Source organism: Anoplopoma fimbria, chromosome 16 (assembly GCF_027596085.1).
Source record: "Anoplopoma fimbria isolate UVic2021 breed Golden Eagle Sablefish chromosome 16, Afim_UVic_2022, whole genome shotgun sequence".
In the NCBI taxonomy this organism is placed as follows: domain Eukaryota; kingdom Metazoa; phylum Chordata; class Actinopteri; order Perciformes; family Anoplopomatidae; genus Anoplopoma; species Anoplopoma fimbria.
In genome coordinates, this window is record NC_072464.1 from 12,752,192 (window position 1) to 12,824,280 (window position 72,089).

A 72,089-nucleotide genomic window follows, 5' to 3' on the forward strand; every position below is an offset into this window, starting at 1 on the left:
TCCTGGTCTTTTTTCTTTGAGAGTCGGACGCTGCAGTGGGTAAGCACAAAGAAGTCAGAGAGCATCCTTGAACCCTTTCAATACGGGGCCACTGATATTCAAATAACATGCAGGCACCGTTTGACTGCGCTGAGCAAAGAGCATTTCAAATTCAAACATTTGCATGTGACTCTTTGCCCCTTCTTTTTCTAAAGTTTAAAAAACTGTTCCCATAACATCTATGTGGCTTCCGGCCAAGAGAACGACGCCGTGTCCTTATCCTCGCTCCATCGATTGGTATGCAAATGAAAGCAGTTAATTTGGACAATTAGAATAAATATTCAGGGCCCTTTTGTCGTCAACCCCCCCCTGGAAACCCCCGATAAAGTGAAACTGAACAAAAGATGTCTCTGAGATTAATTAGATATTTGATAAGACACGAATCCCTAATCGCAAATACAAGACACATGGGGCTGCCATGTGCTCCAAGTCATAATTAATACCATTTAACAAGATTTTCATTTGGGCATGAAATGTTTTTTTCCGGGGCATTAAACATTGATTTATTCCATAGGGGGAAATAGTGAAAGTTAAGGTATTAAAGGTAATTTTAATTGTTTTTTAAAAATAGCCTAAAACCAGCATTCTTAATTTCTGAATTAAATGAAACATATTTTTCTTTCAAATGTAAACCTCATAAATAATTAAACAAAAAAAAGTATATATAAAATCTACATCACACAATTACAGCCTTTTTTAAAGATGTTTTAATTACGATAAAATGAAAGTCTTATACGTGTGACTTTATACAGGTAAACATTTATATATATATTTTTTTTAGCAAAGAAATAAAATGGTTAACCAAAGTTTGAAAAAGCTGTATACATACATATCCACAAAGTGCGTCGAAAGTAAACTCCCGGGATTTTCCGGGATACCAACACGAATAAAACAATCATAGCCTAACATTTACATGAAAATAACACATAGTTTAGTCGTCAATATACAAGATGTAACTCACATTGTCCAACCAAAGTTCAACAGGTTTCGCGTGCCCTCAAACATCCATTTCATTTTCAAGTTGCCCCTAAAAAAAAAAAAAAAAAAAAAAAAAAAAAAAAAAAAAATCCCCAAAGGCCTACAGCAGATCACTGCGTTTTCTTTTGATGGATTTACGAATGAAATACTCGTTACGACTTTGGAGAATATATTTTTTAAGACTTTGCAATCGCTTCTTGAAATATTTTCTCCTTTTTATTGTCTTTCATATAAGACCCGTTTTCAATGCTGTGCAGTTTTGAATCTGGTTTTGATTTTTTTTTTTTTTTTTTTTTTTTTTTTTTTTTTTTTTTGGGTGGAGGTGGTGAAGCAGCCTCATTAGGGCTCGTCTTGAGGAGACGGATCCTTAACAGTGATTCTAGGATTGACCCCATCCAAAATAAGTTCTGGGGACTCGGACCTCGGGGTCTCCAGGTTACTGGTGTCGGTGTCACTGTCGCTGCCCCGTTTGCCTCCTCCACCGGCCGTGTGCGTTTTGATGTGCTTGCTCAAATGGTCACTCCGCATAAAGCGCTTGTTACAAACCGGGCAAGCGAACCGTTTCTCTCCGGTGTGGGTGCGAAGGTGTCTCTGGAGCTCATCGGACCGAGTGAACCTTTTGCCGCAGAAAAGCCAGTTGCAGACAAAAGGCCGCTCTCCGGTGTGCCATCTCAGGTGCGCCTTGAGGTGAGATGTCTTGCCGTACACTTTGCCGCAGCCGGGAATGTGGCAGCTGTGCAGTCCCTTCCTGCGCAGACTGGCCCCGGCGGGTCCCAGCCGCTCGGCCTCCTGGCAGTTCGGACAGTCACATGTTGCTCTGCCGGAGTACCGCCGGGACGACCTCGAGGAGCTACTTATTCCTGAACTGCCCCCAGAAATCATGGCGTTGGCGGCAGAAGCGTCCGTGTAGGTGGGGATGACTGTTTTGAAGCCGTCCTGCGTTAACAGGTGCTGGCTGGTGGACAGTAGATGAGACGCGCTGGGGTTGATCCCAGTGGAGCTGAACGCAGAGTGCGTCAGCGAGGAGAAGTCCGGGTTGTAGCCGCTCAGCTGGGAGTGGATGGCTTGAGGCGTCCCGGAGTGCAGCGAGGTCTGGAGGGTGCCTGCGGGGTTCTGGACATCCAGCCACGAGCCGGGGTTAGTGTGGACGTCCCACCACGAGGACGCACCGTTGGTGACATCGCCAGAGATGGTCGAGTGGAAACCGGACTTGTACCACGATTCGTACGGATGCGCCATCCCGACCCGGGGGTAAAGAGTCTCTGCGGAGGTGTGCACTTTGGATATGAACGCTGACTGGCCGGACTCTTGGGACGGGACTCCCGCAGAGTTGGAAAACAGACCGCTGTAGTCTGTGGAAAACGCAGACGAGGTCGGGGAGGTGGAGGCGAGGCAGAAGGCGCTGTTGCCTGTGCCGCTGGTCGGCGTTAGTCCTGACGACGCGCGGCTGGTTGCGACTGTGAAACCGGGCAGACTGGATCCCAAGTTACAGCTGGAGGAGGATCTCTTCCACGGATGAAATCCACCTTTGGAGAAAGCGCTGGAGTCGGGTAAAGTTGTCAGAGGACTGGTGTTGCCAATTTTGTTGCAAGTTGCAGCCAGCATAGCTAGAGGTGTAGTTCCAAACCGTGGCTCTTCCTGGAACAAACACACACACACGCACACGCACACACACACACACACACACACACACACACACACACACACACACACACACACACACACACACACACACACACACACACAAAAGTTTTACTTAAAACGGGCAACAACAAATGTTGCAGACAGATGTTTCGTTTAAATCTGGATATTTGGGAAGCAGACAAAAAAAACAGGCCTTGAATATAAATAGCCTAAATGATAACAACTGTAATATTAAAAGTAGCATCGGAGCTGAATTAAATGTGTTTGGAGTGAAGGGTGGAGCGTGTTTTTAAGCAAGCAACATTTTTTTTACAAACTTTCTCAGATTATGAACTGCGTCAGGGATTTGTTGTGTGAATATATACACAGCGATTAAAAACACTGATCTAGATGCCTTTATCGGCATTTAACTGTTTGTGTATAATGATAAAGGAGGAAAAGTAGGTAATCCTAAATCTCACAGTAGGGGGGGAACAATAACTGCAAACTTGAAAGCAAGCAAGCAAACAAACAGCAGCCTACGACAACTTTACGCACAACTTGTTCATATAGATGTAAAGTCGGACTCACCCCAAGTATAGACGTTGCCATATCCAGGGTCTGTGCTGTGATGAGAGTGTTTCGCGATTTCAATGCTGTACGGCTCCAATTTTGATTGAGACTCGCCGTGTTTGACTCAGGTCACACGGTTTCTCTCTTGGCTCGCGGCTCCCAACAACTACCTAGTTGTAGAAGAGCCTGTTCTTTGAAGTACAGCTGGCGAGGACGCGCAGCCAATCGGATGGCCGCGTTTCTGGCTGTGGAAGAAGTCAGCCAATGAGAGCCCCGACCGCAGACAGAAACACCACAGACCCCACCGTCAATCATCTGTTGTGCAGCCTCTCTGCTCAGACTGTCATACAAGACAAGATTTGGATTTTTTCTTTTCTTTTTTTAATGCATACAGTTATTTTTTTTTATTTTTTTTTTATGTAGTGTATTCTCACACGAAAGCTCAATGTCTCTTTTCATTGCAGAATTGAGTTCGCGCGTCAGTTCTCCTAAAGGTAAGCTTCTCACTCATTTTAAAGCGTTTGCGGATTTGCGGTGACACTGTGCAGCTCCAGGTTTCCCTTTTTCTTGATTTTTCAATATTCAGATCATGCGCAACACGTCATTGACAATTGTAGCCATTTAAGCACATAGTGTCTTGGACAAGGTGAGGGGACGCTGTTGCTCCCGATGCCTTTATATCAGTTATAACAGTGCATGATGCTGATGCTGCTGCTGCTGCTGCTGTGTTAGGCACGCTACAGTTAATGCTCGTGGGGAAAACAACTGGGGCTATATGCTCCATCTTAAATTCTTAAAGTGCTGGTGTTCATATTGGAAAATCACAGATGGATTAAGTTTAGTGAAGAAGTCTAGACAAAGGCCTGACAGCACGGACCTCACTGCTCCAATCATTTATCATTTATGAACTAACGAGTTGTCCACAAACACATGAAGGACAATCCATTCATGACTCGCTATGGATCAACTAACTTATAGTTTGTTTACTTCCAGTCAGAAATATACGTGCGTCTGCGCTCGTGCTTGTGGTTGAGTTCACGCGCGGCCATCCCGTCCCTCCCTGCTTACTTTTTTGGGGGGGGGTGCAGGTGAGGGGTTAATTAAAAATGACAGCTTACTTTATCAGGGCGTGGAGTGGATGTGTCTAAAAAGACAACTATTTCATGGGCGTAAAAAGTTTCCTCTTCCAGGCGATGCCTGTTGTGAGGCCGCCAGTCATCTCCATTAAACTGCTTTAACAGGAGCCACGGTGCCTGTCTTGTTTCCTAGAAATAAAATTGTATTCTTATATAATCACTCATTTATTAAATTGTGGACAATTAAGAGGATGCCGCGTTTCAACCATTTGCCGTAGCTCCCGACTTTTTCTTTTCTCCCTTTTAATATAACAATTCAATAAGCCCACATATCCCATAGCTTGTTAGAACGCCCAGGGATAATGGTGCAATGTAAAATTGACCTGCTCTGACGTGAACCATCATCCCTTTAAAAGTTAAAGCAATTTTCCAGAGAAAGGCTTGACCGAAAGATGTGCATTACAGTATTCAAAACGGGCAAATAATGCTCCATTATAGAGCATGAATGCTGCCAGTCAACACAGGCGCAATTTGTTCAAATACTCTTTTTGCTTTAAAACCACCACCTTTAGAGGGGTGAATAAAAAATCATCCTAATCAAATACTCAGCGCCACAAAGAAAATTGAATCATTTTTTGCAATCATGACAATTTGGCTGAGTGCTGTTAACAGTATTAAATGTCTATTCTACATAAATACAGTTGATTGTTGCTAAAGAAGCCATATTAATTCGAGCGTTAAATGAAAATAAACGCAGTATGTAAAGGCTTTTTTCTATTACACTTTCATAATATTAAAAAAATCGGAAAATAAATTAGCCCTTTAATTAAGTTTGCATTTAAAAACATGTCTTTACAGTCTTCTGTACGTTTGATCAAGTGTAAATTTTCTTGCATGAGTATTGTGTTGTACAGGCTATGATAACTTAATAAAGGAGCAGTGTGACCGTTCAGATTGGAATAAAGATCCTAACAAAGAAATATGCCTAGAAATCTGCTTTATGCACTAATAAATGTCTTTATATATATATAACTTGAATTTATTTGGAAGTAAATGTGTTTGTCAGATTAACCTAGAATAATAAAATAATAGTGATTTTTCAGACGGTGTTTACTTGGGACAAAAGAGGAGAACATGATCTCGCCTTGTCATTCAAGTGAGAATTTTGAGTCGGATCTGTAATTCTGGACTCCATTCGTGAGCACTTCTCTGTGGCAATTAGGAGCCCATTACAAGCCATTAGATTGATCAATGTACCTTAAACAATGGGAATGATTTATTTGGTCGAACAAAACGCTCTGCATCTATTGTGATGAGTCTAAGTGGGGGTGCATCCATCAACAAAAGATAAATGATTAATTCAGACCTATTCATTTGAATTCCTTCTACAAAGCCAGCCTCACTTGCCTCAAATCCAGATTATTAGAGCCTCATTTTCTGCGTGTTAAACCAGACAGGCTGCTGGATTGGCCGATGGTTTTTGGTTGTGCCCCTGTGTGCTTTAATTTGTATTTCTGCTGAGCGAAGTTTATTTGAGGACATTTAACTAATTGTTGTAATTTTGTGTGCTCATGTGGCTACACCTGTTTCTCTCAAAGGGGGGTTGAAGGCAACCGGGAGTGCAAGGATGTTTTACTTTTTTCCTGTGGCGCTGAAGCTGTACAGTGTTGTCTGACCATTACACTTGTATCATCAGTGGAAGCTCACTGAATAGAAATAATGGGACACAAGTATAAAGATTTTGTCAAGATGCTTTCATTTACAATATCTTCCTTTTCTTACAGATATTTTTGGGTTGTAATATTCTGGTCCCTTATGAAAGATGATTATAATAAACTGTATTTGTTGTTCGTGGCTTCAAATGATAATGTCTGTGTCTCATCTGCCGTTTCCCATGAGTTTGTTCTTGCACTTTAAGGTTGCCAGGTCATTGTTTATTTTGCTGGCAGGTAATAAGACACAACAGCATGGAAATATAATTGATATACATTAAAGTGCACTGGGAAAAAAGCAACTTGACAAAAGAGTATTATTGCTGAAGGAAGTCTATAAACTGTAACACAAGGGGAAAATGGCAAAATTGCTCTGAACTGTCAGTATGGAGATGCAACTTCTGGATGTCTTCAGTTAGATGACTGCCAAGTGAATGATTCAAATGTTAATAGAAAGCAGGCAGCTGATGACAACACAGTCAAGGCTCTGATAAAGATTAACTACACTTTCAATACACACATTTCAACCAACAGTTGAATGTAAGATTGATCTCTCAGCAGCTCATCAACCTACATCGACACTATCGACAGCTAAATTTGGAAGTTCATGTCAGCTTGCCAGCTTGCAGTGTCAACTTTCATTTCCAAAAGGCTCTATGTTCTATTTTGAGTGCGGGGAAGCGAGCCAGTTGAAGTGCAGTCGACTGGTTACATCTGAGGACTTAGCTTAGCACATTTTCCTGTCAATGAATGTGGTGTTTTCTCTGATTTGCCGAGCTGTTGTGAAAGTGTAACAGTTGGAAATGGCTCCAAAAAAGGTGCAGGTTATGAGGAATAGCTCGATTTGAAATTGAGCATGCATTGTAGATTATGTAATGGTATTTGGCTCGCTCTGACTGCAGACATCTCCACATTGTCGTTATTAGGGAAAGGGAGAGGATGCAGGAAAGACGCCACTGATTGGAAGGTTTGGCACCTCATTGAAAATAGGAGTCGTCGGCCTGCCCAATGTCGGGTAAGTAAAGGGTTTTTCTTTAATAGATAGTGTCGCTTTCTCTCCATTCACACTGCATGGACCAGCATGTGCTCTGTCTACATCTGAACTATGCCTGCCTGCCATGATACCATAAATATAAAAGCATGTAAGGCTGGATGTAAGCTGAGTACGGTAGAGTGCATGACTAAAGAGGAGAAATTAGATTTAAAAAAACTTGTGTATTTAGATAGACAGACAACTTCAGACTTTGAGTTGAGTTTTCTCCCATTGTTCATGCCACACTTTATACTGAAACAAGCAAAAAGGTATGCTGCATGATGTACATGGTTAGGATGTAGATAATAGCCAGAGAGCCATAAAATTCTGCTACTTAGATGACCGTCCAAGTAAAAAATTTCAGTGTTCCTTAACAAGCAGTGGAGGGTACCTCAGGCTGTTTAGTGTCTGGAACCACTTGTTCCCTACAAGAGCGTTTTCTTTCCTTTCCTGCATCTTCTTTTGTCTAAATAATAGTGTGTTAGCTGCTCAAACTTTACAAAATGCTTCAAACATAACCTGTTTAGGATGTTCTAGCAGATAAGGGTAACCTGTGACTTTAAAGAAATGTAGTACGTCAAAAATCACAGTTTTGATAGTTAAATAATTTGTGTGTATCCTGTATTGTTTTCATGATCGTAGGTTTCATGATCAAAGCAGCAATATTTTCAGTTAGACAAAATAGCTTAATTCCATTTGACATTTTATTGATAAGTATGTGTAATGATCCATCTACATTTGTATAAAACTGGCAAGCAAACATGAACCTGCCACTCTACTATGAATGCAGAGAAGATCGTTAAATGAATGAAAAGCATTAACAAACCCTATTGTCCGTTGCTGTTAAATACCCACTTAGCACTCATGCACCGGTCAAAGGTCAGGGTACATCCTCGACACCTCTCCGGTCCACCACATACTACATACAGTCACTATCACATTCATATATCTGGTAACTTGGAGTTTCCAGTTCACCTAACCTGCATGTCAGCATGGCCACTTGCCCGTAGTTGGTGGAGTCAACTCCCATTTTACGCTTAATCAAATTGTTACCGACAGAAAAACACAAACAGAATTTAAGAATGGAATGGCACTTTACAACTACAAAAGTATTCTAATGTGCAAGATATGATTTTGTCTTTTGCAATTATAACGTAAGCTAGCTAAACATAATGCTATAGCACAACAAACTTAAGGAATGCGAGTTGAAAACCAAATGAGAATAAGTTGCAGAATGTAAAAGGGAGTCCCGTATATTGTCTGTTTCTTCTATATAATATATGCTTTTTTACCTTAAAGACATTCAAGCATTGACACAGGAATTGAGGAGTATGTAAAAGTCTAATTGAGTTGTTTTAAAATTCTTGTTATTCAATGAAACCATGTAATAAAACACAATGAATTAATGTAGAAATGAAAAAGTGTGAGTTACTTGAAGAATATTTGATTTCTCTAGACCTAAGAGTCAAAGAGTTGCTCAGTCTGTGAGAGATTTTTATCAGTAAGGTGGACAACTTGACAAGATTCTGAACTACATGGCCACAGTGTGTGTGAGCAGGCTGACACACTGTCTGCATGTCGGACAAATCCACCTTGTCAGCATCTACCAAGACCTTCAGCAACATCCGTGACAGAGTGTAATCACAGGGCAGACCCTACATGACTTTCCCTTGAGCTACAGGAAGGGCCACAGTTATAGGTTATCTTCTGCTTAGCTGGCAGGTTCTCATCTTTTTGCAGCTCCTTAAAACATTTTGAGTCATTTTCAGCCGAACTGTTGTTTTCAAGAAGCGTAGAAAGTTTTGTAAGAGCTGAAAACTGCAGGTTTTGAAGGGATAGAAAAGCCCATGATGTCGAGACGTTATTCAGTTTATGTGAACTGTAAGCCACAGATATTGTTTTAAACGGGCCCTATTATGCTAAGTTATAGTTACAACATGTTTACATGTGTTAATGCTCATAATCCGCCTTGTTTTTCTCATCCTGGCTGTCCTGCAGCACCTCTTCACACCCTCTCTCTGAAATGCTTGAAACGCTTGCTCCTCCCTCAAGAAAGCAAAGTCGGCCCTGATTGGTCAGCTAGCCCACTCTGTTGTGATTGGTCAATGTTTCACATTTCAAAAAACTCTTCATCCAGAGTGTCTCTCTTTTGTTGTTTGAGGGCGGGCCAAACTAGCCGGAAGGAGTTTTACGTCACTTCCGTAACATTATGACCTCACAAAGTCACGGAAGTGAAGGAGAGAATTCATTCGAGCCGTTTCAGGCAGCTCAGGAGCTTCTGAGGGGGAGGGTAACTCCTTTTAGGCGTGGACTTCAGGTTTTACTCTCTATGGACCTTTTACATGTACAAAAATATACATAACACACTAAAGAAGAGGGAAAAAGTGGAAAAGCATAATAGGGCCACTTTAAATAAATAAACTGTAGAGACAGGCTGAAGGTATTTTTTTGCAGCACTCGTGTTGTTATATATTCACATACTGGATATTGATGATGCAGATTAATTCATCTCAACAGTTTGTGCTTCTACATGTAATGTATTTTAGCTGTTTTGCTAGAATTTTGGAGCTCATTTCACAAGGATCCGACTCTCTAGAGTCCATTGTTTTAATTTCTTACCCTAGCAAAACCAACATTTTTGGGGGATATAAGTAGTAGAACTCATTGAGGTGGTGGCCTGCCATACCACATTTGTGTCAAAGTACAACTTGCCAACCCTCCCATGGTTTCTTCATGAATGAACCATGTTCAAATGCCAGCCTGCTGTTAGTTGGGCGTAACTGACCATTCTTCACACACATGGGAAACTTGAGAGTGTGATTCAGCCAATCTAACAGCTATTTCTACTCTTAGACCAGCACATGTTCTCTTTCTGCTCAAAGGCACAAAAAGTTTAGTCTTGTCAACTTAACCCTTTATTGGACACACTGACTCAAGTTGAGGAATTCTTATTCATTTTTAAATTTTGTTTTTATGGGTTTTATTGCCTTTATTTGAGCGGGGAGGGGGATGACACACAGCAAAGGGCCACAGGTAGGAATCCAACCGTACGAGATGCGAGACTGGACTTGGAGTTAACTAGATGTCGTTTATGACTGGATTTTTCTGACAAGTAGCCAGTTTTCAAGTTAATTTTAAATCAATAAAAAGTTAAACTAAGATTCAAAAGTGAACATTCAACAATCTCTAAATAATTACTTAAACGCTCCAAATTTATAAACATTTATATATATGTATGTATGTATGTATGTATGTATGTATGTATGTATGTATGTATGTATGTATGTATGTATGTATGTATGTATGTATGTATGTATGTATATATATGTATAAAACTGATACCACAGTTGATTAAGTTTATCAAGCCTTTCCACCACAAAAACAATCTAGTATATTTTGATACTGGTAGAAACATATACAGATACATTTACCAAATGTTCAGCCACAAGTTTTGATGTTTGCTGCTAACCCTATGGTGAAATTAATCTTTCTATGAAAAGGTGTGCGTTAAGGGAAAGATTAGTAAATTCCCAAATTTAAATGAAGTGTGCATTGACTGTACAGTTGTCTTCCTTATCATTCTCCTCTTCCAGCTATACTTTGTATTTTTTTCTTTCTCTTTGTTAGAAGGACAGATTTTGATTTCAGGCCACAACTGTTCATTATTGACAACAATTTATAACCACCGATTTACTGAATTGCTTTGTAGTATAAGTGTGACAAATTTTTCCCTTTTCCGATTTCTATTAAAAATGTGTAATGGTGAATAGGCAAATTTATATTAACTGAAGATTTTACGCCCTTCTCAGTCTTCATTAGCCATTGGAGTTTGCTCAATCTTCATGTATTCATTGTATTCTACAATATTTTTTGACTGTAACTAGTCTTCATAGTAAACCCAGTCCAAGGTTTTAAGTTGATATTTGGCCCAGTAATCTATATATCTCACCTCCCTATAAGAAGGAGTATCTGCCACCCACCTGTGGAAAATCACACTGGAATCTGTCTGCTCATACACATCACTTCACCCATCAACCAGCATATTATACTCTTATCTGTACGTATGTAAGTAATTTGCTGTGTAATCATTGAGAACATCTTTACACCTGATGATGGTTGTAATGTTACTGTGGACTGTCTTTCCTTTTTTCCCCCAAGGTGACCCAAGAATAGCCCTCAAGTATGTTAGAGAAACAATTTAGCTTTATATAAGGAATTAATGCATGCACTTTAGCAATCTTGAGCAATTTCTTGCCTAAAGGACGTAACAAACAATAATTTCAATGTGAAGCACCGAGTGATGGGATAAAAAGGGAAAGTCCTGGATTATAGTTAATTGCCACGCCATCATTACTCTTAGACACTTGCCACTGTCTGTAGATTTCGAAGAACACTTCAGCTGCTTCTTGCGCCATAGAAAATAAATCTCTCTGTGATCACAACATGGGGTGGCATTTGGCTGATCCCGTTCAACAGCAGAGATCTATCAGAAATGTAATTTGCCCCTCGATCCCATGTGCAATTGATCTATTATGGGATTATCTGACCTTGTAATTGGGCAAAGTATTTCATATAGTATGTTTGGTTCAAGCCCTCAAATATTCTGTCCATTAGTATAACCTTTTCCTTCCTGTGCAGAAAATAAAAAAGCCAATCTCGTATAATTTTTCGTGTTTCAGGATCATACTATCGAACCATCAGGTTCTGCACACCAGCACTTTTAGATGGATTGACCTCACTGCTGTTTTTTATTTCCAGGAAGTCAACCTTTTTCAACGTGTTGACAAAGAGTCAGGCTGCGGCTGAAAATTTCCCCTTCTGCACCATTGACCCAAATGAAAGCAGAGTGCCCATTCCAGATGAACGCTATGATTTCCTCTGCCAATTCCACAAACCTCCCAGGTATGGGGTCTCATCGTTGACCTATTATTCACACTTCAGATCTGTAGTCGCTCGGTCTCCTTGCAATAGGTATGAGAAAAAATGTAACAATGTTGTTGACATGTAGCTGTCAGTTACAATGCTGTTGTACGCCAAAGTTTTCTGTTAAGGTAAAATCCTGAAGCATCTAAACCTCCAACACCTGGTTATCATACACATTTAAAGAGGCTGTTAAAGCAGGCTGAATTCACATTTGTTGGGCTTTACAGTACTAGAGAGATGTCCTTTTTTGACTGACAAGAATCGGTATGTTGAATAGCATTTCAGTGCATGAAGCACTACGCTCCTGCATTCAGTGAATCTCACTAATTTGCTTGTACACAATTGTATCCTTCTTATGTTGTATATTCTCTATAGTGTTACTTCAATTACACGCAGAACAGATTTCTCTATAATAAATAAATAAACCAGCAACCATAAAGATAAAAATGTCTCTACAATACCCAGTTGTCTACCTACCTACCTCTCTCATGATAAACCTGGTGGTATTCTACATCATTCTTATTATCTATTATTCTGTAATATGTATAAAATCCAATGAAAGACCAACACCAACAATGAATTGATTCTTCTGTGAACACGGACATTGTTGTTTATATTGAGTCAATACAAATGTGTATTAATGTACAACTTCTCCCCCTCAAATGAACCCTTTACATCTGTTTGAATAAAACTTACTAAAAACTGCCCAACTGTTTTATGAATTTACTGAGCCTGTTGGGGTTTTTTTTGTTGGTGTTTCTTAAATTATCAGTTTTGACAGATTTACAGTTTGTGACATAAAGTATTGAGAGATGGATTAAAACAATAGTGGTTTTGTTTTCTTTCATGGGATATGTTTAAAATAAGAAAAATGTATAATAACCCTTAACTCTTAAGATGTCCACTTTGTGTTAAGGGTTCTTCAGTTATTTTAGTGTTGACTGAACTCTATGGCACATTTTGTGGCTATAATTTGAGAGAGAGTTTTGTATAAAACAAACATATATATTGTCTACCAATTTTACAAATATGGGTGAGCAAACTGTTGAAAACATCGTGCAATCGAATGCATAAGAATACAGCAACATCACAAACCACTGTTTAATTTTGCACAATTAAAATTCCAAGTTTTTGTTCTTTTTACAGGACTGTTGAATTTGATTGTAGCACAATACAAGCAGTTTCTATTCTCGTTAAAATAAAATTTAAAATGTTTTAAGTCTTACATATCTGACCTTTTTTTCTTTTACTTCCTGGGTTGCAGCAAAATCCCAGCATTCCTTAATGTTGTTGACATTGCTGGCCTGGTGAAAGGTGCTCATGCTGGCCAAGGCCTGGGAAATGCCTTCCTGTCACATATCAGTGCCTGTGACAGCATCTTCCACATGACACGTGAGTCACAGGTTGACGGTTGTTCTCGCTTATAGAAATTCATATCATCAGCATATCACAGTATTTTAAACTGTAGCTAAAGCGGTTGCATCTTCAACATTTGGTCACACTAAATAGACCCAGCAAAGGCTGTTTTAAAGCAAAGGCCATAGTTGTGCTAGTAGGGCACCTTGTGTTGTGTGTGCCAAGATCAACACAACAGTCAGGATTAATTAAGGCAGATCAAACCTCACATTCCTACTGGGAGGCTCCCTGAATGGGCATCTCAGAAGTGAGAAGGTCTGTGACTAGTTTATGCTTCACACAATCAGTAGCATATTTTGAGGGTTGGAAACATATCAAGACAGAACAGAAGGTGCACCACATAATATTGTGATAAGACTCCTAATGCCATTTTTGATTTAGTTTGAGTACAGTGGAGCTAAGTCAGTTATTGATAAACATATTGTCAGGATCAAGGTTTCTTTTTCTTTTCCTTTTTGTTTTTTAAATCCTGCATACATTTCAAATAATGGGTATAGCAATGATTAATAAATACTATTGCCACTGCTTATAATACTGTTGACAATAATAATAGTGGCTAATATAAATAATATTTATTTGGAATGATTCTGAATACTGCCTTCTGTGACTTTCTGAATGTAGAAATGTGATTATCTCAGCAGATTTCTGCCATTCTGTCCCTCCCTGAGATAAGTTGCAAATTTCTTTACAGGTCTCCCTCAAGTTACTCTGTGTCTCTGACATGGTCTTTGTCTAACACAATTAAAGTGTTACATGCTAGAATCATTCAAATTACTGAAAGTGTAATGACTTCAGAGGCCTTTTAAAAATAGCTGAATTTGTTTACTGATTGTATGCTCTTATTGACTTTCCCAGTTTGTGAAAGGAGCTCTGATTAGAGAGGCAGTGATGGCAGACATGGATTAACGGTATAGAAAGGGTTAAGATTAAGGCCATTTCGCTATATTGTTCCTAAATTGTCTCTGTGCTCGGATAAAAGTAATCACTTGTCAGTGGTGCATAGTTTTCAAATAGCCTTTGACTCTGTAGTTTGTGAGAAGTAGAATGGAAGACCACCCACTCTAAGACTAAGTAATGATTTACAGAGTGGACAATTCATGTGAGGTGAGATAAACAGGTCCATCAGTTCAGTTTTTAATTACTTTTGGTACAATTTAAGTTTAAGGATAAAGATGGTGTTATTCTATCTTTTCTTCTGAATGTAAACAAAACCCTTTAAAAAAGTTTAAACCAACAATGTGTTAGCCTGTTTTTCAATACGTTTTTGGCTTTTTAAGACGGGTCATAAATATTTAGTTGTTATTTTTAAACAAAAAAGAAGGATATGTAATATTCTGTTATTTTTAACAGGAGTTTATAGTGTATTTGTTTGGGACTATTTTTAACTGCAGATTAATACATATTTGGTGCAATAGTGCATCTTTACAGCTGCAGGATGTATTTGGGATTGACTCAACATAAACTACTGTGCCCATTTTCAAGGTAATGAAGAAACGTGTCAACCAGAGTAACGATGTCGTTGGCTGACTTGTTTTTTAATAGTTTTTGTGCAACAATAGTGGTCTATGGCACAGGGGAATCAGTTATATCACATACATGCAATTTGTTCAGTTAATTGTTGGTTTTGGTCTTTTCATGAGATTTCACATTAAGAAAAACATATATATGTCAACTTTATTCTTTTAAAGTTTTACATATTTTATTTTAAAGTGTTATCAGAATGTCCAAAATATTATTTTGATTTGTTCACTTTTTGAGAGACTACTTAACAGGATGAGAAACATAAATCATTATGTGGGTTATATGTATTTTTAATATCAATATGTACATGGTTTAACACCCACAGTTCCTTTCATATGGGCCAAATGTATATCCTCTCTCTAAACCAACTCTTTTGTTTCTAGTCACACAAAGAAGACAAACATCCTCAACAGTCATAAATAGGAAGATCGAAAGCTTCTTCTCTGTGTGTGTTTACGTCTCTCTGCTTTGGCATGCCATTGTTTCCACTGTTGTGAAGTCCTTAGAAACAATGTGGTGTGTTTCACAAGTTAACCATTAAACATAGCTGGTTTTGTTTTGTAATTATATCTATCTGCTGTCAGGCAGACTGCAGTGTTGAAGCAACTACTTTTATATAGCTTGATTATATGGTTGTGGGGGTGGATCACACTCTTTCGTATCTCTGGAGTGGTATATTTTCTGTCTGTGAATTAGCAGAAGGGTTTATAAAGATACTACAGAGAGTCGTCAGCGTTAGTAACATGAAGCAGTGATTGTGAGCGCAAACTAAGGACACAAGCAATTGACCTGAGGCTTGATTTTCTGGATTGTATGGTCTTATATTACCTATATTGGGTAACATTCATTTGTAAAGAAGTGGTGGAATTTTGAGGAATAGAGAACAACAGGTTTTACAAAGGTGGATTAGCTTACCACATAGTGTATTTACATCTCTTTAAAAGATTCGACTGTTTCTAGGGAGTAGTCTAACTTGATTTTCCACTTGCTCTCTCAAAATTCCCACAGGGGTGTGCATGTTTTGAATATTTTTCAACCCCTAATGACTTTGAAAAGCCTGTGTAAACAGTGGATTTTCTTTCAAGAATACCTTCCAACAACTATTACGGCGCATCCTGAAAGCTGATTCCATTGAATGGCTGGTGTTCCCGGGTCTCATAACAAAATGGTTTCTAAGTGTTCCCAGTGCTTCCTCAGTGACTGGAACGCCTCGCTGTCTGAGACAAGACACAGACATGTTCTACTTCATCTGCTCTTCTGTTCCCCACTAGCAACACTGCCAGCTCACCTGGCCTTATTCCCAGATGTTTGGTTTCCAGCAATTAGATGTTTCAATGCTCACACAGTGTCGCCCTCATCACTGCAGGAATGCTCTGGTTCACTTCTAATGAAGACTTATTTACGGTTGCGCGACACCCAGTAAGAATCTATCCTTGGGATGCTGTATCTTTAGAGGCTGGCTGTGGTTGTGGGCAACCGATTGGAAAGTAGCTGTTATTTTTGGCGTAGACTCTTCTCTCACCGTGATATTCCTGCTTTCAAAACCTAAACTCGTCGTTAAGTTGAGGCTCTTCCCTCTCCTCTGCTGCCTGAAGCAGACACAAGACAGTTCTCTCATTTTGTAAAATAATGGTTGAAGTTTTAAGGGTCGTAAACCTGATCATTTACAAACGAACTTTGCCATAGAGCAGTAGAGACATTGCTGTATCCTTTATAGAACTTAAACATTTGGTCTATCAATCAATTAGTAGATTGGAAATTAATCAGCAACCAATTTATTCCAAACATTTGCTGGTTCCAACTTCTCAAATGTGAGGTTTTGCTTTTATCTTTGAATTTCTTTGACTGTTTGTCGGACAAAACAAAACGTCTATTGTTTTAAACAACAAAAATTGACAGTGAAATTGTGCATTGATTGCAGTTTTAACCATAGTACAGAGTGCTATTAACAACACCGGTGTTTTCTAATTTTCATTCAGTGTTGGCAGTATTGTGCTTAAGAAGATCGAAAAAATCTGCAAAGGTCTCTATTTCAAAGAAGGGATTACTTTTTTAGTCAAATAATTCACAGTAAATGCAAATCGGTAGATGTAGCTGTGGTAACAGCAGCTCGTCAAATCTGTCAAACACTTGGGGAGTGATGCAAAATGCTAACTTGTCTATTTCAGTTGTTGGTGGCCGGGCTTATATGATCAAATCAAAGTCAGTCAGTCAACAAATTGACCCAGAAATCAGTCCTAGTCAATCGCCTCTAAAAGTTTTCACTATCTAAAGAGCTCTAATATCCTCAGTGACTTCCACATGAATCATCATTACCTGATGAGTATCTGACTCTGATGATAAAGACTGAGTGATTAAATCAGTTGGCTTCACTTTGCTGTATCTGGTAGGACATTGCATTTGTGTTTGGTTGTTGCATCATGAAGGCGTCAGCCCACATGATACTAATCGCTTATAGTGAACAAATCAAAATGATTGTTTAGCTCCAGGCGTTATGAACTGGATTTACTATTCAGACTATTCAGACTGAGATGATTTACGACCAACCTGCCTCCTCGCTGACGCCAGTAATGGCTGATCTCCGAGAGTTCTGCCGTATCACTCACCAACTCACAAATTCTCAAACTTGACAAACATCCAGAACACCTCACCTAGATCCTTGACTTCCATGTGTGTGACTATCTTAACAGATCAGGAAATGAGTGAATCTCTCATCGTTTCAGCTGTTGAATCAGTTGTTGCGTTGATGTGATTTATTCTTTTTTTGTTTTTTGCAATTTATACAACCATTAGAATGCTGAAGGAAAGAGTCCTAAAACACAGAAATAAGTATGAATCTTTACACCTTCACTTCCCTTGTATCAAATAAATAGTTTTTTGAATGGGTCTTTTGAATGGGTTTTTTTAGATGCCCGAAATAAGGTCTCTGCTCAACACAAGCTCAACCTTTTGTTCTATAATGTCAAATACATTAGTAAATACCCCTCAGTGGAATGTTGAAGCTTTAAAGTGCTTAAATAAAGACGGCCACTAACAAGTGGCTAAATGAGACTACAATAACAACATGACGCTGACTACTCAGCCTTCACAGCCTCGTTGTGTTTATACTTGCACTCATGCGACCGCAGTTTGGTTCGTCTATAGCCTAACATTAGCTTTTTACTTCTGCCGATTGCATTCACGCTTGAAAAATTTATAAGAACTGTGTTAATTTTCATTATCCTGCCAAACAAACTCTGTAAAATATCATAAACTTGTGTTTGCCACAGAGCTTGTTTTCTGCAATATACCAAAATCCAATCCAATGGAAAGAACTCCATTGATTTTATGTTGAGGGAACCAGTGTGATGCTAACTTCTGGGGTTGGCCTACAAAAATACGTCCTCCCTGGACCACTCTATAGTAACTTACAATTGTTAGTGCTAAATATAGAACTGAACCAGAAAATAGAAAACAAATATTGAAAACATGTACATATCATTTTACACATTCACAAAGGTATGACTATGACATGTTTTTTTTAAATATCCTCATCATTGTGACGTGATCTTGTATGTCCAACAAATACTTAAAATTACAGAAATTATCTCATCTATTTCACTAATACTCACTAAAACCGGTGTTAACCTGTCTATAGGTGGATTCTCCTGTCATTAATTTATGTCATACTGTAGTTTTCCTCCCTATGAAATGAGACAGTTTGTTCTCTTTTTTATCGTCAAAAATTTCCTATCAAAAGAATGAACTAACAACACTTAAGTAAACCTAATATTTCAGAACCATAATCACCTTTATTGGCCAAGTATCTGTGCACATACAAGGATACATACATTTTTTGAATCTTTCAATGTACTTACTCAGAAACAGACTTTACACTTAAGGAATATTTTTAGACCTCCCATAGCCTATAGACATTTTCATTGCTGTTCTGTTGCCAGGGCAACAGTATTTTCCAAGTTTACTTCCTGTCAGCTACTGCATTAACAAAAATTGCAACAGGAAAAGGGGTCCGTTTTGAATGTTTATGTTGTCAAGTTTGAAAAGGTTTACACCACTGAAGAAAAAAAATGGCACCTAAATAGAATTTCATATTATTTACAAGAGTCTAAGTAACTCCCTCAAGGGCACTATATATTAAGAACATGTATCTTAAACTGGCATTTTTTGGGACTATTTTCAGCAGCGGATTAATACACATTTGGAACGGTAGTGAATATTTTCAGCACAAGGATGGTGTTTGTTGGATTGACTCAATATAAAAAAAGGGGGCATGAAGAATCGAGTCACTTTTTTGAACAATGAAGATATATGACACAGAGAAATACTCTGCCTGGCTTTTGTTAAAAAGGCAATACTCATTAAGATGACTTTATTTATTGTTGTTTGTAGATTCTTCATTGGATTTACAAAAAAATAAAACATCAACAGATTATCCTTTTAATGTATGCTGAACAGATCAAAGAGCCTAGTTTAGCTCAGATCATGGACATCTATGGGATCAAAAAAGCATATTTTAAAGAAGGAAAGAAAACAATATGTTTCCAGTAATGGTAGTTCAATGCACTGTTCTAATTAGCTTTTCATTATCACTTTTTTTAACAACATTAGTTTTGTTCAACAAACATTTTCACAAGTTTAGCCCTCATACATAACCCATTTATTATGGCTGGAACATTTTTTGTTTCATATTAATCCATCAACTGTCATGTTACATCTTTGGACAGTAATTCTGGTAATAATAGTATTTGCTATAGAGTATAAAATTATATATTAGTACAAAGCCCTCAGAAGCCTGTATGAAATGTTGTTTTCTGCTGAGGTACCATCATGCAGACAACTGTTTTTGTCAAATGAATACTTCTGATGAAAAATTACTTTACCAAAGGGGGAGCAAATGCAAGGTTAAAGTCAATTGCCAATTTCGGTCAAATATTAACTTGTTTTGACTGTGCATTAATGTGTCATTTTATTTCTCTATCTGTTTTTTTTTATGTTCAGCGATGATCCACTCTGTTGTAGCAAAGTTTTGAGAAGCAAACAACCCACTTCCCACACCACACTTATATAACAAATATACACAGTCTCAGCTGGGTCCTAGCACCTGCCTTCATGTCGTGTTTTGTAATGCTTGAGAAAAAACTGTGATGTTGCATTGCAAATCAATGACAAAAATAAACTTCCCTCCGCTGCATGTGGGTCTTTGTTTATGTTAGTAATGTCAACCAATACAGCAACTCAAAATCTAGCTCATTTAGCTGTGCATGGGGATCATCCTCCCTTTGTGTGTTTCCAGGGCTGTGTTGAGGTGCTGTCACAGCATTTAAATGAGCATTTTGCTTCAGTGAGAATGAAGAGTTTTTGTCAGCCTCCACTCATCGTGGATGATTAGAGCAAAATGTCTACCCATCTTGACTGGAGATCGCCACAGCTCCAGATAACATGCCCGGTGATTGAAGGTCGCAATATTTTGAATTCTAATGGGGCTGCAAGATGAATTGCCTGAAATAGACTGTAGAATCTTCCTGCTTCCTCCTCATGCCCCCCTTGCCTGTCCGCTGTGAAAAGAACCACTGGGAATGGCAAGGCCCGATGATCATAGAATTATTGGATGGTGATTCTAAACCCTTCAAAGAGGAGTTGCTATGGAGATCTCGCTCCAAACTGTGAAATGATTCACCTTTGAAAGGCTGGAGGGTCTGAAAGCTGAACACATCATTGTTCAGGTGGCGGTTGGTTAGGAAATTGCTGGTGCCTGTGCAATCAGCAGCACTATGGTAGTTAAAGATCTAAAAAGGTTTGTTCTCTGAATGATGTGGGACAACAGTGGTGTGCATATGACGGTTCCTTTCAATCAATGAACTCTCATCCTCAGTGGTTTAACAAAATAAATGGAGGGAGAGAGGTTAAGCTAATCATAAGGGGAATTAACATTGTTGTTTTCTGTCAGAGTTCATGAAAACTGGAGCCTCCCCAGTATATCCACTTTTCAACAGGCTTTCCCCTTTTTTTTTTGGTCGGTGATATCAACATTATGGAAAGATGCACCTTTTAATAATCTGTTGGTATGACACACTTGAATTGGAGACACCTTGTGAGGTACAGATATTCATACTATCGAGCACTGTGATTTCACTGTGATCATTTTGAAAGGGCTTGAACCCACCATTTCTGGTGTCAAACTGCTTTTTTTACCAGCAAATGTATTTTCCATAATTGATACAGGCAAAGAAACAAAGCTGAAAATGCTGCAAACTCTGTTACAGAAGCAGCCTACTACAAATTGCTGTCAATTTCATGTATCCTTAAATTAATGTCAAGAAGATATTTCCTGAATGAACATGAATACTCATGTGTGCATTGCCAGTGTTTCTTTGCTGGGAAGACATCCATAATGTGCTTTTCCTGACAGACTCATAAAACAGCTTTTACGGCTTTTACGGCTTTTACGAATACCAGGAAAATTGCGGCACTGAGTTTGCATGAACATTTAAAAAAAAGCAAAGTGAGGAATGCAAGTTCTGAAGATGTGCTCTTACCCATCTTGCATGTGAAAACATGCACAGGAAGTTAGATGTCAATGAATACTGTAATTTAACTGAATTATGTTGACCACATATCCTCCCAGGTAGCGACATCAGAGGAAGCAGCTCAGGCAGTATTGATCATGACTTGACTCAGATGACTGCCTTGTCTGTGTAGCTGACAGAAATGTGATGATAGCTAGCTCGAGCTGGTGGAGGTTGTTTTGGTTGTTAATCCTGCACAAACTGGAAACAGCTTGCTAATAAAAAAATGTCTTAATCATTTGTTTATATTGAAAGAAATGTTCTTAAATGTGTTGAAGTGACATTTTACATATTAAGGTTAATGTAAAACACATCAACAAAGTCAGTAAAATCTGGATTTTTTTTTTTTTTCCTTTTGTCAATGTATTTCATTTGTAAATGTCAGTTCATGTAGTTATATCCTCTCAGGCTGCGCCAGCCTGCAGTGCCGCTGTAAGTCCATAATTTTGCAGAGCTTAGCCTGATCCCTAATCAGACCATTGAACACCACTCACCCTCCAGAGACTAATCCTTTTGTTCTGTCAATAAAGGAGCACCTGTTAATAGTGTCTTCAAAACATACACTATTTGAAATGAAGCAGTAAAATTCTCATTGTGAGACAGACCTGACTCATGGGCCTTTCCAACCTCTCTCTTCTATTCTGTGTGTTTTAACTGTCTTGCATGTGGCTTTGTGTGGCGCCGCAGACTCATAAGAGCTGTCTTCACTGAGCCCTACACAGACCCAGTTGTTAAGGGACTAATTGTGGAGATTGCCCCCTCAGATTTCTCTCCTCTCTTTCACCTTGTGCATTTGTTCTCCAGCTCTAAGCCTTGAATGGGACGGCGGTAAAGTAGATGTGAATGTTAAATTAGGCGAAGTTAATTAAAGCAAATTACTTTGGATCATGTGGCAGTCAGAGTGTCAGCTGATGACTAAATAGTGAGTGATCAGCTGCTTCTGCTCTTAGAAAGCCTATTTGAAATTTCGATTTATCAGCTTTTCATTAGGGATGTATAACAATAGTATGAAAGTGTCGATTTCTCATTTAAGAAAGTAAGAAAGGTGTTACGAAAAAATTGTGCTTGCTTTAGGTGTTTAATCATTTTAATAAATGGACCGACAAATATCATTTTCTTATGCTTTTAACAGTGATTTATACCAATCATGAGTGGTTTATTAACCATGTGAATCTGTTTTAAACCTCTTTGCTCCTCATTAATATGTACTTAATTGAACGACAAACCTGTATGCATTTCCATTTTGAAACAGTGTATCAAAACTGTACATCATAATTGTTTATAATATATGTATATTCTTGCAGCTAACAAAATGATTACATTGCATTATATTTTCTGGGTTCATGCAGACACAATAGCAAATTTTCATTCCAATCAGTGCTGAACAGAGAGCTGGTAAATTGGAGCAGCAAAACAATAATTCCACTGATTAGCCCCTTTCTGTGCGGCGTAAGTGAACTGTTTATACTGTGGAGTACCTCTGCAAGAGGAGAGGAACCAAAACAGCCTGATTAGGCAAAGAGTAATTGGATAAGTTCATTTCCCCATGAGGACAACGCACAGGATGACAGCTTGCATAAAAGTCTACAGCTTCTGTTGACTCGCATGAGTAATAATGCCACTGGAATAGGATTTTTGGTTGTCTGTCATTTTTGTTGTTGAGGTTCGATGTTTAGATGTGTCTGATGAGTGATGCTAGATTGTAAAGGCCTTGTTGTTTAGTTTCATGGAAAATCATGTATGTGTCCCTACTTAATCCAGTAGAAGAACAAAATATATTAAAGCTGCAAGCAGCGATAAAGGGGCCCTAGCACCTTTCCATGCGTTGGTGGTACTGGCGAGAAGTTGGTCGACATGGCAAGGCACAATGAAACAGGAACTCTGCTGAGTGCAATGATGCCTCCCATACGTGTCAACAACAAATGGTCCATGGGTGATGAAAGGGGGCAGAGCTATAAGTCTATATTGGCATGTAAATGTACACAGGCCTTGACCCTTATCATGCTTGAGGAATTCAGAGCAGATTTGATAAAGTACACTGAAGTTACAACAACTTCCTGTTTTATGGCATCATGCCATGGCAACAATGTTGCATGAAAACTAAAATGTTTGGTAACTTTTGATCACAAAAATCGGCCCAATGTTGAAATCGATCTGAGTAAATCTGTAGAAGGAGCTCGTTAAAGTACAGGGTCTGTAAAAGCGAGTTCCTGTTTGGTTTTGGAAATACCTCCAAGAGGCTTTTTTGTACGTCTCCTCATGTTACACCTGCTTCCAAATTGAATTAATGTAGGTGAAACCTCAATGAGCATTAGCCCAACAATCCACTAAACAGTTGTTGTATTATTTCAGTCTGGTATAAAGTGGTTGACTGGCATTGCAACTAAAAAACTCTCAGAGATGGTCTCATTGGCAGTGTTTCTGGTTAGTGAAAGATCTGGCTTCATCTGTAGACAACCAGGACATTTATCTGATTATTGGAGAGGCAGGGGATAACTTAACTGTTCAGATAACTGCTTCCGCTCTGCAAAGACTTGCCTGAATCTCATGTTGTTGCCCATCATGACAACTACGCACAGCTATGAATCATCAATATTTTCTACATGTATCACTGTTCAAACCTGTTGAGAGACGATGTGACAGCCTGGTGATGAATAGTGCTGATCACCTCAGTGACGTTAACTTCTCACAGGGCCTCACCTGTCAACAGACCTTCACGTTTCAGGTGTCAACATAAGAATATGGATTGTTGATGTCATTAAGTGACTCCACCATGCACATTCCAAACGTCCCTCAACACGGTAATACTCAAAGCCAAGTCATCATTCACCTGACATCCGTCACCATGTTGAATGAGACGGCATTCCCATTATGCCACAGCGTGAAACTTCCTGAGTCACTGTTGACAGATTAACAAAACCTGTGAAGCCATATTCCAAATTCCAATATGCTAGATTTATTTATAAGTACTATATAAATCTAGCATGAAGGTTCTCCAGTGTGGAATATAACTACTACAATATATCAATATGTATATGTAAAATACATATATATATTGATATATTGATTGAATTACCCAACAATATATAAAATAGTTAAAGCTACAATTCAATAACGTTATAAAAAATAGTAATATAATATTTATTATTTATTATTTATTTAGTATTACATAGGATTAGATGCATGGGGGTAATATGAATTATTTTCTCTAAACGTAATTTGGTAAGGATATTAAAAACCTTTACTTAAGTGACATTTCAAATGAAGGGCTTTTACTTAATGGAATATTTTTATATTGAAGTGTTGGCACTTTTACTTCAGTAAAGGATCTGAGTACTCCCTCCAACACTCAGGAGTAAACCCCCCTTTTATTTGTAAAATGAGTGATATTATAAAACAAACTGTGCACCAACTGTATGGGTTGTAAATTAAAGAACATATTGCAGTCCACTGTTATGTTAAAGGCTGTCACTCTCATGTGACAGATGTACACCCGTGTCCCCCCTCCCTCACCCCTCCCTTTGCTGGAGAATCAGGAGTCCTTAGAGCTGCTGCTGGATAAATGGTCTGCTTCAGAGCCTCATTACCTAATCACCAGCACAGCCAAGACGTCTACCACGCAAATTAATAAGGGAAGACGGTCGCCTGTGAATGTTGAGATTTTTCTCTTAAATCACACTCACATTTGTTAATTTGTATTTTCCAACTTAATAGCTAATAGTTTTAAAACAAAGGGGTACAAAAGGCATGACCAGACACTGCCCCCTTCATGCAGAGTTACACACAAGCCTGTTTTGGTGCACTTAAAAACAATTTTAATGGAACTTACTTTGACACTGTAAGCTTGTTTCTTGCAGTTCTGACATTTGAACACTAAAAAGAAACATGAAATATATTCCTGAGTATTTTATTGTATTTGTTATGACTTCCCTGTGACTCCCACCGTGTTTTTTCATGTGGATGTTTATTTTTCCCATATTATTTGCAAAAAGCTAATGATTTTTTTTTTGGGCCAAATCTAATCACTGTTCCACAATCAATCTTAAGAAGTCAATGTTATTGATTCTATGGCTCTGATTCTGTTGCTTGTACTGTCTTCTCATTAAAAAATGTTGTTGTTGCTGCTGAAATATTATTTTATACTGATACTCTATCTGTGTGTTTTTTTGTCCTATCGCTGCAGGTGCTTTTGAGGATGAGGATATCATCCATGTTGAGGGGACAGTGGACCCAGTGAGGGATATGGAGATCATTCACGAGGAGCTGAGGCTGAAGGATGAGGAGATGATCGGCCCTATTATTGACAAGCTGGAGAAGACGGCCATTAGAGGCGGTGACAAGAAACTCAAACCAGAATTCGTGAGTCAATGTCCCAGCAGGCCCTTTGCTCCCCCTCACAGCGAGGCACAAATAATAACCCTCCCACACACATGGCCAAGGAGAAAAAGTATGTTTTTTTTAATCTCCCTCCAATAGGTCTCACCCCTCCCCCTGCCCCATTTTTTTTCCCTTTCTGAGATTGAAAGTGATCAGGGGTCAGGGGTTTTCTGCTGTAGAAATCATTAATAGAGAGTTACTTATTCAGCGGCTGACCCTGGGTCACAGCACCGGGCTAATGAAAGTGTTTCCACACAGCTCTTTTTATCTAAAGTAATACTCAGAATCATGGCCCAGCTTTTGCTCATGCTTATACACCTACAGCAGCTCAGGAAATTGTATAAGGCCATACAATGGGTGACACATATGCCAATACCTCGCTATGAATACCATAAATGTTTAGAATATTCTTTGACAGAGGATCCCTCGGTTGTATGCAGAGAGGTGCAGGGCCAAATGCAGGGTGAGATCAGAGAAAAAAAAATCCACATCCTGGATGTCAGATCAAAATGCATGTGGATGCACACACACTCAGATGGTCATATTGTTAAGGTAATGAGGCTGAGCAGCCAATGTTAGCAATGATTTGGTTGTAAACGTCTCATGATGCCCCTCCGTCAGTGGAGCAGGATAGGTTGGGCCAGCACGCGAGGGGATCTGGCCTTTCTCTTGGAGCGTCATGCCCAATTTCAGGCCCCGACACACCGAGGCTCTGACCACTCATTACACTAACGAGTGGGGCTTTTTCACCTGCTGCAGAGGCCCAGTGTTTGGTTGGTTCCCCTCAGACTAACCCCCCCTTTACAGCCAACAGCACTTCCCCACACCCCTGTAGCCCCACAGACAGGAGCCATTCAGGCTAGGCAGGTGGCCGCTTACGCACATAATTGCTAACAATTTTAGGCAATGAATAAAAATGATACATTACTTGTCAAAGGTTGGGCACACGTCGGCAAGTGAAATCTATGGAAGACCTCTTTAGATGGCAAAGAATGGTGCTTATCAAAGGCTGCAGCAAGCTTTTAGATGGGAGGGATTGTGTGATTGTCTCACAGGCTGCGCCGAACGTTTGACACGCTCAGCTGTGCAGAGGCACATATACATGTTTATGTAATCTATATGCAGAACATGTGCATCAAGACTACATCTAAAAATGTACAGTTTAAAAGAAACAACAGTGCTTTATTTTTTTTTGCAGAGCCCCAGCATGCATTAAAGGGAAATTCTGTGTAAATGATGATTACTTCCTTAGATTTTCCTCTTTACTGAGTAATTTGCAAGACCTTTTCAAATAATAATTTCCATTGTTGCACTCAGTTTCCTATAAGCTTTACAGGTCTTTATGTGGCCTGAAATTTCATCAGCAAGAACTGCTTTTATCCTGCTTGAAATAGATTTGCACAATTATTTAACCATTTAGATATCTGCTTATTGTCAAGTAGTATATCTTATATGATTCAAGATGACGCAACATTCACACGTATAGAGCTGGTTTAGTATATACAAATGTTCACATTCAGTAGTGTCCTAAAAAAAATCCTTTCAAATTTTTTAGATTGTATATTTTCTGTCATTGGAAGTGAAATAAATCACAGCAAATCCAACTTGTGATTTGCTATATTCAAAATAATTTAATTTTGACAAATTCTGAAGTAATTATGATAAGACCGCAAAAATATATATGTTGCAAAACATAAAAATTAAAATAGCTTTGTAGATTCTTTCTGGAAAAATGTAGGCAGTTTTTCCTGTACATTGTTATCACTATGTATATAAACACTATACCTTCTTATATCACTGAGAGATAACAACTGTATATTTAAATGTATATCATTATGCTATAGTGTGATACCTGGTGCATGTGCTCCCAAAAGAATAATGTTGAATATTTGCAGTTTGTGACACCAATGAAGCATTAAGTGTTTCGAGGGTATCTTTTGTCTTTTTTTGATGTACTTCCTACTGAAACAGGACATTGTGGAAAAACAAAACACATAAAAGGATGGTTAATATTGTAAACTTGAACTGATTGGTTTGAGAATTCATACGCTTGCTGCTGCAGCTCACAGCTGAAGATATGCTTTTTAAGAAAATTCTATTTCGTAAGGAAAAAAAAATCTGAAATTTAGAATTTATTGTAAAATAGTATATTATAGGTAAAATGTTCTGTCTGAATGAAAAAGTTCCTGAATATTTAATTGTGAGTTTCTGCGAAATCTATGCGAATGCAGCAGCAGGGGGCTCATATGTATGCAATGGTAGGAAGATTCAAATCAATTGTTGATGGTGCCGTGTTTACAAGAACAATATTTCATTGCTTTTGTCCATGTGAATCCTCAAAATCCCTGTCCTTACAAAACAATAATAAGAAGCTGGCCCGCCAGCAGCGCTTCATGGTGGCAGGCATATGTGTTTGACCCCTGTGGGACCTATATGCCTTTTATTAACACCTGCCTGTTAGAGGAGCGCTGCACGGCGGCTGCGAGCTGATGAGGGAAACCTGGAGCGGGTTCAGCCTGTGTCACTGGCCGTTTGCTGTTTCCATTTCACAGATGATTAATCTCTCTGTGAAGACTTGGGACGGCGCGGGCGGAGTGTATGCAGCTCTTCCTGCGCTCTCTCCCGCTGGCTGCACTCTGGCTGCCTGACTAAAAGGCCTTTAGAATTCCTGTGGAGAGAGATGTGCAGAGAGTGAATGCAGCTGGCTGGGGGTCAGTGTGTGGAGCTTTTTCTGCCATTGTGTAATTGAGGCTCTGGCAGGATTTTTTCCTCAGTTCTTTCAAAAGGGAGTATGATTGTGAAGTGCTGCAAGGGTTTGGGGAGGGAAAAGGAGGTAGGGGGAGTGTTGCAGGGGGTGGGGGAGTTTTTATATGAAGGGGGAGGTCAAGTTGACAGGAACAAAAAGAATGTGTTCCGCTAATTTCTGTGGGGCTGGATCAACAATAATAGGCTCAATTTCTTTATTACAAATTTTATAACTACCTCCCTCCCTTTTTCCCACCCTTTTCCGCTTCCAGATCCTGTCAAGGCCCAGTCTTGCCTGTGGTCTCAACCCACAAGTACCCCAGTAATGAATGTGGCATACATAGCTGGAAATGCTCAATATTTTCTCCAGAAGAAACAGTGAATAATTAGTTCTGTACCTCACTAGTGCTTATTCAGTATGACTACATTCTGCAAAGTGCCTGAGGAAGGACCAATAATTTACACCTAACTAACCAAGTTCCAATTAGTTCCCCGCTCTTTCCAATTTAGTGTCCTCTCTATCCTTTTCATTAAACAGTCCCGATGGAATATTGGTGTTCAAAACCGCGACTCTAAGCAAGACACCCCAGAAGGCATTTTGTCATGATTTAAAGGATTGAAGGGGGTCTTGTGCATGCCATCCCTGTCAAAGCCAGGCGAGCACTCCTGCTCGAATTTGAGCACAGCCATTGTTCATTTTGGCATCAGGATGCCATGCATTTAGGAAATAATTACCCCATACCCTGCTGGGTTTATATTCTTTTTCATCTCCTTTAATGGCTTCTTGTTCATTCTCTTTTAACCCCAAACAGGACGTTATGCGCAAAATCAAGAGCTGGGTAATGGATGAAAAGGAACATGTCCGCTACTATCGCGATTGGAACGACAAGGAGGTAAGCCTTTGATGTGACAGTCAAATTTATTAATGTGATTTATCTTGCTAATCTTTTCATCTGACCTAAAAGTACAACTGCTGTTTCTCCTCTTTTGTTTCGTCTTTTGTGCAAATCACAAGTTAATATTATGCACAGTCTTTTGTTGGTTGTATTTTGACATTACTTTTGTACAAGCTAATGACATCTGGCCGCGCTGTTTTAATTTAGAGGCTTTAAAGTCACTCCCCACAGTGCCTATATACCAGACCCTAATTTGACTTGGCTTCACTTATCTCTGTCTGTGCTGTCCTCAAAGGCAACATTGGAAAGTTTGGATTCTCACTTCTTGCCCTGTCTTTCTTTGTCACAGATCGAAGTGTTGAACAAATACTTGTTTTTGACATCCAAACCAATGATTTACCTCGTTAACCTCTCTGAGAAAGACTACATCAGGAAAAAGAACAAATGGTAAGTGCTTCGAGGAAAGGCCGGAGCCGACTCATTGCCCTCATTAATCATCACCGAAGAGCTTTCCTTCTACTTATGAGTTACATTGATTTCTACTAACTTTGATTGAATCTGCATTTCAGCTATCAAAAGTGTGTGTGCATGCGTCTGCGTATGCATGTGTTGGTGTGTGAGAAGCATGTGTGTGAATGAGTTAGCCGTGCTGATGACTGCGGTCTCCTGCTGACAGAAAAACGGTCATATCTTTGTGAGAGGATCTGCCTAGAGGTGCCACTAAGTAAGCTCTTACACAACATCCAGCTCTGCAAAACCCAAACCAGTCTCTGCACTTCATTAAACTCATACTAGCATATGGTTCCCATTTTACATCAGAAATTTGTCATATCATATGGAAGGCTTTAAATGACAAAAAACAAACAAACGTGTCCATTAAAAGCCAAACAAGTAATTAGAATAATCTGTAGAGAGACAATAAATCATAAGGATAACACTCTATGAATATTATACTTATTATAGCTAAATATGTTTGGCTCCAAATATTTGGTTTTGTCCTCACATGTTGTTGTTCAAGTAGTTTTACAAGCGTCACTTTAAAGATGAAATTCCCACAGATCACAAGGATAACTAAGTCTTTCTTGAGGCACAGTGAGCTGGAGAAAAAAATGCATGTGCTTTTAATGCTAATATACACAGATTTTCACTTTTTACTTTGCAGGTGCAACAATATTTATAATGTGAACTTTCTGAGGAGGACCTTTAACGCACTAAATAAACTTATTCGCTGTGTTTCCAGCTCTGTTCTGTCAAAACACTTTTTATAGTAATGTCATGTGGCCACAGTTAGAGCGGATCTAGAAGGCTGGTGTTAAACAACCATTATATCTGAAAAGGCTACTTTTTCCACACTACAGCCGTTTTGTCAATAACACCAACTTGTGGATTGTTATTGCACTTTTCCAATTGCCCTCTAGGCTTGTGGTGTCAGTTCTTACAAAAATTTGTTTTGCTTGGCAGCGTTGTATTACAAGGGAAGTTGTTTACCTATGACTGTTTGTTAAAATGTTCCTGACACGAAAGTATGAGTGTCAGACGGAGGGCGGAGGAAGAGAATTCGTAAATCAAATGATTCATGACATGTTGAGCATCCGTCATCAGAAGGAAGAGCGTTTTTTTTTCATGTTGCGTGTCTGTGCCTTTTTTTAAACTGTGTGAAACGCAATAAATCTTAGAGCGTTTTAAAGAGCCAAACAGTAGTGCTCAGGTGTCCTGAGGGCGCCACAATGAACAATGCCGACATCAAAGTGTTGATGTTTGACAAGTGATGAGTCACTTCCCTTGTCCAGAGAGCAGCTCACACCTGTATGGAGATGATTACAGGTAGATCTAGCTGGCCCTAATTGTACAATAAATGCTGCTCTCAGCTCTAATGGCAGCTAGTCTGCAGCAGAGACGCCAGACTGCCATTTGGCTGTCGCCATGCTCCCGTGTTTTTCCACCAGCACAGTTGAGATGATGATACGGTTAAGGACTATTCAAAGCAAACAGCAAGACAAATTGCAATCTCAGCTCTAATGTGTGGAGGAAAAGAGAGTGAATCCTAGAATGAGGCAAATAAGCCAATCTCATCTGTGTCTCTCAGGACATCCATTCAGGCCATTTCACAGGTTCAGTTTTTTTTCAAGTGGTTCTGTTTTATATTCTAGGTGTTTTGTTCATGCTGCCACTCAGGCTTTATGTTAATGTTCCAGCAGCACGCTCCACCAAACATTATTTTATGAGTTTAATGTATCAAAGTTAATTGATTTCCTTATGACACACACTATATCACAGGTTGTAGAGACACAATTGATTATTGCTGTAGCTTTTGTCTGGCATGGGAGATTGCAGCAGTTTGATCAAACTTTTTTGAGCCTAAAAAAACAGTCCATTGTTAACCAAGATCATCCTGTTTAGAGTCTGGGAAGCTGCCCTTGTTTAGACGAGAATACACAGTATTAGCTTTAGCAAGCCATCATTAATGGAGGGATCAGACGAGGAGCAAGGCCTCCTTTCATCCCCAGGTTCTCTGCTGGAGACAGTACATCATTTACTGTTGAGAGGAGCACATGGCTCCAATCCTATACAGTGTATGTGTATTAGAATGCGTACATGTGCATGTTTGAAGTCTGTTTCAGAGGCGACTCCATGCTCATTTGGATGCTGGTGTAATTGCGGTGTGGAGATCAAAGGATCGCTGGCCGAGTGATGTTCCAGAGGAGACTTTACCACACAGCCCTCTCCTCTGTGCAGAGGGGGCCGCCTGCTGCTCACCGCTCCCCTCTCCCCTCTAACCATGCACTGCCCCCTGCACATCCCCGCTCGTAAAAAATGATTAAGGCCGCATTTGTCATGTGTTTATGACTGAGAGGCATTGCGTGATAGGGAATGGCATCTACAAGAGTCTATCAAGAGGCTTTCTCCTCTTTCCTCGGCGTCAGTGAGCTGCCTCTAAGACTTTTTCTCCATGCCGCATACAGAGTTTGTGTGTAAGAGAGGGTCATTAGAGCACTGTTGATGATGTGATGGCTGCAGCCTGCCCAGTGTTAGCGTGTTTTCACTTGTCAGTTATTGTTTATTTAATAAGCTTGTGGCCACGCCGGTTTTATCAGTCTTTATTTCTTTTAATAGTTTTAATACCAGACATTTAGTCAATCCTCCTCAGAGAACCAAGAGCAGTCACATTTTGAGATGGTAAAAAGCACGGTTGAGAATACTCCAGATATGCTGTGATATTTTTCTTTCTTGTCATTTCTTTTCTTTTTTTTCTCCTTTTGGAAAATGTGCATTAAAGTAAATTGTTGCCTCTTAAGTAGATAAGATGACCTTTAAGGAAACCAGCAAGCGTGACCTATGTCTGTGAGTGTGTGCCGTGTGGGTTCTCCTGGTGAGTGTAAGAACTGCAGGGTACTATTGCTTTGAGCTTTTATTAACTGTGTACACTGTGTGTGTGTGTGTGGGGGTGTGTGTGTGTGTGTGTGTGTGGGGGGTGGGGGGTTGTCTGTCTGCCTGCCTGTATGCAAGTGTGTGAATATGTCAGGGCATGTGAAGGCCTACTTCTCTCTTCAGTGAGTACTGAACTACTCCTATTATTACACTCATTCAAACATACTGAATACTTTGTCTCTTTGAATATTATTTAATTCTAAATGTGTGTTACATTATGAACCTCTGTCTTTATGTTTGGTAAAAACCACATCTGAAATAGTTACATACCACAGCTGCTCTTCTAGTCAGCCTTTGTAATCATCTTTTTTCCCCTGCCATAAAGGCACGAATTGATCTTTCATAATTAATTCCCTACATATTTGTCTGGCATGGTGTAATTCAGAAAATTGTTTGCCATGCTTGTGATCTCATCAGCATTTTCTGACTATGATGATGAAAAGACAGCTTGTGTCTGGACAACAGTGTGTGTCAGCACTTGAGGAGACTTGTCTTTAACAAGTCTTTGTCCAGTTTGATCTCAGAAAAAAAAGGCCTTGTTTAATGTTAAGGCTGATTCAACCCCTGTCTACTTGACTCATTATAAATAATAAAGGATATGGCTGGAGGTACTCTTTATTTTTCTTATTGTCAACAAATCTCATGAAAGATAAAATTAATGAATTCTAAAAAGTGTTGTGTGAGTTGTCAAAGCCTGATCTTATCCCTCTGTGCCATAGACCTCCACTGTTATCCAAAAATAACAGTGGACTTAATTCTTTATTACAACATACATAGACATTTTTCTTGTAAATACCGACAAGCTGACAAAATGTGTATCAATCTGCAGCTGAAAATAGACCCAAAGAAATGCACTGTGTACACTTGTGATGTTTGCTAAAAACTACAGTGCCGAGCTGTTTCACGAAACTATTTATAATTTTTAACAAATTAAACTCTTTATTTTTGACCCGTTTTATAGGTAGTTTTTGATAATAAGAAAAATACAATATAACATCAGCATTATCCTAAATCTCTGTTGAAGACTCCCTGCAGGGTCTAATGCACTGAAATCCCGAGGTGACATCTCTGATGCTTTGTCTAAAAAAAAAAAAATTGCAGTTAAGGAAGGAGAAGTAAATATCTGATACTCTGGTTGGCCTGCAGGAGGAGCTTTGACAATTAAAGTAAAGGAAGCCCTGACAGGAGTTGCAGCATGGCAGTTGTCTCGAGAGCACATACCTAAGCATTCTCCAAATAGATTGTGTGGTAAATACATCTTTCATCTGTACAACTTTAGTGTTGACTTGTATTGTGTTATGTGCATATTTTTGGTTTTGAAGATGCACAGTAATAAGTAAAAAATGCCTTTTCTTTTTGTGTGACCATTTTGACAAACAGACATTTCTGAGTTCTAGATTTAGAGACAGAAGAAGAACTGAGTTGGGGAGAGACTATCATGATTCACTGAAAGCCACTCCATGAAAACAGTCACTGCAGCCCACTTCAGCTACTCCAAACCATAATTCCCATAAACACAACTGAAACTTTATTGAGTGCAAAACCACTGGCTCCATCCAAGTTTTTAGGAACCACTATCTGGGGAGTTAGCGCTCCCTTTTCAAAGCCGTGAGTGTAATATACGACCACTTGCTCTTTTATATTTTGTGCACAGTCGTCCACTCTCTCCTTCTGCAGTGTGGGATCCTGAGAAACACTTTCCCATGGTAAGATGTGTATCCTATTGCCCACAGTCAGTCCTAATGGATGCCTTCAGCTAGCTTTCAATGAGAGAAAAACAACAGGAGAGGCTGTACAGTAAAACTGAAACAGATGGTGCTAGTAAAGTCCTGTCTGTCCAGTAAGCCCGGTTATTGACTGTCCCCTGTCCAGGTAATGAAAGGACACTGTTAACATGTCAGCCCATTGTCCTTTATTGTGTCCTAATGGCGAAGACACAGCACTGTTTTTGTAACTAATGAGACTGACCCTAAACTTAAGACTAAAAGATACTTTTTTTTGTTATTGTTTGTTCTTTAATGACCCTGCAAGAAATCAACTTGCTCTCAAAAATCCAATACAGATTGTCACTTCACCCTCTTTTGTCAGGCTCAAGACCAAGGACGCTAATGCCGAGTGAGTCTCCTGTAATGTATGTAGACAAGCCTGTAGCAACACAACATGCTCGCCCTGGCGCCCTGGGAATTGTTCCCCTGCAAATTCCAAGTTTGGTATAACAGACAAAAATAAAATGTCTGCAAGTTTCAAGTCTGTCTAATGATACATTTTGATAGCTTTGGCTTTGTTAAACTGTGCTTTTCATTATCCTTGCGATAAGGTTAAGCACGAACACACATGCAACAGTGAGGCCTCGGCAGCTCTAATGAGACAAATAAATGAATTTAGTGTTGCCACATACAGCTCCTAAATGCTTATTATCAGGATTATTGTTGAACTGTTATGAATAGGGAAGGAAAAAAAAAAGATGCGGGATTGGAAGGGGACATGATTGGCTGATGTTACATATGTCCTTGATTACCTTCCTTCTGCTTTTATTCTAATAAGTGGCATTCTTTGTACTCCCTAGGACAGCTAGACAGTCTGACACACGATGAGAATAAATATTGCATGTGGAAGACATTAAGCTGTCATCCAGGAAAAAAAAAAAGAAGAGATGGAGAAATCCGTGTGGTGTTCTCCGGCGCTACACTTTGCCTGCTCTTGTCACAATTGTCACATTTTGATGACTCCCCCCACTCTACCACAGCCCCCCTTATTTTCTCTCGCCCAGTCAACTGCAGTGAATGACAGCATGGATACCCCATATAGAGATTTATTTTGGGTGATGCAGAATGTACTCCTCTGGGTTACTGTTTGAATTTTAGATGTTTGCCTTTTTGTCATCCCCCTCTCACAAAGACCCTTTAAACAAGGCCATAGCTTTGATTATGTGTTCTCAACAACCGTCGTAAAGATGATTTTTTAGGCTTTAATTTATCATGTACAAACATTTGAAGACACGAAAAATGTTATGGGTGTAGTTATCAAAGAAAAAGTTGTTCAAAAAAGCTTGTTACCAGCACACCCTCGAGGTTTGTTTGAGATATGATGTGAGATGATGCTCTTAATTAAAGCTGCTCCCATTGTGCCTGCGCTGGGTTCTGTTTCCTCCAGCCTGTGATTGCTTTGAAGGCTGAAAGAAGTTCACAATATTGAAGATAGTGTGTGTATGTGTGTGTGTAAGTGTCAGATCTCCTTCCTTCTCAGAGACTGATATATAATGCCTTTCCATCCGGCCAAGGCCACAGGGAGCATAGATCGTCTGCACTCTTGTCGCTCAGGAGCTCACCACTGGGAGGATGAAAAGCTTCCCACAGAGCTTCCGACTTCCCAGTCTGAAAAGCCACCATGAGCTCATACCTCTCATATCTGTCTCCCTCCACAGAAGAAGGAAAGAGGAGGGTGTCAGTATGCGCTGTGTGCTGCAGCATTCTACCCCTCTGCTTATCCCCACAACAAAACAGTGCAGCAAAACAGAGGGGACCCTGGGTTTATTACTTGATGAGTCTGTGCCTGGCACGCACGCCAGCAGCTGCCCAGATTTTTGGAACGGCTCAGTAACACAGTCGACTGGTCGGGGCGGCCCTTTGCGGCTGTGGTACCATTGCGGTAACTGGGAACACCTGGCCTAAATTATTTAAGCCCGCCTGCACAGACACCGGTTGTCGATCCCTTCACCAGATTGGGTGTGTCAGTGATGAAGCTGTGGTGGATGCAGGTAGTGGATTACTCTTCAGGTCTGTCAGCATTCAATTGCATCTGAAAGGAGCTCTCAAACTGGAGGTGATGGCCCACCTTTTACAGGCTTAACTGGCTAAGCAATCCTAATAAAGCCCACCTGTATGACTGTGTGTTTGACGCAAGCCCAGGTCATTGTCTCAGGTAGCTGCCCCTTTACTTTAGAAACTCCCATTGTTTTCCCCTCCTGAGCCATTTAAGCAGATCAAAGCTCTGACAAAGCCCAGGGAAGCCCCAGGCGTGAGGAAACACAGGAATTATCCCCTCCTCAGGATTCCCACACAAAAAGACAAATAGACTAGCCCCAGAGGGTGGCCCCCTGTGGGACATCTCCATTCAGAGCCAGCCTGTTGTGGAAGCTCCAATTGTTTTACCTCATTTCACGATATATTGTGCTTTAAATTGAATGTTTTGTAAATTCAACAAGCATCAAATCTCAAGCTTAGAACAAATAACTTGACATATTTTTCTAGGTATAAGAGAAACATGTATTGGCTCTTATTGTCTTCTTTTTTTATCAGTTAACATAAACCAAAAATGATAAAATAAACGCACAACATTTTTGTGAACTATTTCCATCTTTGAATTGGGAAGCAGGAAAAGCATAAACATGGCTTGTTCCTTAGCTTTGTTTGAGCCAGAAAGCTGGTGAATGATTAGCAGAAATAATGTCCCTGTCACCCTTAATCACATTAAAACGTGGTTAATATTTAATTTTTCCCACTTGATATGCAAAAATTTCCACTTGATTTGCAGCAGAGGCCATTGGAATTCCATTATAAAAAGAATAAAAATTTCAGGCATCATTTGTTCAGAGAGGGATATCAAGACCAGAAAGTGCTGAATCTTTCTATTAGGCGAGCAGTGAGAGATGGCACTCAGTGCTGGGACATAATAGGAGACTGACAAGACACAGACACACACAAACACTCACACACTCACACACACATACACAGTCGTGCACACTGGATTTTTTTTTTTTGTGTAGCATTGACTTGTTAAATCCCTTTTAAATGTTTTAGATGAACAAATATTGTATCTGTTATTTCTGTTATGGAAGTTCACATGTCTGCATAGAATATTTAAAATGTTCTTGTAAATTATTTGGATATTAAGCAGAAAATAAATAAACCCTGCATTAAAAAATCACACAATTTTCCAGAGAGGAGATGCTGATACAATGCCATCAAGCAGACTTCACTGTAAACACTCATTGGTGTATAGAAAACATGATTCTCATCAACATTTAGATTTTCTCTGAAAAACACATTTACATGGAGACCTTTTAAGATTTAGATTTTTATGAATGACTGAAAGATGAAAAGAAATCCACAGCATGTTTTACATAAACATTTCCCCGATTTACACACCCTCATAGAATTTTACACAAATAATTGGAAAGGACATAAATACAAATTGCAAAGTGGCATGGGGAGACAGCGGTGAAGTTGACAGAATCGGTTTTGGGAGCCATGTTGACGGAGCATCAAAGCTCTTAATTGACAGTGCTTTGTTTCTGTAGTTGAGGGAAGGGGGTGTTTCGTGTTCTTGTGGCAAGGTGTTTGTCTGGTCCTGTGTCACTCAGTGCAAGGACCCAGAGACCCCCATGCTCATTTGCAGCTCACGTTCTCCGTCTCGGCTTCACATTATTAAAATCATCCCTCAGCCTTCTACCGAGAGCCTCTTTGTTACTTGGCTGGCTTGGCTCAGCTCTGTCAAGTCTTCACCAATTACAGTCTCAGGTACAATGGTCTATTCAAAGGATCACAGCCCTTGACTGGTGTGGAGAGAGTGATTTGTGAATCATTATTCAGCCGCCTGTAGAGTACGCAATACCTGAGGAATGCAAATAACGTGCCACCAAATAGACAGCTGTGCTGCTAAAAGTGACAAACTACAGCTGTTATTATCTCAGATTGGATTTTTCCCCCTCTTGGAGCGCCCGCCATCTCCTGTTTTCAGCTTTTTAGGCTTTGACTAAATGTGTTTTATTTTTCTGTCCTTTTATTGGTGAGACATTGGCGACTATCTCATTGCGTTGGCAGTCAAACGTCAGCTCCACGTTGAACAGAAAGGGAAATATTAGGTTACGGATCTTAATAGATGTGCAACTGAACAGGCATATGATGCATTTCAAATGTACCCTGTGGTGTTATTCTACCTTGTTTGGGAAAAACATCCAGTCTAAGCAAAACTGTGCTCTTCCTGTCATATGTTGTATATTGATAATCATTAGGTAGGAGCAGTGATATGGTGTTGTAGGTGATAAAGCGCTGACATTGTTATTGGAATAGATGTGGTATTGAGGTGGTCGGGTCCCTCCCAGTCTTTGATTCTTATGGGCTTTAAACAGGAAACTAGGATTACAGATAATGACAGGGACCCCTCTGAATCAATCCAGCCTAGGAGCTTGGTCAGAGCCGCCGTGTGAAAATGGATTTGTGTGATGCTGTTCTTTGAGACCTGTCCAATCCCAGCCTGAGAGCTTGTGGGGCTAATCTCATAATTGCCCTAACCCCCTTGTATTGTTCTGACTGAGAGTTACCATTAAGTGTGAGGATATCTTTGTCCTGCAATGTCAGGTGTCCTGCTGGACAGGAAGACAAAAAGAGAAAAAAATAAAAAGAATGCCAAACACATTTATGAGTAAGGAGACACTTTGCGGTGAATGTTTTACTCGTTCCTGGCTTTATTGTTACAATAACTGTTTACATGTTTACTTGCGGTGAATGAACATTAATTGTTTGTTATAATAAAATTCTAAAGCTCTGTGTGTGGTATGAACTGGATGGAAAGAACATGCACTCAGTTTACAATACTTAAGTAAAATTCTGAGATATGTGTAGTGGAGAATCTCTATTTTATGCATCTTTTATACTTCTACTAAATATGTTTCTCAGGAAAACCTTGTACTTTTTAGTGTATTTTACAGCTACAGTTACTATGCAGATTCGTTTTCATACAAAATATATGATCAGCTTCTAAAACATGATGCATTGTCCTCTTAGGAGGACATTTTTTTATTAAATCCTATAAATCAATCAACATATTTTAAGCTGAATACCAATCAACTTTTTTTCAAGTATTTATATACTTTTGAATGCAGAACTTGTACTTGTATTTTTACTGTGTGATATTGCTTCTGTTACTTTTTAAATCTTTGTGGATCTAAAGTCTTTCCTATGAAACAATATCAAGTCAAATGTTTAGTCAAAAACTTTTGAGGAAACAAAGTCAAACTCTCTGAAAAAAACTCTTTTGGAATTCAGTCTCCTGCAAACACTCTGTCAGCTGTTCTCATGGCTATTCATACACCATCTGATAACAAATTCATGGGAATCAAGTCCTCCAACTGTTTTTTTTGGCTGCTGATTTTTACCAGGTTGGTGAAAATCAAAGAGTGGGTGGACAGTCATGACCCCGGAGCCTTGGTCATCCCCTTCAGCGGCAGCCTGGAGAGCCGGCTACAGGACATGAGTGAAGAAGAGAGGCAGAAGCACTGCAAGGAGCACAAGACGCAGAGGTTAATTATCATTCAGTCTCCCCACACTTTATTATCAGCTGTGTCCTCCATGCACTCCTTTAATTGCATGTGCTGATAGAATAATAAATGGCAGAGTAATTATCATTATAAAGCAAAGGATCCCTCTTCCTACTGAACAACTCAGTCAAAGGGTTTTCCTCTAAATTAAGTTTTTAACTGTCATCTGTCATCTGTAGGTATAATTATAACTTGGGCATTTTGGATTTATTGTTCTCGTGTGAAAACCTCTGTAGAGAGAAAAATTGTGACAGCAGATGTTTTTTTTTTCCTCTTGGTGCAGAACGAGGCATCGTGTTGAATTCTTAAAAAATGCTAAATGAGTCTACAAGCTTTCTAATTAATCAAAGAAACCATTGGAGAGTTGAATGTCTTATGTGAAACGAAGTGACCCATCTTATTCACTTAATTACTTTATATTGGAATGAATGGGGCCTTGCCACTGAAGTGAACTTTGTCAAGGCATCAGTGGCAATCAAAAATACTTAAACAGTTCAGACCCTTCGATTTAAACTGAAATTTCTCTCTACCAGTTCCCTGAGCAGGATCATCAAGGCAGGCTACGCAGCCCTGTTGCTGGAGTACTTCTTCACTGCTGGACCTGATGAGGTCCGTGCATGGACCATTCGGGTAAGAGCCAGCTGCCTGCTGTGCACATTCATACGAGTGTGAGGCTGTGTACCAGACACACACGTACAGGAATACACACACACACAGACACACAGTGTCCCACGTTCCACCCTGCTGGCACCCTCACTGATATCACACACTTTCAACTTTGTCATGGTTGTGCCTTAGCTAGTCATTACAGGCCAAGGATAACTTCAATTACTGGTGAGCTGCTGAACAGTGAAAGTGGGGGCTACATTGATTGAGGAGGGCAACAATTGATTTTGCCCATTACGTCCATGAGAATGTTTCCATCCTGTGCAGATCTCCCTGCCCTCCTCCTGCCGCTGGAGATAAGGAGCCTGTGCATTGTGCCTGCCTAATCTGTGTGACGGAGGTTGTCTGTGCCAAAATTGATGTCGCTTTTCATTCAACTGTTTGTGGGCCTTGCAGGGTGGCTCCTCCTCCCAGTGTGTCTCAGTTTACTGAGCCTGGCCCGCCAAGAGCTTCAACAGGATCGCAGGATTTACATGAATACAGCCGTTGGCTTTGCATGCTGGTATTGTGTAATTTTTTTTGTTTTCTTGTAAAATAGAAGGATCGAGTGCCGATGCAATAAGGTATCAAGAGTCACATATTGTAAGATCATGTAGGGTTAAAAATACTGCAAAGTAACAACAAACTTTTTGAAAACTAAAGATTTGAGATGTATCCTTTAACACTTAATCATAACCATTCTTCCATCACATCAGATATTTGATTTGGGATTACAATTTCAAATTTACAATGCAGAATGCTTTTGGTCTCATAAACATAACTTAGATGACCGTTTTCAAAAAGCCTTGCAATTTTCCACAATGACATCTATTCAAAGAATGTGTTGCCAAGCAGATCATTAAGGCTTTGTTACCTGAATATGAGTTACTTCTGTTTTCACATTATAATGGCAAATAATCAGGAAATTGTGTGTCTGTACAAAATATTTCAACAATAGGCTGCTTTAAATTATGTTTATTTTAAAGCAGTAATGATAGACAAATCAGTGTCTTAGAATTATCATTGCAGATTCTGCTTGAAATTCTCTAAAACAGACACTACTTATTGACTTACTTTCTGTTATGAATTTAGAACCAGCTTAAATAAATGGCTTGAGGATGGCCTTAGAGTGAAAGACTGTCTAGGCACTGATCTTGTTTGCAGCCAGAAACATTTAACAATTCGCCACTAAAACTAACATGTTGAAATATTCAATTAACTTGATAATTAAAGTAACCCATCCTCTGAGTTGAAAACTAGATGGAATATGAGCTGAACACCAACTACAGATCCATGGATTTCTCACAAAAACAAAGCACCAGTGAAAAATGTTTTTTCCAAAAAAAATCCCTTTGACGTTTGTTAAACTGCAATTACAGCTTAACCGCATATTTCATTGGATGATATCTCCAGATATGTGGTGTTGGAAGGTCAAAATGAGAAAACAGGAATTCATCACAGCATCTGATATTTATTGTGTTATGTTCCAATGTAAGACAATTTGTATTTTCCTTTTAAAGATTATTTCAGGGTGTTGCTTATTAGTTTGTTTACAAAAAGAGAAACAGGAAGTTAAGAAAGCAGTGGAAAGGGGGGTTAACATACAAATAAACCCCTCCTGGTCAGATAGGAACACAAGACATCGCTTTCAATATACAGCATGAGCCTTCGATTGTCTGCCAACAGGACGACCCATGCTGATACTTTAGAAAAAAATCCCATTTTTATCAGAAAAGCAAATTTTGTTTCTATGCAGCAAATTGTTTGTATTTTTTTGCCACGACTGGATTGGATAATAATTTCAGTTTTGTACTCCACATGAATACCAAACGTCCATGTAAAGAACAGTCATCTTGAAATAGCATCATTTAAATAATATTTTATATGAATATTAGATGTAATGTTATGAATTATATAAAACATGTCCACACAAGTTTGTAAGCAGGATTTGTTGGTAAATATTTTAATGCTGGCTTCTCAGTCAAGTATAGGCCAGAGGGGAAGGTGAGCTCACTTCCTTTATCTTCTTTTTACACCAACACATTACATTTCAGTCAGATGACATCACGGGTTTAGGCGTACACTCATCTCAGCATGACTGATGTCCTCACTATATACAGAAAAAGTCCGGAAACACTTCAAAGGCATCCTCAAAAACACTCTTATCCTCATGGACATAACTGATTACAGCCAGCCTTGATTGTATGTGAGGGGCATTTAGTCAGGTAAGCATCAGTGAGTAACTATATTAAGCCAATACATCTTGCATTGTAAAAACTACACTCAGTAATGTCGTGTTCCTAAGTCCTTTAACATGCTTTATTAGGCAGCCTCGAGGTGACCATTATCTATCAGCCTGCTCTGCATAGCTCTTAACTAGGACAATGTGGATCTCTTGTTATGCCCCATATGAAAAAAATCCCTCCCTTAATCTATTTTTCTCCAGATAGACAAACCTTGATGCTGATTAATGGTAGTTAAACTCACAAGCACTCCGTCAACGAGATTGCAAAGAGATGGTAATGTATTAGAGTCATTAAATACGCATCATTCTTTTGGCATGAAATATGTTGACCCCAACCTGATTATATACATAATTAAAACTACTCAACAGTTCTTGAGCACAGGGCTGCAGAGCAGAGAGAGAGCGAGCAGGTCGACAGGCAGGAGTCATATTGATACACAGCAGCCACGTCACTTATTTGGGTCATTTGTCATTTCCTGCATTATTTCAGTGCATATAAATTGCACATTTTATCAGTCACCAGGTGTGTCTTTGAGTTTAAAAGAGGATTCAAGGCACAAAGAATATATAAAACAATTAAATTGTTATGTTGTGTTTTTATAAATTGGTATCGAAAAAAACTTTAGGCGCAGCTGTAAATGTATGTTTTTAGGATTGAATTATTAAGTCAATTTAAAAACATTATAACCAGCTTCATTTATGCCCTGCATCTCACAAAGTGTAACATAATTGAAGGTTTGAAATTAATTGGAATGACCAAACTCTGCTGTGCCAAAATAGTAAGGCCTAATGCAGGGAGGCCTGTACCACCCTGGCCTCTCACTGCAACACTGGGTCTTCTTGCTGTCATGTCCAGAGAGCCGAGCAGCAACCCACAATGAGGCAAGATTGCTTGGACAGAAATCAATACCACCACGGAATGGGAATCAGAAGGCATTGATAGCAGTGCTGGGTCCTTATCGGTGTCCAGGCTGCCCTAGCAGGGCACAGCCGAGTGGAAAGCTATCCAGAAATCAGGGCTGAGGCAAGAATACCCCCGACTGAAAACACCCCTGAGTGATGCTCACGACGCTATCACCCTATCAAACACCATGTCGCTCGCATGCTGTAATCCATCTTCTCCAAAACAATTCATTTGTCCTCTCTTTTCCTTCTTCGTGACAGAAAGGAACTAAGGCTCCACAGGCTGCAGGGAAGATCCACACAGACTTTGAGAAGGGCTTCATTATGGCAGAAGTAATGAAATTCCAGGATTTTAAAGAGGAAGGCAGTGAGAACGCTGTCAAGGTGAGCAGTCAGGGTGCCAGTGGAGATGAGGGGAAGTCTCCTGTGATCAGTGGAGCTGACAGTCACCACACAGCTCCGACTGCAAACTGCTCTTCACCTTTACTCAGGGGAAGAAATTACTGCACACACTCCAGCACCACTCCTGACAAGCCAACTGATTCTGGCTCTAAACACTGCCATTCTGCTCCAGCTGTGCATATCTTTATCACAATGTGTCTTAACTGGCTGATGGCGGCTCTTGGTCGTGGCTCAGCACAGTCGCTCGGAGGCAGCACTTTGTCTCCTCACCAGGCATTTATCAGATCTATAAAGCGCCCTGTTAGCTCAGAGCTCTCTGTGGCCAAATCCCCAACCCACAGTAAGCATGTGACACTGATATAAAGCAGCATGTTAAATAAAGTGTGAAATTCATCAAATGAGGACTGTTTCGTGCATGGTTGGCGCATAAATGTGACTTCCATATCTTCTTTTTATGATGGCCAGTGTTTGTTTTTTTGACTTTTTAACTGGGGTGTCTGTTATTCATGTGCTGCATCAGGTACTTTTCAAAATGCTAATCCTTCCTACTACAAGTGTTGTTTTTAAGGTTTGGCATTAATTTAGTTTAATATCGTCAAACTCTAATTTGGTAATTGGAGGTACCGAGTTAATAATCTGTTAATCAAAGCTGTAGGATGCCTTTCAAATCAAAATGCTTTTTTTCACACTTTTACTTCTGTTTTAAAAAATTGAATACTCAGTTGATTAAATCAAAGCAGTAGTGACTTAAACCTTGCTATGTGTGACATTTGTGAGCAGCAGCTGCAAGCCATGCTATTACAATCCCACTATCCCCACCATCAACTCCATGTTGCCCACTTACAGACTCAACTAATGTAATTATGGTGACACAGAGACCTGCGTGGACCAGTGCGAAAGGAAGCACTATGAAAACATTTAAATCTCTTTACCATTCAAGCCTTTTTTAATAAGTATTTAGAATTTAATGCAGCGGCAGTGTATTGTCCACACCCATCATAAGCTGCAAACAGAGGGTGAAGCCTGTCGGTCTCTGGGGAGTTCCACCATTGTTATCCAAGGTTGAGATCTGAGTGTCAGGTCCTTACTGCATGCTCCCTTGTTATAATCCCTTTTTGGGCCTCATAAGAACATTGAGCGTTTCTCACTGTGGCATTAATGTCTGTGCTATTTAATGCCAGTTGTGGGAATAGGCTGTCTGAATACGGCCAGTGTATGGGGATATCACATTATTAGTAATCATATCTGCTTAAGCCAAGCTTGCTGCTCCAGATGGCTGCTTTCAAGTGCAAATGAACCAGTTAGACGTGTCTGGTTTAATACATACTCAGGAATCACAAATAGCCATTGATTTTTTTCCCCTGTCTCCCTCTCCATCCAGTGTTTCTGGTGGTATTGAGCTTGGATTAAATGGTCTCCTGAGCCTTTAAAGGGACATTGATTCTTCTAATTAATTGTGCGCTGTGCAGAACCAGAATGCATAAACCTGTCCATATTAGCACTTCAAGTCAATTATTTTTGAGTTTGCCCGGGAAGGAGAACAAACACTTACTGTATACAAAAGCAATGTTAGAACTTATTTTTGTTTCCTTGAGAAGTTTGATAGCGCTGTAATCAAAGACGTATTAACATTTTGTGCTTGTACACATGAAACTGAAAGGAGCAGAACAGAGGATTATCGGTCAGTGGGAATTCAGGCGCCCCATGAGTAAACCATGGATGTTTGTGTGTGTGTGTGTGTGTGTGTGTGTGTGTGTGTGTGTGTGTGTGTGTGTGTGTGTGTGTGTGTGTGTGTGTGTGTGTGTGTGTGTGTGTGTGTGTGTGTGTGCGTGTGTGTGTGTGTGTGCGTTCATGCGTGCGTGTGTGTGTGTGTGCGTGCGTGCATGCGTGCGTGCGTGTGTGTGGTTGTCAGAGAGAGCGAGAGAAAGGGGGGATTTGAAAATTTGAGTACAGTTATTGTAGTTGTTGAAATAGATTGGATACTAATCCTGAACTATTCTTTTCAACTATTATTTATTTACAATGCACACTGTTATTATGTGCTCTATTGTTCATTTGTTTTTTCTCTCTTATATCACAGGCAGCCGGGAAATACAGACAACAGGGCCGAAACTATGTTGTTGAAGATGGAGACATCATCTTTTTCAAGTTTAACGCCCCAAATGCACCAAAGAAAAAGTGACACAAGAACAACTGTTTGTTTACATAACCGACTTGTTCTTGTTACCCCCTTTTTGTCTTCTTTGGCCTGATACCCAGTGCCACACGCTCACATTAGGATCAAATCCCCCGGCTGATCCAAAGCACAGGTTCAGTAAACTCTGACAGCTTTGCTATTTAAGATCAGGATCGGCCCCCACTCCAAATTGTTGCAGCATTTGAAGGAGCATATTACTCTCCAGATACCTCATTAATCTCCATCACGGGTGCCAGCACTGACACAGCTGACAGCGGGGACAATGCCACCTGCTCTTCTCCCCCTTCTGCAGATAATGCATGTTTTACAGTAGCCCAGATGTCTACACTCAATAAAACATTTGACAAAACCAGTCTGTGTGTGTTTTGGGATGTCTGTATTGAGTGGGAAGCTGCATGGGGATGGTGATAGCGGTCCTGCCGACCACTGATTAGAGAATTAAAAGACACAGCTGACATTGACTGTAGCAGAGAGGGGACAATTATAATTAAATCTGTTAAGTGATGCTGATTTTAGAAGGGCACATGCAGGATGCAGGTGTTTCGGCCAAAAGAACTGGTCAGTTTAAATGATTATTATAAAGTGATTGAGTTAACCTTTCATTTTCAATTTTCATTTAATTTATGATTGATGAATATGTGTGTCCTCTCTTTCACTGTCCCTATAGTACTTTGCTACAAATCTCTAAAATAGCATCTTTGTTTTGTTTATAGTTTCTTTTTCTTGTCCCTGAACAACAAAGGCAAATACACACCTACAAATAAATAGAATTAAATATGAAGAAATATTCATTCAAACCATATTTTTCCAAAAAAGTCCACATTTTATGATTTTCTGTATAGTATGAAAATAGAGGTTGACACAATCCACAACCAGAAAACGATTCCTGTTGTCTGAAGTAGTGTTTTTCTCGCCTCTATACTTTGTGTGTAAGTGTTTGTGAAGCGTTTATGCTGATGGAATTGTATGGCTGCAGCGGCAGCGCTCCAAAGTAAGATTGTATTCTCCGTGGGAGTCCGAACAAAGAGCTGTAGATCAGCAGTGCTTTGGTGAATATCTTGTAACCATTAAGACTGCAGAAAACAAAATGGCCTTTTGATGGGAACAAAAAGATTGAATAAAAATGGTCATTTCACAGAGATAGTATTGCATATCCAAGTTTTGGAAAGGAGCCTGTGCTAGCACTAGAAAGCACAGTGTTTGTCATGGAAATAAGGTGGATTATAGTCTTTGAGGTTTGAGATCACTGGCAAAATATAGGATAGTGTTTATTGTGGTTGGAGGAAACGAAAGACGAATGACTACATGTGTATAAAATAGCATTAAGCTATTTGCTTGGTTGCTTTAGCATTAACCACTGATTTTAATCACTTAAAGATATTTCACGCAGCAGACCAACATTTACAGCTCTCATATACTGTCCTCTGTGCAACAACAGGCTGTTTTCGGCTCACTGTTTTCTAAGTGAAACCATACCGATCCTCTGGAGAAGACAATGGGGGCTTTGCATTCCTCTCGGGGTGGTGGTGGTGGTGGTGGTGGTGGTGTTGGCCAACCTAAACCTCACATATTCATCTGCTGCAGTTTTGAGGCTCGGAGATTGACGAGTTGTTCCCAGTGGTCTGGGCCGTGGAGTATTTTGTTTTTCATAAAGTGACAATAAATATTCTCAGAGTAATAAAGCTATTTAGAATCATGCAGATGTAGTTTAGGAACAAAAAAACATAAAAAGAGGCAAGAATTATAATAATATAATTATATTATTATAGATTATAAACTCATTGGATGTCCTTTCTGTCATGACACCATGGAGCACATTTTAAAGTATACATGCAAACATAAGCACCAGTTAATGTGTGTACTGTAAGTATTTTTTAAACATTATAAGGTGCCGTAAGTAGATTGTTAAAGAAGTCTAACTGGTTTAACCTCTAAGTACATCTAATGAAAAACAAGTCCAGAAATATGACAGAATCTCTATTGGTACAAATGTTCTGTCACACCATCAATCAAGCGGTGCCACTCTGCCCAGAGGCAAACCACAGTGGCACCAAACCAAGAAGGCAAAGAGTGGAAAGCTCCCTTTCAAACACACACCCAGTAAAACAGACCGCGCCTGCTGTTGTAAATCACATGCACACCAAAGACCTTTGAAGAACTTTAAAAAAAGGAATGTATGAGTTATAACAAATAAACATATAAATAAGTATGACATTTTTTTAGAGCAGCTACAATGCACAAGGGATTGTGTTGGGAAATGGTTATTGTAAATGCATTGTATCATATCATTACAGAACTGAAATTATATCTATTTTGGATGATAATAAAAGTGTTATCATGTCATAATTACTGCTATTGTGTGACTTATTTGTGTCACATGCACTCTATACTGTGCACTAAACAAAGATGAAATCAATATAGAATCAGGATTTTACTAAAATAACACTCCATGCTCATTTATGAGTTAATGCAACAATCATGTTCTACTATCAGTATTCAATTTGGTGCTTTGGTTTATTGCTCTCTCTGCAGAGTGATAAAACCTTGCCAGTATAATGTTGAGAGAAAGGAGCACCATGAACAGTCCAGAGGTGTTACAGAAAGAAGTGTTAAAATCATGTTGAGGTTGAAAAATTCAGTTTTGTTTGCATCTGCAGTTCTTATTGCATGTGTCTGCACTACAGATTTTTTTTTTAAATATGTAAATTAAATTATGTTTATGACTGAGGTCATTTATAATGATGTCATTACTGAGATCAATATAATGCGGTCCAGTTTAACAACAATATGTACTTCATAAAAGTAGTATGTATGGTTGTATTAGATTACATTAGACCGTACAGGTGTACCTAGTAAATGGCCACTGAGTGTAAATCTGCTTTTACAACAGACACACATAACCCTCATCTGTACATACAGAAACGTATTATATACCATATCACTTCATCCATCTTTGCACTTGCATGCTTGTAATACACACAATTATTCCATATAAAGATAGTTTGTGCTTGTTGTCTTATTGCTGTTTCTATTTTTAGAACCCTATACCTGTACATAAAAACTATGTTTGCTTATCTTTGTTCAACCTTACAGTCTTTGTTTAGTTTTCTTGTCATGAGAGTGACTGAAAACTGAAATAAACATTCTTGTACATGTCAAGAATGTTGACATTCATATGTTACATCTGCATGCATTCCTGTTACATCTGCATTTTAAAAACATGCTGAATTATCACATTACAAATTATTATAAAAACCTTTCATGCAACTATTCCTTATACTTATGTATAACCGTTATATTCTCAGTCCAGAGACAGAGATTTGATATTCCATCCGCACTTCTGTGCTGCACCAGATTCATTTCTCTCTCTCAGCTCCCATTTACAGTGTCCCATGAGGTGCCTCCAGCGGGGCAGTTTCTCTCCGTGGGGTCACTCTCTCTTGGACTGGCCTTCATGAAAACAACTGTCAATATGTTAATATGAAACACTCAGAGCCATTGTGGGCTCACTCTGGTACTCCTCTTATCCTTCCCATTTCTGCGCTGTGCCTCAACAACAATGTTCACCCCCAGAATAAAGTGAGAACTGGCTTTTGCTTTGAAAAATAAAGTTTGCATTGCTATTTCTAATCCATTTATTATGTGAAGATTTGTTAAAAAATAATATATCAATGAATTTTCCCCCATAACAACATTTAATGAAAGCTGGGTCTGTGCAGTGAGAAGGTCATTGATGCCCCTATTTACAGTTATATCTATCACACAGAATCCTTATAGATGTGCTGAAACTCCCACTGGGTAATTGCTCCACAGACTTCAGAGATTCATCTCACGAAGTGAATACAAGGTCTGTCAATACAATCTCATATCCTTTGTTTGCAGCCCGAGCTGGTGACATCACTCACAAGTCTGAAGACAAACACCATGGCAGTTATATATGTGTCATGCAGGCCACTGTGTCCACCAGGGTGTTGCATTTGAGCTGTTTTTAGGATATTTGACTTTTCCCTTTAACTTGGAGGTCTTTCTGTAGAAATTGTTGAATCGTTTCCAAGGACTCCTGGAGTAAGACAGACACAGCAGCAAGGTTTTTCTAAAGCTGTTTCCATTGGCCTGTGTTTACCTGACACTTGGATTGACAGTAGAGTGATTGGAAATATCCACCATTCACTGCCGTGAGCTCCTGAGTGCACGGAAAGTGCTTTTGTAGTCTGGCTGTAATGGGCCAAGTTTGAATTGAAGGTTGAGAGAAATAGCCTCACTGCGGTCGCGCACTGTGAGGAACTGACACACCACAAATAATACTCAGAAGTGGGGTCCTGATAGCATCACAGAGCATGTACAATAACATGCAGGCTCTCATTTCAATGCACTTTCACAATGCTGTACTGTGCACAATCAGATGGAGGGGAAAAAATCACGTCAAATCCACACTCAGATTGTGTCTCGATTGTGTTCCTTTTTGTCCTAGTAATCAACACACATCTTAAAACTCCCTTGCTGATCACATTCCTAATCACAGGTACGAAAGTGCCACTATTAGTTTGCAGAAACACATGAGAGCAAACCTGCTATGATGAATGGCTTCATTCAGATTCATCATAGAGACAGTTTATCTATCAGTGCCTTAACTACAAATCTGTTTTGTGAACTTTAAAATAAGGGTACGTGGATACTGATCTAATCTGCCTTTTTTTCATTTCTTTGTTAGAATCGTTGTAAAATTCAGTGTTTCCTCCATCAGTTGTATTTCATTCACTCCCAGCAGGCTACCGGCTCAGTTTTTAAAGCCATAGCAGTCGGTCATAGCAATGGGCTGACACTTCGTTCACACTCAAAACAAGCAGCGAAGAACGCAGTCCATCTTAAAAAAATAAAAATAAATTAAACTAAGCTGTCTCTCTGCGTCAGCAGTGTGTGTACTGGTAGTACTGTTAGCTGTCAGCCAAACACATCGTCTCAAACTATAAAAGTGAGCAAACTGTTCTAATCCAATGTGTCTCTGGGCACAGAGTAGCGGCTGGGGATCGGCTATGCACTCAGATGTGTTATCACTAGCAGGCTATACCGGCCGGTGAGGAGACAGCATGCAGTTAATGGCAATATAAAAACAGGCAGTATAAAACAGTCAATGAAATTTGTTGTTAGAAAGTGTGAGTCAACGCAAGCACGAGAGGCCTTGAGCATGTAGCCATAAGTGGCCACCCCAAAAACTGTATGCAGTTTGCTGCAGTAGAGTGCGAGATAAGCTTGGACAGACACAGTGGTGCACACTCATTCACAGTCGCCACATAACCCTCCTAGTGGAGATAATAAGCACTACGCAGTGAGGTATATACAGATTTTACATTTGGAAAAGAGAGAGCACTGGTATTAGATCTCTGTGTATCTGTATCTGTTTGGGGGGAAAAAAACAAATGGGAGTGGTGAATTATATCTCAAATTATTATTAAGCCTGGACTACCTTGTTTTGTGTTTTCATGTTCAATAACAACAAGTGAAAAAAGGAGTTATAATAAGAAAACATCTTGTGATGGGATCACACCAGCCACGCTGCCAATGGCCCCTTGCCCACTTCCTACCCCACTTCCAATGCCCTGCTGGGACTGAACCCCATTTTGAAACCTGGCCTTTTGTCCTCAACAACACAGTCATACATTCCCATGACTGCTGTGTACAGCTGTGACACTATTACACTGAAACAATATCTATATATATATATTATATTACTGCTACAGTACCAAGCAAAGTGTATCACCTGGCAGCCGTCTCACTGAACAGGTTTGATTCAAATGTAACAAAAATGTAATTAAAAGTAAACAATGCAACTTAAATCATCACTCCTATCAACATCAGTACTGTACAATTGAACACGCTTCATAAACAGGAAAAGAATCCAACAAAGGTTGATTGACATGTCAACTGACAAATCATATCACGGCGTGCAAACCGAGTAACCAATCAGCTTTAAGAAGGGGGCGGGATTTCCTGTGTGTGACGCAAACACTCCCAGTCAACACAGGAGGCCCCACCCTTTGTGTTACCTACCGCCCGTCAATCAAAAATAGAAAAAAATCTGACAGTTATCACCTATTTCTACGCGTAAACAATCCATTGTGTTCGCTGATGATGCTCGCTGGCTTGTGACTACCAGGACTCTCCGTTTCACGACGAGTCACGTGATGACTGGTATGTAGCATGTTTCTTATTCGCTTAGCATCCTCTGGCTAAATGAGCTAGCTTAGCATGCTAGCAGGGGGATGCTGGCTGCTGATATTGCTAATCAGTTAGCAGTGGCTAGCTAAGCTAACGCTGTGCTCGTTAGCTGAGCTAGCCGTGTTGGCTAAGCTAACAGTGCTAGCTTATTTAGGACACATCACTGGTGGGCTCTCAAACTAAGTGTTGCTACATGCATTGTCCACTGACGTCACAGACATCTGCTCTTCCTCTAGTTTTGTGAGTGCCAAGCTGCTCCCACTCTTAGCTTATATGCGTTTTTTTCTTTTCTGCACAGCACCAGAACAGCCGATGAAAACAGAAGACATGGCTGCCTTGGACGTGGACAGCAGTCAAGGCGACTTTCTGCAGCAGGAGCAAGGCAGGGGCAACCAGGTAACGTGGAGGGTTTGCTCATGGGATTAGGACTCTCATTAGGCTATACGTCGTTAAGTGGTTTCAAACTTGGAGGTGGGTGTGGGGGGTATTGTGACCTCATTTGCACTAATCAGGCAGTTTACAAATCATGCTTCCTCAGCTTGGATTCAAGTGACAGGCTGTGAACTCCAGTAAGATCACACCATTACCTGGTCGCTATCATAGCTGCTGCCTGGATGGGCTTTTTAACAACACACTGCAAGAAAGTCCCTTAACCTTCTAACTTCAGACTCTGCTTTTTGGCAATGAGTTATACTTTCTATGTGGCCCAGACTAATGGACAACCACTTTTTTTCAATTTGCCTATTGTGGGAAGGACACTCAGCCGTCGCCCCTCGACCTGCTAGCAACCACCTGCACTAAGGTTGGGTCACCTTCGGCAGAGTTGGACAGAGGTGCAGAAGCTGATGTGGTAAGTCATCACCTCTGCTAGATCGGACACAGTCCTCAGTCACAGCTGAGCAAAAATGGTGGTTTGAGAATAGTCAAGCTTACACTTACGCTTTCATTGAATTATAGCTCCTGCATTTTGACATTTAAGTGGATATCTTATTGTATTAACTGGAATGTTTTTGCCTGTAACTACTAAAAACAGACTCAGTAAGGGCAGCCATATGCTTTTGGTCATGTGACTACATGTACTTGGGCTAAACCCTGTGGCCCCTGTATATGACATATTGAATGCAAATGCAGTTTTTCATGGAAGTAGTATGTAACTAGACCTTTTTATATCTGATGTAGTGTACGCAGCTGCCAATTCACTCCATTGCTTCTGGCTTATTTTGTAATACCCTCAGATAAAACGGCAACATCATCTAGTAGGGCTGTGTATTGGCAAGCATCTTTCATTATGATACATGTCATCATACAGGTGCGATTGTGATACTGTAAGCAAAGCGATATATTGCAATATTTAAAAATCAAATTTTAGGAAAGTATAGTAGTATAAAGAACAAACCACATGCATAGAATCTGAGTACAGAACAGTTTACTTTTCAATGCAATCAGAAGAGCGTGGTCTCTATTTGCATACAGTATCACAAAACATAATATGGCAATACTCAATTTTTACATTCCTAACCACAAGTTAATCAGGGAATGAAGCAAAGTTCAACTCTAGATATGTTATATATGCTAACACATAAAGTGCTTTTGCCAATATGCTGAAGTTGTTAAATTTGTAATTTTTTTTATTTTCTACTATTTAATTATTTACCAATCAATCTGACAAAAGACACAGATACAGGAGCACTTACATGGTTTCACTTTAAAGCAGCTGCAAAAGTAGTTAAGTTAGTATTTATAGTAAATGAACACTTCATTACAACTGTGATAGCACAACAAAGCATAACATTTAAGAAAACTGAGAGGTTTCTGTCTGGCTGTGTTCACACAGCTCTCCTTTGATAAGCCGGACACAGGCTCATGTGTGTTTGTCCATTTGCAGAGTTTAATTTTGTCTGATAAGAATGCTGTGGACAACTGCGTAAGGACCACTTGGAAATTTAGCACTAACCACAACAAATATAGGCTTCAAGCACTTTTAGGTGAAGCATGAGTTGCTGTTGGCCGTAAAATGTATTTGATGCGTCAGAGTAGCACTGGTGATGCAGAATGACACACCACTGACATTGTCTAGTGAATGAGTTACCAGTCGGACTTCAGTTGTGACATCAGGGTTGCAGCTCTTGATTTATCATCATTTATGATAAATCTTCATTAAACCTTACACAATATTAGTAACAAAATTAATGTTACATCACATTCATAGATTACCAGTTACTAAGAACACGAACATACATGTGAAACTTAACCTAAATGTCTTGCCTATGCAGCTTCTACTGACTCGAAAAGGATTTTGCTTATTTTGCCCACTATCCCAATATGATAGCAAAATATTGAGCTGTTTACAAAGTCTCAAATACATTTCCTGTAAATTTTAAAAAATGTTGAGTGTCTAATGTATTTTTTTTTTTTTATGTCAATCATTTATTTTCTCAGACATCAGCTCTATCTACTCAGTTTACTGGAACTGAAAAATGGGAGGTTCTAACCCCCACAACAACAGCAAAAGATGAATCTGGATTGATACAAATCCAAAATCAAGGAATATTAACATCGAACGGACAGTATGTTCTTCCTCTCCAGAACTTACAGAGTCAGCCAATCTTTGTGACGTCGGGAACGGACGCCTCCTCTGCCAATTCAGTGCCTAACATTCAGTACCAAGTAATTCCTCAGATTCAAACAGCAGATGGACAGCTGAGCTTCTCCACTTCCGGTGTGGAAGGAGCGACTCTGTCTCAGGATGCCACAGGGCAGATTCAGATCATGCCTGACGGTAGCCATAGTCTCTGTGTAACAACGACTGCGAACATCCTTAATAACAACCAGAACCTCATATCACAGACTGGTAATGTCCAGCAGCTCCAGGGGGTTTCTCTTGGCAGCTCCACCTTCAACAACCAGGGTCAGGTTGTTACTAATGTGCCTATGGGTTTGCCTGGGAATATTACCTTTGTTCCTATAAACAGTGTAGACTTGGACTCCCTTGGCCTCTGTGGTGCTCAGACTATAGCAACAGGGATCACTGCTGATGGCCAGCTAATAATGACAAGTCAGCCCGTTGACGGCGCGGAGAGTCTGGCGAAGACAGATAATCACCTTTCACAGACGCTACCAGTAGATGGCTCAAATGCAAATCATGAGATATATGTGCCAACGTCTTCCTCTCAGCTACAAATTCAAACGAACGAATCAGGTCTGCTGACGCAAGACACTTCATTGTCATCAGTTGGTGGAGAGCAAGCTGACTCGGGTTCTGGTCTCCAGGAGGGCTTCATCCAACAGAACCAGGAGCAGAGCATCCAGGTGTCCTCAGCTCAGTCCATCATCCAGCTGCAGCAGGTACCTATTCAGACCTCCAACGGTCAGGTGGTCCAGTCCATGGCAACAGGCGGGCAGAACCTGCAAAACGTGCAGCTGATCAACCCGGGAACATTCATCATCCAAGCACAGACGGTCACACCGTCGGGTCAGATACAATGGCAGACGTTTCAGGTGCAGGGAGTGCAGAACCTTCAGAACCTGCAGCTGCCGACAACACCACCCCAGCAAATAACTCTGGCTCCAGTCCAGACGCTATCACTGGGTTCCACTCCAGTCAGCATCAGCACAGGACAGATCCCCAACCTGCAGACAGTGACGGTCAACACAATGGCCCAACATGAAGGAAACACAGACAGCCCTGGAGGTACAGTAGCTCTTTTTTATTAATTCATGTATAATGTAGTACTTTATGTTGTTGCATTTATATTAAGAAATTCTACTATTTTGAAGTATTTTACAAGGGTCTAGCTTCAGCAAATTCCTTTAAAATGCCATTCTGTACTTAATTACTACATTTATTACATCTGGGGTAGGCAACCTTTGGTACATGGTAGCTTAACCAGTTGCACGCTAGCAATAAGTGTGCAGGAGATTTTTTGGGAAATATTGAAGTGCCCTATCATTCGCATGCCAGATTACCTCTTTCAAAGCCATTGGAAATTGTGCAGCCTGTTATTTATGGTAGTTTGATTGATATTTTATTTCACAAACGCTGCTTACTCTGCCTCTGATTGGCTAGTACTCGTTGCCTTCTTTGCAGAACTATTTAATTAAGTCTTTTGCTGATGAACAAGATTGGTGGAAGGTTGGTAGGGTTAATGATTTCAACTCAGATGTGGATGTTTTCATAAGGAAGGCAGGCTTCTTGTACAGTTGTCTCATACATAATTACAATGTCCTGATTATGGGAGAAAACCCATTTTTTTGTCGTGTCATGATTAAACACAATGTTAACCTTAATGATGAAATGGAACACTGATTAACAAGAAAATGTAACAATGGTACCTCATATCAAATAGGTTTCCGACCCTTGTGTCACACTAATTGGTTAAATGTGAAAGGACGTGTGGAGCTCAAAGCGGACTATCCAAAGTGCCGTCTGTGTCAAATTATCTGTACTGTTGTAGGGATGTTACTGACTACTAAACAACTACAATTAAATCGGTCAATAGGCCTTGTCCACTGAAGACACCCTGACACGTAACAACAAGAAAAGCACAGGTGTAAATGATGAAATGAATGATGGCCGAATTCCATTTAGCTGCTACAGGTTCACAGTCCTGGTAATGTGCAGGCTGGCTCTCTGTCATGGCTTATTGGCTTCAAAAAAGAAGCTGTAAAGCCTGTGCTTTACTTTGATTTGCTGTTCAAATTATCTATATTTGTGTCTAAAAAATATTTGATTATATAAAATTTTGAAAAAACAACAAAGCCCTAATATTTTAGAAGCTGTGGGCTTGGCATATTTCATTAATACTTCATCTCAACAATTGGAGATTATTTAATAAACATAGTTTGTTTACATTCCGCATCTCAAGTAAATACATTGTGTGTATCTTTAAAGCGTTATTGTGTTTAGTTTGTATGTAGTATTTGCTATCAAATCACTGTGATGACGTTTTTGATTGTAGCAAAGTCCTTCCTTCCGTTTTCTGCCACACATGGACTAAAAAATCCACAATCTATTATTTTATCACTGAGTTCGACATGCTGTCAGTCACACAGAATAGTGGGGTATCTCTCTCTCTGAATGCTTTTTGATAACTTTACCAGAGCTTGATATTTCCGTACACATTATTTCCAGATATTCGGATAAAAGAAGAGCCGGACTCTGGAGACTGGCAGCTAAGCACCGACTCCACCCTGAACACAAGTGACCTGTCGCACCTTCGCGTCAGGCTGGTGGATGAGGAGGATCAGTTGGGTCAGGAGGGCAAGAGGCTGCGCAGGGTGGCGTGTACTTGCCCCAACTGTAAAGAGTCAGGTGGGAGGTGAGTGAGCCTGCCTTCATACTCTGTACAGCTCTGCATTGGAAATTCACATTGCATGACCCTAACTGCCCATACCTGTGTTCCTCAGAGGATCCAGCACGGGGAAGAAGAAGCAGCACATCTGCCACATTGCTGGCTGTGGGAAAGTATACGGAAAGACATCACACCTGCGAGCACACCTGCGCTGGCATTCAGGGGAGCGACCTTTTGTTTGCAGCTGGATGTTCTGTGGGAAGAGGTTCACACGCAGCGATGAGCTGCAGAGACACAGGAGGACACACACAGGTGCAATTTTTTTTTTTTTTTTTTGCTCCCTCTGTGTTTGCACATCAGGAAAAACACCAGTAAAATGTGTTAATTTGTGCCCTTCAAAGGGTGAGTCACATAAGAAATAACAGTGTTTGTAAAATGTCAGGTGAGGATTGAAGGCCATTGTGAAAAAAGCACAACCAGATTTCACAGTTTTCAGTTTGAACCGTTTTTTTCTACAGTCTAATTTGCAGGATCTGTTAACATCCGATTAAATAACAAAACCGTTTCAAGAGATACTCGTAGTAAACTGGCTTCTTGGTTTTAATTTTATCTCATTATTCTCCTTTGAATCTGAACAATCTTGCATCAGCTCACCTAGTCTGCCGTCCCGGGATGAACTATAGGATATAGTAGCCTATGAGAAATTCAGTGAAATATATATAGGCACAACATAATTATATACATTATCTGATGACATTTACTCCTAGAATAAACTTCTAAAAGAGATATGACCAATTTATAAACCCTTGCTGTATCATTGGCTGCCTGAGGCCTCTGACAGTACAGGCTGGAGTAGCATTTTATCACAATGTCAGATTCAAGCTCTGATATCAAAAGGATAGGTTGGATTTTTTTGAAGCGGGGTTGTTTGAAGTACTTATCCGTTCTTAGTGTATAACCCACAGTAGATGGCAGTTTTTAAGTAGCTATAATATGTTTTGCTGCTTGTGTCCGTTTCTCCAAACGGGGGGGCTCATACAAACCCGCTTAAACAAATTCAATATTCAATAATTCTAGGTTTTTAATGTGTGATAATTGTAATCATCTAGATAGCATCCATTAGTCATCAATTTATTTGTCAGTGATTGGAGTGGTTGGAATTTAACAACTAATATTACAATAAAAATATTTAGACTTCAATGACATTCCTGCCTTTTATTATTTTATTTATTAGACAACCAATTTGAACTTGTGTGCCACTTTCTTAAACTTACCTCCTCACCTATGAAACAGTCCCGTCCCCCCAAGAAATGCCATGTTTGCCTCTCTCCAAAATGTATTCAGCATCAAACTCTTTATCTTTCAAACTATATTTTCTCTCTGGCAGGAGAGAAGAAGTTTGTCTGCCCAGAATGTTCCAAGCGTTTCATGCGGAGCGACCACCTGGCGAAGCACATTAAAACTCATCAGAACAAAAAAGGCGTGAACTCTGGAAGCGCTGTGGTGGCCTCGATGGAATCCGCGGGGTCCTCAGACAGTATCATCACCACGGCGGGCGGGACCACCCTCATCCTCACCAACATCCAGCAGGGTTCCAGCAACGCCCAGGACATCCTGGCCAACGCAGAGATCCCTCTCCAGCTCATCACCACGGTAGCGGCCAGCGAAGTCATGGAGTGATTTACACTCCACTTATGAACTTCTACAACCTCTCTCATACTGTATACTCCTACCTGCATTTTTATTCAAGTTTTGAAGAAAAACAAAAATTATAAATATATATATACAGTATATATTTTAACACAGACGTAGTCAGTCCATGTCCATACTCAGTTTTTACTGAGGAGAAACTAGAAGCGGAGACTAAAAGATGATAAAGGTGGAAAAAGACATTGCAGTAAACACACAAGGAAATGCCTTATTTTGTACAATATTGTGTCGTTGGAAATGTAGGATGCCATTTTGTTTTGAACCTACTTATTTTGCGTTAATGTGTTTTTCACAAAAGATATTGGTAAGTTGAGCAATTTTCTCCTCGCTTTTTTTTTTTTCATGTTATATTCTGATGATGTCCTTGGTAAGCAAGGTTTGTTCCATCCTTTAAGCAAAGATTAAATCTCTCAACAGAGCTAATTTTAAGTAATGTTATTGCTTATATCCATGCAAATGTATCCATGTTATGTGTTTATTTTATTTTATATTATGCATTCTTATTTCAGTGTCCTCCTTGCATTCAGACTTCTTGCAAATTAGCCAGCCCTCCTTAAAACCTGTTGTCACACTTGCTACATTTTGAAACAGGTAAAAATCAAAACAATCAAATGTTGTATTGTTATTCCTCTTGAACATATACTGTTGATATGATTATTTGCTTATTAAATATTTTGACTGAACAGCTATTTATATTCCGGCTTTACATAGACAACACATTTGTTATATTACAAGTCAAAAATATTTCAAATGGCTCCATTATATGTAATTTAAATGTTTTTGTAAAACCTTTTTGGAGGACTTAAAAAAAAATAAAAATACATGCATTGTAATATTAAGAAGAAAAGCCATTATTTTGGAGGTATTTGCCAAATTTGACTACAAACTCAGGGTGACTTGTGACTGTGTGATATAATTAGAATAAATCACCTCTGTAGCTTCTCGGGCCGTGGTGGTGATGTAAAGAAATGGTGTTTGATGATGGACCAAAAGCTGAGGTGAATTAAGCTGTCACCATGTAACCAATGCTCATTGAATTCTACCATGTCAGTTTTTACGATGAGGACAACCCCTGTTCGTGTTATAGAAACAGCTTCACAGAATTCTCATCAGGATCTTGCTCCATCATGCAGTTGGAAAAAATTCAATGCATTACTGAAAGCGGTACTCTTTTTAACTGCACTATTCTCATCACTTGTTGTTAATCCTTTTGTATAAAACATGTTTTGTATACTTCCCAAGAAACTGTCCTTTATATTCATTGTCAGTAATTGTAAAATGTTTGTCTTTTTTTTTTTTTTATATAATTTTTCTTTAACTTTATGTTGCATTTCCCTCCTTTACGTTATTAATTGTTTTTGTTTATTTTATCTCTAAACCCCCTCCCCTCAACTGTTGAATTGTTAATTTGAATGCACACTGAACAGTGAATTATGGTGGCATATTTGATTAGATTTTGGACACGTTGTCCTCTTCAGGAGATTAATGCTTTACCCCCATTAAAACAGCATCTTTATATTATGTAATAAACACTGTTTAGGTTTGTTCTCACTTAAACATCTTCTGTATAAATATGTCAATATAACATCAATATAAACCTTCTGTTACACTTGAATTCCCTTTCATTTTTCCTTAATAGTTTTCTGTTTTTATCCATGGATGCTGTTAAATGTCTGCTTTCTAATGGTAGTTTGATATTTCATACTAAAATGACTAAATGTAAGACAAGTTAGAATTATGCTTGAAACCTTTTGTTGTGTGTCTTTTCGAAGACTTGACATCGAGCCAGAGGTTCATTCTCCCCCCGCGGCTTATACTCTGGTTTAGTAGTCCAGTAGATGTCACTACAGCCAAGGGAGCAGGACGAGAGGTATGTTTGACCCCTTGACCTTCCCCGTGTAGCACTGCTAAGATAAGGACAGAAGTCACTGAGGCTAACAGGAGGTGTGGACCCTCAATTAACCACAAGTTAATGTCACACTGAAATGTCAGCAACGTATTCTGCTGCTGGAGAACAAAGTAGTGTCTCATGACTTTGAACAACCCTACGCATGAGAGGTAACGGCTTCTGGTTTTATGACCTATATTCATGTATACTTGAGTTAATTATCAGAAATCTATTTAAATATCCTGCCCTTTTTTTTTGTTTCTGACTTCTTAGTATCCACACAGTTGCCTGTCACTATCATTTGCCAGATGTACGGATCATTTCTTTATATTTTGATATATTAACCTGATATTACGTTCCCGCATCAGCACACACATGCTGCATCACTATCTGGGCCTCTTACGCTAAATGGGACATTTTACTAATTAGGTACTGTTGCTATTTTTTCTTTAATATTAAACTCAAGACAGTGGCATAAGGTAGTTAAAAATGTATTATAGCCTTCCTGGTTTTAGTGCCTGTGAACATAATTAAAATGGTAGTCTATGAAAAGCTTTATCTGGTTAATCAGAATGAAAAGCACATGCTTTCTGAGTCTTAGTCAATTTGCTGAAAACGAGTCAGAAGATGTGGTCTATAACGTTAAAGAGGACTCGTCCGTATTGTTGCTCCTTTCATTTGCATAATTTAATGAATTCAATTCATTGTAATGCAATACCAAGTGCACCAGGAACGTAGAATGACAGTTTGAGTTAATGAAATGTGTTAACGGTATCATCATTTACTTGTATGTTAATTAGTCCAATTAATTTCCCCTGCTCGGTAATCTGAATATTGTAATAATCTTTTCTCCCCTGCAGGAATGAACCTATGATACACACACCTTTGGGACAATCTGCTTGGAGAATTTGTGGGTTTTATCCAGTTGAATCGGGCGATGGCAAATATGAAAAAAAAAACGTGAGTGCTTAAAAATATTTCTTGGGTTTTAGGTTCAGGAATATTTCAGCAGTTTTTGGGAAATGTTTTACCCTGTGCTTGAATATTATTTACCAGAGGTTGTGTATTGTCTGCCTTTAGCTTTTATGATGCAAATCAAACCCACAGATGGAAATGTTTTGAGGAGGATTGTCCGGTGCCAGAGTCAGGATAACTTTCAGTTGCTTGAAAAACGGCCATAGCTTTGTAACAAGAAGAGGGATGGTTGTTCTGGCCGTTGCAGATAAAAGCTGCCATCAGTGTGCGATCCTCCTCGGCACGTAAAAGGAAGGAATGAAGAGAGATCGGGTGGCTGCTGAGCGTGACACTGTCTACAATGTCATTTCAACTGACCACCTGGATTGGAGGCTAACTTTGTCAACAAACTGTTGTAACTCTTCTAATAGCGTACTTGTGTATGTCAGTATTGGCCTGTGACCTCTGAGCAGAGAACAGTTTTTAGCCCAGTTAAAGAATCTGGAGAGGTGATTTTAGTTTTTAAAAAAAAAACTGATGCAAGACAAGTAAAGCATCTTGATTTTGTTGAGGCAAATGTGTGTTTACTGCACCAACACTTAGTTCATTGTTGATGGTGTAGTTTGAAATTCAACTGGAACGGATTTTGCGAAAGAGTAATGAAACGCAATTCAACTTGAGTCTTTTTTTTTTAGATTAAAAGGAAAGCTTTTTTTAATAATGCGGCTTCAGTATTGTGTTTTTGTGATGGAAAAATAGTGTTTACACTACTAGTTGTTTGTGTGTTTGTGCTGCAGGCAATAGCTTTGGTTCTTCTAGTTCAGGTTGAATAATGGTGGAATTGTACATTGTGCGCATCTTTTCTTCCAATTCATGTGCAAAATGCATAAACACAATAAACACTGTAATCATGCAATAACATTTCCAACTGTAAGTGTGATAGAATTCCAAATGCTATTGGGATTATGGTTCTTAACCAATGGGAGGTAATGTGAACTGTTGGCAGAAATTACTTCTTTCATTATACTGTCCCAAATATACAAAATACAAGAGGGCTTCTTCTTCCCCACGTATCCCTGCCCAATTTTAACTGTTTTCCCCAGTTGTTGAAGGATAGGGCTGTAATTTTTTTGCAAAGTGACTATTATTTGCCTTTCTCAAGGAATCAACAACTTGAAAGTACAGTGCAATGAAATGTTGGGGTTCTGCAGCTGCATTTATTTGCAATATGTCTCTTTTGTGAAACTCTGAATTTAGAGCATAAACCATTATTTATTTTCCCTCTTGGATATGAACTGAATGTCTCCTCACAAATGAAAAGCACTTCCAATCCTGCTTAATATTTTGTTTACAGAGGGGTACTAATGGTGTTTTTCTTTTAGACCATTAGGACATTTGAAACCATATAAAAACGTGTCCTGTGTTTCTACATTCCTGACACATTCTTGCCCTTGATCAACTATAGAAGGCAGACAATAGCGCAGATCATTTTCCCCATGCAGGGAAACACAGCATGGATCAACTCAATAACCTGATATTCCCTGTCTACTGAGTGTGGCCAATTTAGCAGAAGGTCAGCGCCTTTTTTTTTTATTCCAGAGACAATTTGGTGACCTCCCTCTGGAGCCCCAGCAGGAAAAACAGATTCTTCGAGCTACAAAGTGCTTGTGTTGACATTGCGTTTAGGTGTGGACTTCTCAAGGTGAACAGATACGTAGTGAGGGACAGGGAGCCTATTATGCAAACCCGAGCCACGGACAGAAGTGGCAGGCTTGTGGATTCAGTTTTTCATATATTTTGGCAATTATTGAGCGTCACGGTGGATGTTTAAATTTAAAGATGTCCACTGGGTGTAAAAGTATGGTGTATGTGCTGCGGTGGCTACAAATCATCTTCCATCATCCTTTTCTATTCAGAGGTGCCATTCATAGCTTCAAATTAGACACAGTGAAATGATGGTATGACTATGTTCTACTTTAGGAGGGTGGGATTCAGATTTGATCAATCTTTGCTGTCTGTATTGCAAAATTTCTCTCTCCTGCTGGTTTGCATTTACTGTATGTACGTTTTTTTTACCAGATCCAACTGTGAAAATTGAATCGACAACAATGAGACACCTCCATCAAATTTTCCACATTATGTTCTTTGTATTCATACACAGCATGTGTCTGTTTTTAGTGAAGAGACAATTGCATAAGATGATGTTGGGATCTATGAGAAGATTAGGAGGTATAATTTTAAGGCATTCCTCACAGCAGTCATATAGTTTTTTTTTTCCATTGTACGAAATAACTCCTTTTCTTTATTGTGCACCTCAAGGTCAAATGTGACATCGGCTTCAACTTCCTCGGACTGGGAGTTGAGGATAAACTGCATGCGTGCCCTCAATATTCTCTTTTTTGTGACAAGAGCTGGCCTCCAGTGTTATTCAGCCCATTGAAAACAATTTCAGATATGAAAGGAGTCGTTTAGTGTCTGGAAATGTACATTAAATGGTGTCAACAACATCCTGGAGGTCAGAGTAGAGTCCCCATGGAGACTGAATCTGGCTGCTGAGCCCTAAGACTCGACACCCCCCTGAGTGGCGGCTCCGTGATGGCTCTCAGTTTCTCTCGTCATGTCCCTGGCAGCTTTGACACAGGTAATATGCATGCAGGCTGACAGTGCCTGGGATGTGCGGCAGAGACAATGATGTACATATCATTTTCCTCCCTGACTGATTGAAGACTGTAATCTGTGCTGGACTTTCTCTCTGATTACACACGTCTCAGGGAGCAAAACAAGGACTCTGAGCTGCCACTGGGCACCGGACTCATCCAGGGCTTTCAGCCTTCAAGAGGACTGAAGTCCGCCTTTAAGGTGAGCTCAATTTTCGTCCCATTTACACTATTGTTACAAGTGTCGGATGGAATGCATCTGGTGGATAGTGGTCAAACTGTGGCTGTCTGAAGATGACACAGAAACAGATGTTTCTGGCACCCAAGGTCATCCTATTCCCATCTTCAGCACTGTGGCAAATGTTTCAAGCTCCTGTGACGGCACAAAGAGAGAAACAATATTATGAATTTTACATTCACCGGCATTGTGTTCTGTGTTTACAAAATGCAAAGAGACTCCTACAACTCAACTGGCCAAACCTGTCCAACAAGACCAACCAAGAAATAAAGACATATCAGCATTGTTATCTGAACAAAGAAAGTGTTCCACTTGTTTAAGGATAAAGCCAACCCAAAGGTTTTATTATTTAAAGTTTTTTTCTTTTTGAATAATATATAATGTTTTGCCAAAAAGTACACTCAGATATTCAACACGCCCTTAACCTGCCTGCGTAACCTTGTGAGGTACACTTGTGTCTTTATGTAAAAATAGATTTCTCTGTTGACAGTAGGTCAATCCTTTACAGAAGTTACCTAGCACATTACAAGGTTGGTCTCGGGGGAGAAGTAATGGGTTCTGGGCAATTGACCAACCTGCCATGCTTTGCTGCACCTGCACTGAGTTAGAGCTGTCATCATTACCACTTCCTCTAACGTTCCCCCACAGCAACCCAGACACTCCCACTTACAGCGATATTTCACTTTGGTTGAACATTTTCACTTTTTATAATGCGTCCCTCCGTACACGAGCAGAGGCAGTCTAGCCGTAAGATTTGAAGCAGTAAGGTAACCTCTAACAGGCCTTTGGGGTCTGCACTAAAACATAACGTTTCCAAAATACCTCCCAGTCACCAGCTATGACTCTGACTTAAACTTTTCAGATTGAGAACCATGCTCGCCATAAAGAAAAAAATCTTGAAGATGAAAGGTTGTAACAGTGTCTATCCAAATTTTCTCCATGTCAAAATATGAAGAACCTGAGGTAAGTCATTTGAATGGCATTTATCCTCTATTTTAGTTGATTTATTCAAAATGATTGCAAGATTGTACAGTCTGAAATAATCATTAGGCAGTTCTGTTGAAAAAAAACATGTTTGAATGGTTCATTAGAATGAATCAAAAGCTTCTACATTATTTAGTTAATCAAGACTTGCTGTTAGGAAGTACCTTCAATTTAATTTATATATTTTTTTCTTTTCCTTTCATTAGTGCAATCCTTTTTATAAACTATTGTACATTTAAATGAGTACAGCAGCACTACATACAGGTCAGGGATCAAAATTGTGGAGGTCACAGACTTCACGCAGCTTTCTGATTGCAAGGCCGTCTGAAATCTGGTCTGATTAACGTTTTCAAGAATCTCTTTGTGCTTTAGTTATCAGTGAACTTCAATAGCATCGTGAACAATCTGCTTAGAAGAGACTTCTCACATCTGCTTCCCTTAAACAGTTCAAAACAATCTCACCACAAGGTCCATTTAGTATATTTCGAGCACAAGTGTTGATATCAGCCTATGTCACAAAAGATACAGGAAGTTGTGAGTGATTCTGGGTGCTGCTGACTACAAACTAATTCTCACATATTTTTCTGACATGGAAACAACATTATTGTAATAAAAAAGGTTTAGCATTCATGCTTTTTAAAACAACAAATTTCCAAAAACGATCATGGCCTCGGCATTGCGAGCCTGCAGCAACTTCGCTCTAACTTGCAGATGTTTTTCCCTCAGTTTTCACGTCCTCCTCCCACACATGTCTTATATCAGTATTTGCCGGATCCAAAACGACCAGCTTTGAAAATGAAGGAGAGGAACTTTACATTGTGCCAGAAAAAGGAATGGAAATTACGGGCAGTGTCAGATAATTGAGCTTGTCGTAAGAGACATGTTAATAACAGACGGAGATGCAGAAGACTTGTCACTCCGTACCCTGGGTGACAGACTCTCTCTGCTGTTGATGAGCTGTTTTAGAGAGGAAATTGTTCCACGCAAACACCATCGTTATTACAAGCTGGCAAGCTGCTCGCTTGTGTACCCAATTCTGCTTGAACTGACAGAATCCAATTGACCGGCACATATTCATGCACTTTATTTTCTTTATTCTCACCAACAATGCAGATAATTACTGCACCAAGTAAAACTGAAAATAGAATTTCACTGTGTTCCAGAAAACAATGCCAGAGCTGTCTCAGCAACATGTCTGCCGAAATTGCTGTGACTTGGAGACCTACTGTAAGACGAGCAGCAATCCAATATTACTTGTCAATTTAAAACCTACTGAAACCATAATGGCATTCTCTTCTTTTATAAAAGATACAGGCAAATAACTTGTATTTTCCATGTTGTCATTGTCCTTATCAGGCAAACCTTTATTCAACAAAGACCTTAGAAGTTTATTATTATTTATGTTCAGTTTTTGTAGTATTATGACCCATACATCCATTTGCCATCACTCAGTTTTAGAAGTTGTCTCTCTCTGTGCTTTGACACAGTGCAACATAAAAAAACTCTCCTGAAGTCACACTATCAACATTTGAAGTAAGTGTAGCTTTTGGTTACTTATTAGACAACGAATGCTCAAGAAATAATAATTTCTTCTGAATTGGTCACAAACTGGATAGTGTACCTTTATGTTCAGAGGATGGAAATGTTCTGTGGGTCACAAAGACATGAATCATTTACTATTTTCACATCAATTCATTTTCCATAGACGTTAATTCAAACAACGCTTATACGCGGAGGAAAAATACATGCATATTTTCTGAAAACAAGCCATATCTTTCTTGTTTCTGTAACTAACTGATATTTATGGCAGTGTGTGTGTGGTTGCCATAGTACAGCTGGATAAAGAGCATGTTTCAGTGGGCTGTAAAATGTATATAGACATTACCCTGATAGGTTTAACTGCTAAATGGCCTCATTCGTCCACAAATGACCTAACATACATTTTGGTGTGGTTAAAAGGCACATTTACTCTAAATTTCATGTCTGTGTTCCCGTCATTAATCCCCTTGGGAGTTAACGCGATCAGCCGAGAAGCAAATGGGACGTTGTCTCTGATGCCTGGGCCCTCAGAGAATAGCGCCCATGGCGGGACGGTAAAGTGTCTCCCAGGGACCAGACGGACATCTGCTGAGTTCACGTCCCTCTGCCACCTCTAACACAACTCATTAATAAGGATTGTCTACTGAAGCCATGTCAGTGTGTCATGTATTTTTTTATTTTTTTTAAACTTGAACTTTGTTGTGAGTCCCACGGTGCGGGGGATGTGTGGCTGTCATACTAATGTATAGGGACACTGTAGTGGCGCTGTCCAACAAGTCGTCCGTTATCTGAGGGAAATGTATCCGTCCAGAGGTGAGGGCGGCTTTGTGCTCTCAACCAGGCCACCTCTCAGCCTTTGTGCCAGTAACAAGCTCAGCTCAGGCTCCAACGAAGCGAGAAATTGTAAACTCTCCGGAGAGGCCCAGTGGAGAGATAAGGGCTTAGTGTTTGCTGGCAATGTGCATGGGGATGAATCTGATACGGCCGAGTCCCACGCCAGAATGGGAGTGATGATACCTCCCCTTCTATGGAGAGTTATGTTTAATCCTCTTTGCCAGTGTATTCACTTGCAAATATTCAAGTCACCATTAATATGTATTAACATCCTTCACTCACTGTTCAATACAGATTTATCAGGCTCTATTTTCCTCTTGATCCTCGCCGTCATCTCTCTGCTGCTCTTGAACCACAGCTTTTTATAAGGAGAATAGACTTGAATGGGCTGCTGGTGTTCAAGCAGCAAACCTTTGCCTCTAGATATTGGAGGGTTCAATATAGAGTCCACTGATGCCAATATCAATACTTTCCCAGAAACTTCCATATTGAAACATTTGCTTTGGTATTTTTATGTAGTGTTAGCGATAATGGAAATTGAGGAAATAAACTGTAATTTCAGTTCAATAAATGAATAGTGCAAGTTTCTAAAAAGTCTCAAAATATACTCAATTCAGAATTACAAACAACAGATATTGAAAATCATTAGATTGTCTTATATTTGAACTCTTAATTCTTACATAAACATTTAAGATGCTTAAATCAATTTTTCTTTACGTCAAAAAATAATATTCACAATAACTTTAACATAAACATTCCCTTATAAAGCCCATAAACCTGATTTTGAATTCTGTTTCTGTTTCAGATAAACTCCTCCTCATCTAAAACAGAGAAAACAAACAGATGAAACATTCTTGCATGATTTGAATTTATTTGCATTTAACTTAAAAAAAGGATTTTAAAAGTTGATCTCACTCTCTGATATATGCAGGCACCTTGTAAAAAAGGCTGACTCACCACGGTTAATTTAGATTTAAATGTGAAGTTATTGGAAATTCTTTTTTAATTTGACTGTAATTCTGAATTACAGTGCGTCGTATAATCTAACAAGATAAAGAATGTTGAATTGGATTTGTGTGATATTTTTTGGTGTTTGCTGGTCTAATCCAGACAAAGCCCTGAGAAGCTCATTACAGCCTGGTGAGGCCTTAAGTCTGTGCAGCCTGCATTAAAGCAGCCAAGAACTGTCTGTCAGCTCCCTGGCAGAGCCCAAATCAAGCTGTCAATTACTGGACGTGTTTATGGAAATTACATGTTTGTTAACATGCTGGAAAAATGTGCTCTCGGCTCAAGCAGCGTGTGTTCGGAGAAACAATTTTGCTCGGAAATCACCTTTCAAATGGATGAAGGTGATCCTCATCAGATCACAGACACGAGAGGCATTTTAAGTCTCCCCGTCCTGTTACATGTGAAGAAAAGCCCAGACAGAAGGAGACACAACTAACAATCAAAGGTGGAGTCCATGTATGATGCTATGTTTTTGTTTATTAAGTCATCTGACGCTATCTTGGCTGTGGTTCAACCTCCTTTGTTACTCCTAAACGTACAAAGCACAAGTTTGGTATCTAACGCAGCAGTCAAAAGAAAGGCAACAAATCTTACATTTGACATCCAGCTGCACAAAGTAAACATTTTATTCAACGAATTTTATTAATTAAAAAAAAGGTGAATTAACCACTAGAGGGAGCAACATGCTCTGATTTCTAATCAAGATATCAGATTAATTATTTATGCACAGAATTTCATTTTCAATCACCGCGTATTGACGTCTTGCAGATTCAAATACTCAGTTTCCATCTGAAGAATGGCTCTTTTAAAGTATAGCTTCACTTTAAATGGATTCGTAACAATGGAGTTTAAAACCGAAGCTCCCTCTACCATTCAGTGTAATGTCTCCGACAAGATGTTTATGTCAATTTCCCTGTTGATTTTCTCTCACATAAAGGCCTTGATTTCAGCCTCCCAATGATCATGAAATTGAGCCAATCGACATGCATGTCTCAGATGTCTGGTCGAGCTCATCTTAGACAAGGTAATTTTGTCAGAGCAATTACCATTGTAATGTAGTCAGGGCATTTTCTGCTGCTTAGGTGAGCGGCTGACAGCATGTTTTGATTTTTAAGCAATTGTGCTTTTCACTCAGAGATCACGCCAAGGTCTGCATTTCTCCCTATGTACCAACCCGCCATGATTCCATTATTTCACATTAACATCTAATTACCTTACTCCGACCCGCAGCTATATTGAAAAGCCAACGCGAGTTCTGGGGTTTGGATAAAGCTGTAAGTAAGGATGGGTTGGGGGGGTTGGTGGGTGTTTATGAAGAAGAAACTCCAACTGTAAGACATACCCAATTCCCAGTGGACCCGTATTACCTGTCAGGGATGATGACAATGCCCTGGAGAATGTCACTGTGCAGTGAAACTGTCATCACACAATTACTCTCACCATTACTGGCCCTACATCTCCATGTAATGGCTGTGACACACTTTACAATTCAGATTGTATTCTCAGTCATTGGCACTTAAATGCTGCACTCCGTTTTATGAAAAGATAAAGATCTCTGTAATCTGCCAGAGCTCAACCATCCCTTGAAAGCTTGTCAGGCGGCATTTTGTCGTTCACAAGAAGTTGTCATACCTCGTAGCATCTCCCTTTGTTGGCCCGGTGAAAGTGTCTTTTTTGAGTGCACTATTGTGTGCTTGTTGATATGTGCTTGCCTATAGAGTGAGAACGTGTTTTGGTCCAGTTATCTATTTGAATCATCACAAGAGGAGGGTGTCGCATTATGTAGAATTCAGCTGCGACTTTAGATCAGTGCAGAGCATCACAAGAGGCCCTAGTTATGGATCATCAAATCAAGCACCAAACATGGTGCTTGTTTTGTTGTGTTTATGGAGATATCGTATATTTTTTATTGTTAACAAATCTGATGACAAGACCAAAACCAACAATGTATTAGTCTGAGTGGCGATACTTTCAGTCTTCTCCAGGCCTTTTGTTTCTCCTGAAGACGTTAGTATTTGAAAATGAGTCACATATATATAGTCTTATTTTTTTTTAAAAAAAGACAATTTTCAGTTGCAGATAAATGCACTTAGTGCTGTCTGAAAATGTCTGACAAAGAAGGTCCCTGCTCATAAATGATTTTACTCGCCACC

The 72,089-nt window shown here is 39.5% G+C and overlaps 3 protein-coding genes across 5 annotated transcripts; 2 read left to right on the forward strand and 1 right to left on the reverse strand.

The window, feature by feature from the left end:
- Window positions 1-1,356: 1,356 nt before the first annotated feature.
- On the reverse strand, window positions 1,357-3,252 carry sp9 (sp9 transcription factor). Its single transcript, XM_054615867.1, has 2 exons — window positions 3,232-3,252; window positions 1,357-2,655 (listed from the first exon to the last, which is right to left on the reverse strand). The coding sequence occupies exons 1-2, from the start codon at window positions 3,250-3,252 to the stop codon at window positions 1,357-1,359; spliced, it is 1,320 nt and encodes a 439-aa protein (XP_054471842.1).
- A 3,552-nt stretch (window positions 3,253-6,804) lies between these two features.
- On the forward strand, window positions 6,805-46,602 carry LOC129104810 (obg-like ATPase 1). The gene is made up of 11 exons (XM_054615657.1): window positions 6,805-6,819; window positions 6,928-7,016; window positions 11,793-11,936; window positions 13,222-13,349; window positions 25,644-25,819; window positions 29,395-29,475; window positions 29,828-29,925; window positions 40,067-40,207; window positions 40,759-40,855; window positions 44,280-44,402; window positions 46,501-46,602. The coding sequence occupies exons 1-11, from the start codon at window positions 6,805-6,807 to the stop codon at window positions 46,600-46,602; spliced, it is 1,194 nt and encodes a 397-aa protein (XP_054471632.1).
- A 6,027-nt stretch (window positions 46,603-52,629) lies between these two features.
- Window positions 52,630-61,431, forward strand: sp3a (sp3a transcription factor). Of its 3 annotated transcripts, none has more exons than XM_054614955.1 (7): window positions 52,630-52,806; window positions 53,132-53,229; window positions 53,588-53,683; window positions 55,273-56,524; window positions 57,965-58,151; window positions 58,240-58,436; window positions 59,512-61,431. In XM_054614955.1, the coding sequence occupies exons 1-7, from the start codon at window positions 52,800-52,802 to the stop codon at window positions 59,802-59,804; spliced, it is 2,130 nt and encodes a 709-aa protein (XP_054470930.1). In that variant the 5' UTR covers window positions 52,630-52,799; the 3' UTR covers window positions 59,805-61,431. The 3 variants fall into 3 exon arrangements, with proteins under 3 accessions (XP_054470930.1, XP_054470931.1, XP_054470932.1); XM_054614956.1 differs by having other exon boundaries at window positions 53,597-53,683; XM_054614957.1 differs by lacking the exon at window positions 53,588-53,683.
- Window positions 61,432-72,089: the final 10,658 nt, after the last annotated feature.

What these genes read in the sequence shown, in the direction of transcription:
- sp9 (XM_054615867.1), bottom strand. Translation starts at nt 3,252, where the DNA reads ATGGCAACGTCTATACTTGGG. An exon ending in TGGCAACGTCTATACTTGGG is followed by an intron (nt 2,656 to 3,231) that starts GTGAGTCCGACT and finishes TGTTTGTTCCAG; the next exon opens with GAAGAGCCACGGTTTGGAAC.
- LOC129104810 (XM_054615657.1), top strand. An exon ending in CAATTCCACAAACCTCCCAG is followed by an intron (nt 11,937 to 13,221) that starts GTATGGGGTCTC and finishes CCTGGGTTGCAG; the next exon opens with CAAAATCCCAGCATTCCTTA. An exon ending in TCCGTGCATGGACCATTCGG is followed by an intron (nt 40,856 to 44,279) that starts GTAAGAGCCAGC and finishes TCTTCGTGACAG; the next exon opens with AAAGGAACTAAGGCTCCACA.
- sp3a (XM_054614955.1), top strand. An exon ending in AGCAAGGCAGGGGCAACCAG is followed by an intron (nt 53,230 to 53,587) that starts GTAACGTGGAGG and finishes TATTGTGGGAAG; the next exon opens with GACACTCAGCCGTCGCCCCT. An exon ending in TGTAAAGAGTCAGGTGGGAG is followed by an intron (nt 58,152 to 58,239) that starts GTGAGTGAGCCT and finishes TGTGTTCCTCAG; the next exon opens with AGGATCCAGCACGGGGAAGA.